This window comes from Epinephelus lanceolatus, chromosome 18 (assembly GCF_041903045.1).
Source record: "Epinephelus lanceolatus isolate andai-2023 chromosome 18, ASM4190304v1, whole genome shotgun sequence".
In the NCBI taxonomy this organism is placed as follows: Eukaryota; Metazoa; Chordata; class Actinopteri; order Perciformes; family Serranidae; genus Epinephelus; species Epinephelus lanceolatus.
In genome coordinates, this window is record NC_135751.1 from 36,213,125 (window position 1) to 36,263,719 (window position 50,595).

General features: G+C 43.9%; 1 protein-coding gene across 7 annotated transcripts; it reads left to right on the plus strand.

Annotated features, from left to right (window-relative positions):
• The first annotated feature begins 1,471 nt into the window (after positions 1–1,471).
• On the plus strand, positions 1,472–49,965 carry ep300b (EP300 lysine acetyltransferase b). 7 transcript variants are annotated; one of them, XM_033645531.2, is made up of 30 exons: positions 1,472–3,441; positions 5,662–6,269; positions 8,415–8,591; positions 12,328–12,631; positions 13,111–13,224; positions 13,446–13,688; positions 15,252–15,357; positions 15,457–15,585; positions 15,719–15,857; positions 15,989–16,172; positions 16,399–16,476; positions 17,256–17,335; positions 18,011–18,163; positions 18,681–19,205; positions 19,991–20,236; positions 20,313–20,508; positions 21,390–21,541; positions 26,080–26,319; positions 28,099–28,187; positions 29,288–29,398; positions 31,702–31,758; positions 32,110–32,187; positions 32,730–32,797; positions 34,748–34,898; positions 38,975–39,235; positions 39,513–39,678; positions 41,967–42,134; positions 42,257–42,418; positions 43,785–44,066; positions 45,395–49,965. In XM_033645531.2, the coding sequence occupies exons 1-30, from the start codon at positions 3,348–3,350 to the stop codon at positions 48,593–48,595; spliced, it is 8,562 nt and encodes a 2,853-aa protein (XP_033501422.2). In that variant the 5' UTR covers positions 1,472–3,347; the 3' UTR covers positions 48,596–49,965. The 7 variants fall into 7 exon arrangements, with proteins under 7 accessions (XP_033501422.2, XP_033501424.2, XP_033501425.2 ...); XM_033645533.2 differs by having other exon boundaries at positions 29,318–29,398; XM_033645534.2 differs by having other exon boundaries at positions 21,390–21,508.
• The last annotated feature ends 630 nt before the right edge of the window (positions 49,966–50,595 follow it).

Genomic DNA, 50,595 nt, shown 5'->3' on the forward strand with positions numbered 1-50,595 from the left:
CATTTTGGGTTTGCTGCACCTTAAATTTCATTCTGCATAACTTAGTCTGCAGCCGATCCCGACAGAGAAGTGGACAAGATACAAAACCTGATCAAATTTTATGGTTGAAACTTTTTCTTTGTGCTTAATAACATCTGTAGTTTAAGATTGCATACAAATTTGCACAATTTGCGCAATAGTAACAAGCTAAGACGCTGTTAATTAAAAATAACTCACACTGGGACTTTATTACTGTTTTATCGCAGCAGATTATATAGGGCAGTAAGGTGTGACAGACTGTTCCTAAAGACAAAAAGGACATTACTAGCTTTGAGTGTGGAGCATTCATTCACACAGAGTTACAAAGTGGACAAATCACAAGACTTTTAGAAATGTTGCATTATTCGCAATTTTGTTTTGTTCATGTTGCCATGTTCAGGCATTGAAATGAACAGTTTCAGATTTGAGCAGTGACTTCTAACCCACAGAGTTACAACATGTTGCACTGTTTTCAGTCGCTCAAAACATTCAAGCATTGAAATAAACTGTTTTATACTTACTTGCACACTTGTGACTATTAAAAAGAAGCCCCTTTTTTTCCCCAAAAAACTTCTTACTGTTCAAAGACAATGATTAGTTGTCTATACTTATCAAGTCCTACTATTCCCAGATAGCTCAGAGGAATTGAAGGCGCATACCAAATAAAAGCTGGGGTTTCAGAAGGACATACACATGCAATAAAAAGAAAATACAAATACAAAATAATAATAGAAATGATTCTTACAGTGTTCTTACATTGTTTTTAACTTTGATACTACACGCCATGTGTATTACATCCAATGTGCAATTATCCTGTACAGCTGTCAATATGTACCCATACATATATTTGTATATGCACATTCTTTTTTACATATGTGCATAAGTGAAAGGCATATCTATTTTCTAATTCTGATATATATCTCTTTGTATTTTATCTTTATTCTATAAGTATTCTATCACCATTCAGCTAGCTTTTTTATATGTACTATTTCAGCTGCTGTAACGTGAATTTCCCCGCTGTGGGATCAATTAAGTTTTATCTTATTAATAATAATAATAATAATAATAATAAAGGTGGAGTAAAAAGTATAATATTTCCCACTAACATGTATTGAAGTAAATTTGTAAAGCAGCATAAAAAGTCAATAAATTAAAATAAAAGTTCGTCAGAAGCAGTACTTCTGTACAGTAGTTGAGGCCACTGATTGCAGCTGTTATCACCGCTGTCTGAGTGATGGAGAGAAACATGGAGCGCCACTGGCCCCTACAGATTGAAATCGGAGACTGCCGACAGAGCACGGAACTGGTTTCCGGACAATCCCGAACACCTACGAAGACAACCTCCCCTCTTCTTCCCTTCCTCCCTCCCTCCTCCCCTTCACGCCTAATGTTGCTGTACCTCCAACCCTCCCCCCGTATCAGAGGAGTAGAAACAACAAGCCGCCATTTTGTTTGTGCGGACAGACCGTCAGAAACAGGAGGAGATAACCGAGAGAAGGAGCGACTCCGGCAACCGACGGCAGCCACTCCGGGAACCACCGGGAGGAAGAAAGAGTGGCGAAATCCTGTCGGTGTTACCGAGAGAGAGAAGCATCTCCGAAAAGATAAGACGTCAGTGGAGGGAAAACCGAGTCGGTGATATATATGTATGCATGAGAAGGAAACACTCCGAAAAATCCAAGGAAGGGGGTGTTTTGCAGAGCGGAGACAGAGAGGAGAGGCGGAAGAGGGCTATATATTATCATAGCGAGGAAAAACCTGCGAAAAGGGGACAAACATCAACATGAAAAATCATTATGTGTCCGCGGCGGAGGAAGGAAAGAGTCCGCATAGACAATTATATAAATAAATTGCTGCCGGGCAGAAGGGAGATGTGGAAAGAAAGACGGGTTTAAAGAGAAGGGGAAAATTGCCAGGATCATCACGAAGGGGGGCATTCTCCATCACAAAGAGTCAATGAGAGGATTTTGTCAGCCCAAAATATTTTAGGGGAGGGGGTGTCAACATTAGTGTGCCGAGCTGAAGCTTTCCGCTTCCGAAATAGCCATAATTTGTGAGCGACCCACCGTCATTTTTTTTTTTATCACATTTCTCGCCTGTCGCCGTAGCTGTGCTCCGGATTTTGTGCTTAACATCTTTTTCCTCTTGGACACTTGGACATGCTGTAAGATTGACAGGTATCATTTCTTGGAATATCTATTATTCTTTTGCATTATCTTGAGATTTCAAGAGCTTGAAAACCTGGAGGAGGAAGCAAGATAAGTAACCCCACACGCTGTCCTCTGCAAAAATCAAACTAATTGGATCAATCTGACTGCCCGCTGATTGGCAATTAGAGCCGTGATTGCCCTCAAGAACTGTACTGTCAAAGAAATTGCACAAGGAGAGGGGATTTCTTTTTGGAGGAGATTTTCTATTTTCAACCCTGATTGCTGTCTGCAATAGGCATAATCGTGCAAAAGGGGGTTGCAACAACCAAATGTGCAATACGACTCTTGCTCCTTTCTGACCCAGTGCCTTGCATGGTCAAACACTAAGTGCACATTTTAGTCAGCATGGACATGCAACAGCAAAGTCATGCATGGATATATACACCCGCAATATATTGTCTTTTGATCTGAGTAGCTGCAAGAGTGCTGACTTTTCTGCAGAACTGCTGTGCTATTTATTCAGTTACGGTTAAAGCCAATGCAAGTTTCTTTTCTTAGTGTTGCACTCCAGAGATCCACACACGCTTTAATTGTTGAGGACTACTGCTGGTGAGGAAACTCTGGCAGCAGTGAGATGCCTGGTCAGGTAAATGCAATCGAGGATCTCATAACTGTTGCATGAGGGAACAGCCTCCAGAAGTTAACACAAGGATACACACATAGCAGTTTTTGGATAGCAGTTTTATTTTGGTGCCCTGACCGAGACTGTCCACTGGAGCGATTCAGACCTGCTACACGGGATTTCTGCGCCGACTATGGCGGACAGGACTGAGTGCAGCACGGAGGACGGATCCCGGGACGATTTTTGTGTCGCATCAGAGGCTACATGAGGTTGTCAGAGGGCCGCACGCTTGCCTTTTCCGCCGACTCCACCTTCCCACCTCCTCCTGTTCAAATCTGCGAAGAAACAAAATCTCCGACAGGGGAGGGGGACTGATATCTGCAGAGAGGGAGAACTGTGAGGGAAAGAGTTCAACATTGCTCTCTTCTCCCCTACCGTCCCCCCGAGCGGTGGGGGAACGATCGCAAGCATTTCTTAAAGGGATAAGGAGACGCAAATAAAGGAAATACGTTTGCCCTCCGTGGATCTACAGCAAAATTGTTTAATTCGTCAAAAATATGGCCGATAATGTCCTGGAGTCCGGCCCGCCTTCAGCCAAGAGGCCCAAGCTGTCCTCTCCAGCTCTCTCGGTGTCTGCCAGTGATGGAAACGGTAAATATATTGCATGCATTACTTCGCCGATAGATAAAACATTAACTAGCTTCGACTGTTGGAGTATTAATCACTGCCCAGTCCTGGGAGTCCCACTGGAGCTGCACAGCAACTTAGTTGAGAGCTGCTCCAAAAGTAACGCTTTTAAACATTAATTTAAGTGTAGCATGATTTAAAAAGTCTACACTAAGAGTTTGTGTAGCTAAAGAGGAAACGTGATGTGGTGCATGAGGCTGGAGCAACTTTCCTGCAGGGATGTTTTGATGTGTTAGCATCAACGTGCTAACTAGCTACTAACTATAAGATCCACCTCCAAACAATGGAAGAGTCGAGTCACCCCAGTTTGCTTCAAGTTGTCTTACTCGTCGAAAAGTTGATCAATTGGAAGCACAAGAGCACAGACACGTTAAACACGAAGCTACAAAAATACTCCGTAAACTTTAAGGCTAATTATTGTTAGCAAAACAGCTTTAGGAGAAAGTAACGGTAACCGAGCGAGCTAGCTAGCTAGCTAGGTAGATAACCCCACCGGACCGGCTCAGCTGAGCTCGGTAGCTGACTAGCAAAGAAAAACAGTGATTGTTAACATGCTAACCTCATTTAGCACCAGACCAACGTTTCCCCGTACTCACTAACCCTTTCTGTAGTTCAGTAAAACTATTTAAGGCCACGTATTTGCTGTGCTTCACGTGTTGTTAGCCGACACTGTTTTTATTGAACTATTGTACACCAGCTAGCCATTGTTCGACACTTCATTAAAGTTGGGCAAACCGTTGTTGCCCAACTGAAGATGTTGCAGTGTGTCAGTTTTGAGTGTGGTATCGTGTTTAAATGAAAGGGCAACCCGTCTCTGAGATGTCCTCTTTCATGTCTTTTGTTTAAAAGGCTTTTTAGTTTCTTAAATCCTTTCTCAATAGCGACGGAGCCCACTGTTGTTCACCCTCCATTGTTTGAGTCTGCACCGTGACACCGCGCAGCACTTTTTGCAGTTTGTTTTTCTAATGATTCAACACTTATCCCAAGCACATCACTTGAATGCCTTTCAGTTTGATTTTGAATTAAACTTAAATTAATTTACACAATTAAGAATGAATGTATAAACCCCTGGCGTCATCTCCTGTAATGAGACATGATGATTTAGGTAATAGTTGGCACTGTTTTCCATTTGGGATTAAACAGCCAACATTTATATCATAAAATAATTTCTAATTTCACAAAAAACTTCATGTAAAGTGTGCAAAGATTGGTGGCCACACTATCAGCTCTCCAGCTGTGTCAGAAAATTAGTTAGTATGAATTTCAGGCGTGATGCATGTGTAATTTCATTCAGTATCTGGGGTCACATTTATAAAACAATGCGTAGGATCCATACTGAAAATGTACATACAGCCAAACGTCAATATTTGACAATATCTACTAGCAGGCTTCCACCTCACCATCTGTGTCGCCAATTTCCCATTTCCAAAATGTCGTAAGCATGGGTCAAACTTTTTCATGGCAAGTGCCGTACACCTCTTTCAGGCCTCGTTTTGTGCGTATGCAGTATTTTTAAATGAGACCCCTGTGTTCATGAGTAGTCTCATGCATGAAGTCAAACACCAGCACAGCATATCTACATAGTAGCATTGATTTTTCAGGAGAATTTTATGCGATGTTGGCGTGCCAGAAGTCATTATATATGCAATAAAACATGCAGGTTATGTTTCTGTGGTGCCATCTGAAGGGACAACTTGGTTTGTCGTGTCAGAGCCTGAGCACTAAAAATTATTTCAATATATTTCACTATACTCTCAAACAGCTTTCCCTTTTCATTTGCCTCCCATTGCAGCGGATATGACTTCTGATACCCTCGCTGTTTAATGCCTGTACACCACATAACTGTAGATCCAATGCACACACCTACCTGGGTACTGTAGTGTTTACCCCTCTGTGGCTTCTCACCCTGACCCTACTGCGTTCACTCTACATGTTTGGCACCCTATCAAACCACAAACTGATGCCCAGGAGAGAAATCCAGGCTGTGAGAAGCAGCTACTGCTCGACTGCCTATATCTCTATGAGCTAATGGTTGATAGTTTTTAAGCTGCCAGAGTTGTACCACACGTATATTAAATTATTGCTAAAAAATGTTGTATGCAGTGCATATCCACAGTTTCCAGAGCTGTGAACCTAATCTGTGATTTTCTAATTGTTAAAAATGTTAATGTCTTTCACTCCTAGATTTCGGTTCACTCTTTGACCTGGAGCACGACCTCCCAGATGAGCTCATTAGTTCCTCGGACCTGGGGCTAACCAACGGAGGGGATGTCAACCAACTCCATACCAGTCTTAGCGGACTCGGAGGAGGGCTCGGTTTGGGAGGCCAGGATGCAGCTGCGAAACACAAACAGCTGTCTGAGCTCCTGCGCGCTGGAGCGCCAGCACAGCAGGGTGGCCCCACTTCCAACAGCACAGCGCCCGGGGCTTCCATGGGGATGATGGGGGGTGTCACTGTCTCCTCTGGTGGACCTCAAGGCATGCCCCCCCAGGGCCAGCAGCAGCAGCCTGGATTAATGCAGCAGGTTGGGATGGTTGGAGGGGTGGCAGCACTCAATCGGGCAGCTGCCATGATGGGTGCCCAGAAGGGCAACGCAGGACAGCAGCAGCAAGGCCTGATTGGGGGGCAGGTGATGAATGGCTCACCAAGAATGGGTTACCCTGGCAGTGCAGGCATGGGTAACAATGGTAATCTGTTAGCGGAAACCCTGCAGCAGCAGCAGGGCGGTCAGCAAATGGGACCCGGGGGTCAGGCAGGGATGAGGCCACAGCAACCCGGAGCACTGAACAAGGTAAGACACTCAACCCAACAGAGCCAGGCATCGCAAATACTCTGGTTGTCAGGCAGAGAGAGAGAGATAGATAGATAGATAGATAGATAGATAGATAGATAGATTTCCCAGTAGCAACTATTTGATAGCAAATTATCAATTGTCTGAAGATGCAAATTTAATTAGGCTAACATTCAAATACTGGTCTAAAAAAAGTTGTTTTGGTGCTCTGCTGAATCCCATGCCTGCATGCAGTTCATCTCAAGTATGAAAATACTTTCAGAATTTTCATATGAAAGATGTTGTGGCATTATATTGTTAAAAGTAAATTCTACTGCGTACTTCAGTGCAATCCATTATATTTAGGACATTAATATATAAATAATATTGGTCAATATGTCATAGCTCTACCATGGCCACATGTGGGAACCTGCATCTAAAATTTTTATTAAAGTTTGTCTTTGACATTGGGTGTCTGCAGGTCCTTAAAAGTCTTAAAATATCTTAAATTTGATTTTTATAAAGGCCCAAAAAGTCATTAAAAACCCTTAAATTAGAATTCATGAGGTCGTCATTGCCATAAACATTTTATCTAATTTTATTTATCTATCTAATATCTTTTTGTCAAAATAAGTCAAGCTCTTGGGCGTGAAAGTCCGCATTTCTCGTGTTCCAAATCTTTAAACCTCCCGCAAAACTTATACAGTCTTTTTACTTTCTACTTGCAACTTAACATGCTGGCAAAATGTAGATTGACCTAACCCACTCTAATAACCATATTCCTTCAAAAAAACCTACCTTTGCACAGTACCACATATATTCTACTTACTTTTATACTCAGCTGCAGTGTTTGAATAATAAAAAAGATTATTTGTCCGGAAACATGTCTTAAATTTGGTTAAAATGATCTTGAAAAGCCCTTAAGAAGCCTTAAATTTAAGAGTCTAATGCCTTTAGACACTTTCACTGCCTCATACATATGTATAAAACATTGAATTTTAAAATTACTGCAAAGACATTGTGGAAATGTGATTGGTCTGGATGGAATTTCTTGAGTCGCTAAAGTAATTCAAAGCGGCAGATTCATAGTAATACCACCCTAAAAGCTTTTAACATTCGAGTTTGTTACAGTTGAAAAGTAGTTTCGGTTCACAGCATGAAACGCAGACTCTAGACTGAACCAGACCTGTAGTTTCTCTTGTCTGACCGCTGAAGATGAGTTCTCCAGAGCAGCTGCAGACATGAGTGTGGTTATGTGTTGGATTCACAGCCGCATCACCGTTCACTCTGTGGTATTGATGGTTAACCTCCTTGCTAGTCAGTACGCCACAGGATAGTTTTGACTGAATGTGTGAAATGAAAGCAGTAATGCAAAGTTTTTTGGCATAACTAGTAGTGTAACTGTGGCGGTGCGTCAGCAAACACAGGATGTTTTTTGGTAATGTCCTCTAGTTACAATATGCATCAGCAAAGTGTGTGCGTTATCCATGTTCAATGCAGAGGAAGTTATACCCAGGTTATTTTCTCAGACGACAGTTTTATTAGACTCTTAATAGTCACATAGCAACGATTAACACATCACTTAAAGTTTTTGCTGTGCTGCTATTAATACAAAGAACAGTTCAGTCTGACTCTGATGTAGCTGAAAATACTGTAGGTGAGGGTTTAAGACCATAGTTGGTGGTGACCTTGTTTCTAGAACCTAAACACTGACGTTGAGACCATGTCTGTGGTATTAATTAATTGTGGAGAATAAAGTAAGGTCAGGATAAAGAGGAACTAATATTGTAACTGAACAGTCACAATGGAAGCTCATTATAAAAGACTAATTGCCAGTAGTAATTGGAAAGTGATACCATGTGGTTTGTCTAGCACCATTTACTCACTGGCACTGTCAGAGTAATTTTATAATAGTCTAATGTAGTTTGATATGTATGTACTTTGTAGTGTCATGTAATTATCATAAGACCTCCCATATATCTTCCTTGAATGTTTAGATTTATGTTCTGGCTGCTTAAATCATGCTCACATGTTCACAGTGATTGATATGATCTCTAAACTATTTATTTCCCCCTCTTCTCTGTTTGTCTCCACATGTCTCCTCTTCCCTGTTGCTCATCTCATCTTTCTCATCGCCTCTTGGCCTCCCCTCACCCTGCTCTTCAGATGAATATGATGGCCAACGCGGGCCCCTATGGCGGTCCGTACGGCCAGTCTGGCCAGGGGCTGCCTGGAGCAGGGCTGGGCCCACAGCTCCAGAATAAGGCGGGCCTGCCCAACAATATGGCCTCCCAGTTTAACATGGACAAGAAGGCACCACCGGGTCAAGGCATGCCTGGGATGGTAAGATTTCTTTGGATAAACTCTGTGACCATCATGCATCTAGAGGCCACTTATATTACTGCAGATTAAAGGTGAAGTCAGCAATTGAAGATTGTTGATACACATAATCAACATGAACTTTTCATGTGCTGATAATGTTTACCATCCTGCCGATTTCACACAGTCATTAGCCATGTGTGTGGAGGTTTAAAAAAAAAAAAAAACTAGGCAGATGAACTTCTCTTAGACTCTTTTCCCCAAGACTTGAGAGGCCTTTGCTCACTGAGTCCATTTTTTTCAAATGCGTTTTTATAATCCGTCATCTGAAAAGAATCATTACGCACAGAAACTTTCCACGCTGAGTCCGATGTGTTTTATTGTTCTACTCATTGTGAAAATTCGCAACACGTGACAAAATGCCTCTCTCCACTGGAGTTACCTATCTGGCTGTCATCACTCCTTCCCTGTCTTTCATTTGGCACCGCAGCTTCATGAAGGGGCGAAGCTCTCAATCTCTCTGTGCGTTCAACATCCTCCTCCTCTTCATCATCATCCACCTGAATATTACTTTCTGACCTGTTGAACGTAGCTACCTGAGTTATGAAATGATTCTCTGCGCCCCATTCATCTGTCTTGTCGCAGCTGTGTCCCACTGCCACATGTTCGTCACTGATTCTTGGTCAAACGTCTCTAAAGGCTCTGACAGATGTGAAAAACGCAGAAAATTGAAACTGTTCCAAAAAAGAAAGTTTCGGACATAGTGAGCAAACATGACTGACACAACGGTAAGTCTTATTTATATTTAGATGTGTGATAATTTTGGACAAAAAAACTGACTGTGTGTGGCGTTTAGCAACAGTTGTAAATACTTTTACCTTCAGATGCAAACTAACTAGATGTCGCACAAACTAGTTTGTTTCCAGCAGAGCCCTGACTCGACAGCCACAGGTCACACAGTGCAGGATTTCTTTTTAAATGATTTTACTGGCATGTGTTGTCACGACACCAGGGCCTTAATGCAAGTCACAGTCCAGGTGAACATCCCCTGTTGCACCTGAGTAATCTTTATATCACTGGCTATATAATATTTTAAAACCCATCACCAAGGCTGTCATGTCTTCTTGACTGACCTCTCGTATTAGTCATCGACCACTCTGTTTGTGCGAAATGTAGTTTGGTATTTAACTGCCTTTCTAATCTTTCCCTCTTTCTTTCTGTTACTGTACGGCTCTGTGATAACAGTGTTTACAAGTGTTGCCTTAATGGCAATGACACTGATAAATTTGTTATTTTGTCATCTACTGAATCCTGACAATTGGACTTGGAGGTTTACAGTACAAAATTCTTCTTTCGTAACATTTTTGTGAATTAAACTCATCCACAAAGTTTTGCACAGTTAAGAAAGTTTGGTGAATCTGACTAGGTCAACCTGCATTTTAGATAATAATTCAGTTGTTTTTTTTTTAATCAATAGTTTGTCGGACGACGGATGCTACAATCATAAACTCTAGTTGTTTGTTTCGTTCAGCAACAGAGTGAGCAGCGCAGACTGAAGAAGTCAGATTTCACTAATCATGCAATGGAAGTAAGAAGAGTTGACTGACAACACAATGGCAGAGAAATTAGTAACTGGTAGCTAAATTACCTGCAAATTACCTCTACAGATGTTTAAGACGAACTCAGTTGTCTCACATGGCAAGCAGTCCTATGGTGAATAGAATAATCATAGACGTGGCTGTCTTGCATGGGATTTTAGTGAAGAAGCTCAAATCCCTATTACAATAATCTCACCTACCTCAGAGAAATTAAACCGTTTGAAGTGAGATTAACCAAACGCCCCAGAACTGTCAGATCGCTATGAGTCACTGAAGGTTATTAACGTCCCTGTTCAAGGCCATAAATTGTATGTAAATGTACAGAGTGGCTCTAAAAATGTTGCCCCGTTTGTTTGCTCACCATTTCAGACTCTGTTATCCATCAGTTTTTGCTTCTTTTGGGCCTCTTGCTCTGTTACATGCTGTATCTCATATGATTCAGATTAGAGCTAGACTGATAAATCAGCCAGGCTTATATTAGCTTGTTACAGATATATTGGTATCGGAGTATATGACTTTGCAGGACATAAATGCTAAACTAGATTTGAGTTAAATTAGAATCAGTGTCGCTGTTACATAGTTTGTCCACCAGAGAGCAAACAGGATAGGATATTCTGAATTAGGCTTTATTTCCGATTTGAGCATTTTCCAGTTAGATGTGGAATATGCTTATATTACTCATGTTATAAGCATAGCATTCTTTGGACATATATACAGCGCATTTGGAGTATGCATCTCGATTAGGGTTTTTACCACAGTTTGTGACACGCGTCCTCTTTTTTTGGGGGGATATGTACAACTATAACAATACCGACCTTTTCTAGGAGGTAGTTGAAGGAAGGAAGAGGGAGGCTGTGTTCGCATGGTCGAAGCCTAAACAGCTCAGTAGGAATATGCTTTCTGGGAATAAGGGCAGAAAGCATATACTCTATACCCATAAACATACTCGCTGTGTCAACTGCACAGTTGTATTACAGGCATGTATTATTTCTTATGCTTATTGCAATTTGGCTGTATTTAAACACAGGCTTTATTTATTTCAACAAAGAACAGTCTCATTCATGCTTTAGGTGGCTTTCCTGTTTTTAATTCCACAATAGCTGGAAGCAAAGTTCTGAAATTGACTTTTTTGCTTCATTATTCACAGAGCATTTTAGAGTGTGTAATCGCTGAATCACTTAACTCTCAAGTATTTTGAGGTATTAGACTGAAGACACCGCCTTTGCTTCATTAACAAAAACTTTTACAAGTTCTTTTGACAGTTAACACCATATCAATAATCCCTTTGACACTGCCTGCTGAAGGCAGAATGTCGCATCATTATCCCACCTCACTGTTCTGTATGAAACAAAGAGTTGCTCAATCGGGGGGGAGCAGAGTTTTCTTGCCTTTAAGCCAGCAGCAGAGGTAGTAACAGTGCCAAATTGATGGGTTGGGACGGGATGGGACTGGTGTGACGTTTTTACAACATGTTATGTGTGCGACCTATCACCAGGAGATTTAAAAAGCAGCTGGAAGCAGTTAGCAGCTAACTCAAGAAGATAAACAGCAGCCAAAAATGTCCTTAGGTTGGGGAGACAATGATGTGAGAGAGCTTCTTTACCTCTGAACAGAGGACGAGATCATCCTCCATATAATATGGACGGTAAATGATTATTACCATGTTGTGCTACTGTGATTGTTTAGAAAGTGCTGCCTGACTTGTATGTCATATTTCACACTAGTGGCTGTCGCTGTTGTTACATATCACGCTCATCGCGCTTCTTTTGCCGACATGCATGCATGCGACAAAATCACACACTGGGGTGGCACTATGTTGGTGTTGTTTTGGCTCTCTATAAAAATAGCAAAGACAGCATAATGAATGATCTTCGTTGCGGACTTATCGCGGGATCCCTGCGTAATAAGGGCTTCTGTCTATGTCTTAATCCTCTTGTGGTCAGACCAGTAATTTCACTTTAAATCAGAGAAAATCTGCTATACTGCACACATAGTTTCTCTCTGATGCTAGACGACACTCACAAGAGAAGATTGATCACTGGATTGATTTGTTAGCCGCCAAGTTGTTACCAATTGGCCATCGGATGTGGTCCTTGAACACCTCCTCATTACAGTCTTGGTTCTCTAACACTCATCTATTCCTCTCTCCTCTCTGTCCCAAGGCCTCTCAGCAGCAGCAGCCCGGAGCAGTTGGTGGCGTATCCGTTAGCGGAGCAGCAGCAGTAGGAGGGGCCCAGGTTGGGCTCAGTGCTGTAGGGGCGGGTCCCGGCGCAGCGCCCCCTACCGCAGACCCCGAGAAACGGAAGCTGATTCAACAGCAGCTGGTCCTCTTGCTCCACGCGCACAAGTGCCAGCGCAGGGAGCAGGCCAACGGGGAGGTGCGGCAGTGCAACCTGCCTCACTGCCGCACCATGAAGAACGTGCTCAACCACATGACTCATTGCCAGGCTGGCAAGTCCTGCCAGGGTGAGTCTGTTGAATTATGCTGATTGCTAGTTTTATGGTGTGTGGTTTATATCATAAACACTAGGCAGTGTTTAAAGTTGTCATGTATCTGCAGTTCATTTTACCTTTTTTTTTGCTTGTTCTTGTATGTTGTTTATATCCCTCTTGGTTTGCCTCCCAGTTTTTTGTTGTATCAGAATGAGTTATTCTCTCTTTAGCTGGCCCTTCTACTGTATGTTTTCCTCTCTTCTCTCATCTGGACGTAGTTTTATTGTACTGAATGACTCATACAATAACTTTCTGAGTCTCTGGCTTCTCTCTCTTCCCCCTGACTTTCCTGGCTTTTTTCCTCTTTCTCTCATCCTTTTCTTGTCTCATTATTCATCTCCCTCCTTCACTCTGTCACAATTTCTCTTTTCACTTGTTCTCCCTCTCAATCCCTCTTCTCTCTTTTTCACGTCTCTTCCCTTTTCTCAAACTTCTCTCTCTTCTCCCCGCAGTGGCACACTGTGCCTCATCCAGACAGATCATCTCTCATTGGAAGAATTGCACACGACATGACTGTCCTGTATGCCTGCCACTGAAAAACGCTGGAGACAAGAGGAATCAACAGTGTGAGTGTTTCTTACTCTGTGTGTGTGTGTCTTTGAGAAGTCTACATGCTCAAGGCTCTTATCATTGACTTATTACACAGTATTATCTACCATGAAATGATTGAGAGTCCTGTTACTTAAAGATAAAGTGAATGACAGTCAGCTTGAAGCCACAGATGCTCATCCTTTGCTACCTCCCGTCTCATCAATCCTCTCCGCCCTCCCTCTTGTTCTCTTGACAGCTCTTGTTAACAGCGCAGGGGTTGGTTTGGTGAACTCCTTAGGTTCAGGGGTGCCTGGTGGACAGTCCAACACTCCAAACCTGAACCCTCCCAACCAGATCGACCCCAGCTCCATAGAGAGGGCTTACGCTGCACTAGGCCTCACTTACCAGGGCAACCAGATGCCACAGCAGCCACCGCAGGCTAACATGCCAAACCAGGGGTTGCCGGGGCAGCCTGGGATGAGGACTCTAAACACCATGGGTTCGTTTACAATGTCATTGTGCACATCATTAATTATACTGCAACCTACTAGCACTTTCACTGAGCATGGGTGTTCATTTTTGAACTTGATGACAAACAATACAGGGCTGTCTTTGGTTTGGTCTCGTTTTCTATCAAATGACGTTAAGGCGAGCGGGGCATCCCAAAAATAAAAAGCATATTAGTGCAAACACACTCCGATGGGGGCCGAATGAAGGTTGACAAAAAATGTTAGGAAACGTTCAGAAAATTCCTGCGCAGCATTATCCAAATGTCTTGTATCCATTTGTGGATTAATGGAAATATAAACACAACTATCTTTCCTAAACTATTGTTTAACAAACCATTTTTTAAAACTATCCAAAAAGGCTTTGGTCATTGTTGGATAGTGTCTGGTGTCAGGTATAAATGGCCTCCTTGGTCTCATCCAGCTGCAAACTGAGTGCTGGTTTAAGACTTCGTCACACAAGTTCAGTTTGTATTTTGCTGGATAGGTTCACTGTTATGTTAAAGTCCTAGTGAAACAGAAGTTGAATCGTCTTGAGTTTCTATACTGTGACGTATTTTCCAGTGAAGCTGAATATTTGAGCGGTGTACAGTTACAGGAGGGATTTCAATCACATACTTTGCATTGCATTGGACCGCTAAAAAGTGGGCGGTCTTAAGAGTTTAGCACAATACAAAGCTACAGCGTAGTCGGCTCCACACACCTTCCTCCTTTTGGGCATGTTCAATCTGAAAACAATGTGCACCGTTTTGCTACCAGTTCTGGGTTGAAAGACATGTTTCCTCTACATTGTATGAAACACTGTCCAAACGGGCTGTGAGGTACGTTTTGTCGTAGGTGGTGGGTGTGTCGGAGGTGTTGCAAATCAGCAGCGATGTGTAAATAAACCCTGTCGCACTAAAGGCAGTGCACTCGCGTAACAAAACAGGTTGTTCAACGCTCCACCACCCGTTTAATTAAACATTTTCCTGCATTTTGTCAGAGCTAAACATGCCCCTGTTGTTAGATCAGGAGACAGACAAGGGAGAGATGAATGAATCAGACATCAGCCTAATTGTTTTGGAAATGAAAACTCTAGTTTTTGCCCTCTGATACCCAAACACACATCTCTTCTTATCTCTCTCCATATTGCTCTGTCAGCTACTACGACCCACAAATGGTAAAGTGTGGTTTTATATGACCGATGTGGGTAGTTGGTCGCCCAGAGTCTCATTTAATTGGATGAACTTTTGTAAACACCCCTGAGTGCAGGGTGAGTCATCAAACATTTGAGATGATTTTACAGGAGGAGAAAGACAGACTCCGATAATGATTTCTTTTCTACATTTTTGTCATAAAACAAGAGATAAATGAGCAATTAACAAAGGGACACAGGATTAAAATTGTGAAATGTATTTTTCATTTTTACTGGATCTTTAAAGAAGAAAATCAATGAATCTCCGTACTTCTTCTCATGAAAATGTTCTGATTGGAAGATGCATCTAATATTGTCAACATTTCCCAATTAAAATAATATCATTCAAACTCTGTAACTCTAACTCTGTCACTGTTTCCAGGTGGAAACTCCATGGGAGTGAATGGTGGTGTGGGGGTACAATCCCCCAACCAGCAGTCCAGCCTACTGCCAAATGCCCTCTTGCACGGCAACATGAATGCACAGAGGTAGGACTGCTGTAATATAACTGACTAAGAAAGTCAAAATTAGCTCTGAATTGGCTGAAGTCTCACTACTTCCTGTCCTCCTTGTCTGTCATTTCTCAGTTTGATGAATGATGGTGTGGGAAACCTGGGCTCCATGCCCACAGCGACTCCTCCTTCTGCCGCAGGCATGAGGAAGTCTTGGCATGAAGACATCACGCAGGACCTCCGCAACCACCTTGTCCATAAGCTGTGAGTCTGCTTTATCTTGCTACCAAGAACTCTCACTATAGCCGGGAGCTAAAAAAAAAAACGATGATATGACATCATTTTCAGCGCTGGGTGTCATTTTGGGCGCCTTAACTGTATCTGTGTGTCCTTCTTGTTTGTGCATGTGTGAGAGCAGCGTGCAGGCAATCTTCCCCACTCCTGATCCAGCGGCCCTGAAGGATCGGCGGATGGAGAATCTGGTGGCTTACGCCCGAAAAGTAGAGGGTGACATGTACGAGTCAGCCAACAGTAGGGTAAGACACCATCACATGCAGACTGTAAGGTATTGTGGTATGACCTTCAGTTTGCAGTCATGAAAGTATTTTATGTGCTGTTGCGATGTGTCCTGTAACATCCTCTCATGCTTGTGTCGCGTCTGTTCTAGGCGGAGTACTACCACCTGCTGGCAGAGAAGATCTACAAGATCCAAAAGGAGCTGGAGGAAAAGAGGCGGACACGGCTCCAGAAGCAGGGCATGATGCCTGGCCAACCTGGCATAGCCTCCCCAGGCCTCCCACAGGTGCCTCCTAGCATGGGACAGCCACCTATGGCTCCTGGGCAACCCCCAAGTAAGTACATATACTCTTTATCTCCCTCACACGCTTCTATGTGTACGTAGACACACACATTTGTTATTTCAAAGCGTGAAAAAGAAGCAAACACACTGGCAAACCACTGGTTTCTCATACCATTTTTCTCACCCTTTAAACATCTTTTACTCATCCGTGGTTTTACTGGTATTCAGTTATCCTACAGACCAGAGCTTTATTCCTGTAACTCTTATCATCCCATCAGATGGTCCTCACGCTGATCCGTCCATGGTTCGACCAGCTGGACCCAATCAGATGGTCAACAGGATGCAGAACCCAGCAGGTACGTCCCTCATTACTGTATATTACATTACTACAAAGGCCAGACTTAACTTGCAGAAATGTATTTAAAATAATAAGGCCAGATCTAAAGTTAATACAAATGAAAAATATGAGTAGAGTGGGTCACATGGCTTATTGGTTGTAGAAGAGTAAACTTAAAAGTGATCTAAGTTGCTGGAGATGTTTGGAGTGGTTACATTAAAGGTTTGGTTCACTCAAATTATGAGACTTCTAATGTTATCAAGCCATACAGATAGTTTTGATTTTTTTCCAAATTAATAGGAGGTCCTCGTTGTTTATTTCCTATTTTATGTGACTACGTGCCAAAATGAGTCTAGCATCAGAGAAGGAAGGACACTGCTTGGCTTCAGTGTGTGAAGGACATTTGTAGGGGCTAGTGACAAGTGTTAGATGAAACTCTGTAAATCTGTTGTCAGCCTGTCTGTGTTTTACTGTTTTGTTTTTTTTTCAGTTCAGTTCAAAAATGTTTCTTTTCAGCAGGCTCGCTAGTTTTCTCTGTTTTGACTCGTAAGTTTACTGATGAAGAAACCAGACATGCGATGGGTCAGACTGACCCACACTGGAGTGCAAAGCACATCCTCTTTTGCTCATGCACTAATTTGTTTTAATTCCAGTAGATCAATACTGATAGAATATTTCATTTTTTTCCATGTTCAAACAGTTGTTGGACTTTCAAATTAAAGTGACATCCCGAATGTGAACACCTTAGGGTCACCTCTCACTTTGACATGCCTCATTTCTGTCCTCCTTCACTTCTAGGGATGAACCAGTTTGGTCAGATGGGGATGCAGCAGATGGGTCAGAGGTCTCCTCTTCCTCTTAATGCTCCAATGAACCAGGTATGCATCACTGTCACCATCTTTGTCACAGATTACTTGAAGATATGTAAATATTATGCTGGAATGTCAAATAAAAATGATTTTACAAAATAGATACAGAAAGGTTTCGACCAGTGACACTCAGTTTATGGCCTGCGGGCCAAATCTGGCCCATGATAGGGTGCTGGGTGGCCCACCGGCCATTTTCTAACTCAAAATAAAAAAAAGAAAAATGTATATAAGGTGCCAGAGTGCGTTTAAAAACATCCAAAAATAGCTTGTGTATCCAAGAGCCAGGGAGGACCCCCAGACCCCCTGACAGAGATCTGTGCTAAGCCCCCTATGTCCTCATATCTCAGAAATGCCCATGCAAACATCTGACTTGTGCAGGGCTTCTGCAACTGGCCCCTGGCTTCCTGTCATTTTGCATAAAGGCCCCCCTGGCAAAGCAAGTTGAGTGTCCCTGGTTTAGACAGTGTTGTTCTCCTAACTTGAACACTGCTGGTAACCTCAGCTGTGATTGTTGTGGAGGAGGGTACACAAAGTCAAAGAAACCAGAAGAACCACTTTTACAGTAATCAAGTTTGCATATGCATAAAAAATAATGCGCATTAAAAAGTAATTTTGACTGTCTCTTTTTTAAAATGTTAATTGACTGTCCAAAACTTCACATACCCTTTGTTGTCTCGTTTCCAGATGGGTATGGGAGCAACAAGGATGGGCCAGCCCAATGCCACACAGTTACAGAACCAGTACCTCCCTCCAGGCCAGTTTCCCGGGTCCAGTCCTGGACTTGGCTCTGGTCCTATTGGCATGAACCAGCCAGGAGCACAGACCGCCGTGCCACCGGTAAGGATTAAGTGACAAAGTGACAGTACCTTGTAACGTGAAGATGTGTTTGATTTCAAGGGAAAACTGTGATATAATGAAATTCAAACATATCTTCAGTGGATGTGCAAATGAGGACAAACATAAGCATCAACTCTTCAAGTAGCTTAGTGGGAACTGATGGATAGTGATAAACACTGTATAATTAACTGAACTGTCTTCAGGATTTTGGCATATAATTCATGACCGCTGTGAGAGATGGATTGCAGTTCTTTATTGGCTCTATCTCAAGGTTTTAAGACTGATTATTTGTGCTTTCTGGCAGTCTTCCCTGTTTAATTAATTCACTTTGTAGGTTTCCAAGAGAGATTGGAAATTAAGTGTTGTGACTCAGAAGTTCCAGAGTTGTGTACCTGGTAAAATCTTGTGCTATATAACAAGTCAGACCCATGTTCTTCATTGTTTCTCCCGTATACTGGAGATCCATCCAAAGTTTCTATGAGAAAGATTTCTAACCTCTGTGTCCTGTCCTCTGTAGCCAAACCAGATGTCAACACCGCCTTCCCTCCCAGCCAGCAGCCCTGCAGCACCGCCTGCCTCTTCAGCTCCAGGCTCCACAGCCCCTGTAGGCTCCATGGGGCCTGGTAGTGCCAGTGCTGCTGGGCCTCTACCCAACCTGCCTCCATCCTCGACGCCCACCCAGCCAAACTCCTACCCTCACTGCCCACCCATCCGAACAAACTCCCCCTCACCTGCACGCAGCTTAACGCCTCAACCGCATCAAACACCCCCAACGTTACCTCGTTCTCAGACCCCACAGCCACAGACTCCCAGCACGCCGCAGCTGCCCCCTCCACAGCACCCGCAGCAGCAACAACAACAAGCTTCACAGCAACAACAGCAGCAGCAGCAGCCATCGGGGCAGGCGGTGAACTCTGAAAAGGCCAATCAGCTTCCACAGCAGACACTTGGGGGTGCGGCTCCCTCAGGCCCCCAAACAGGTCAAGCTTCTTCGGTGCCTACCCAGAATGCTCATGTGCCATTGCAGCGACCACAGACCCCAGTGAGTAGATCACCCTGCTTTCAATACTTTGGCCACTCTTTTCCCAACCCAGCTTGCCATTTTTAAAGTACAGGTAAAGCAAAAATAAATGTGTAATGAGTTTGTCACAACACAAAAAGTAATTTATTAACCACCCAGCCAAATTTAAACGATTAAAAAAATCGGCAAGTATGTAAAATAAGCTTTAAAAATAGCAGAAATGAGCCGGGGGCATGTCCGCTGAAGGAGCTGAAACAAAATCAAGCCGCTAGGAAGCGACGGACTCTTGTTGGCAGCCAACTCCACAATGCAATATTACACAATTTACCGTCTTTTCACATGTTTTCAACAAGTACACGTATAACGTGTTTAGAAAGAAATCACTGATTTTGCTTTATCCGAACTTTAAACCACCTTTAAGCCTCCTTGAGTGATGCTCTTGGCTTCCTGCTCGCTCTGCTTCAGTGAGCCTTTGGTTATGAGTAGCATAGAGTCCTTTATCCCTGTTATACTTCCATGTAAGTCTAATTGTTCTTTAGTTTCCTCTCACTCATAGGGAATAAACATAAGAATGCAGGTTTCATGGAAAAGTCTTGGAAAGCTTGTCAATTTGAAAAAAGACTGTTAACTTCAGGCTTTACACATACATGGATGGCTTCAAATGAGTGTGAATGAGATCAGAAAGTCCTTGAATTTAATTACAAATCAGTGGTGAATGAATTTGTTAACCCAACAAAAAAAACCAAATGTGTCCTTTCATTCATAACTTGCCATTGCTAAACATCACTCCATCTCTTTTGCTGCAGCTGTCTCCGAAGCCTTCTCTGACAGCAGACGGTCAGGTGTCCTCTCCAGGCTCAGTCAGCAGCAGTGCTGACCCCAGTTCCCAGGTCACCCTGGCGGACGGCCCCGCTCCCAGCCAGGAAGATGTCAAAATGGAGGTGAAGAACCAGGAGGAGGAGGAGGATGATGAAGGGGCCGACGACCAAGGAGAGGGCAAGGGGAAGATGGGGAAGGGCCATAATGACGTGAAGACAGAGGAGAAACCAGAGGTAGGACCGTCCATGTCGACTTACTGACCTTCTGATCGAGGAGGTTGTTATACTGACTCTTGAATCTTCCTCTCAGGTAAAGAAAGAGAAGCTGTCAGGAGATGGGTGTAAAGGCGAGCCCATGGATACGTCTTCGTTCTCAATGTCGTCGTCAGCGCCAGCAGGTGAAGACAAGAAGCCGGAGGTGAAGAAGGAACCCAAAGAGGAAGAGGAGGGGTCAGGGTCAACAGCCAACAGCAGCTCTCCAGCCAGCACTCAGAGCAAGAAGAAAAGTAAGTGCAGAGTCTTCACTGTATCACTGACTTAACAGCTACTATTACCTGCACATTAATGAGGGGGTAGAGTTGCCAAAAAGTGTACTCAAGTAAAAGTACTTTTAACAAGAATTCAAGCAGAAGTAAATGTATGTTTTGTGTATAGTCAACTTTTATTAAACCTCTTCTGTCGGAGTTAAAACTGCTTCGCAAAAGAGAATTGTTTTGCAGACAGTTAGGAGACAGGGAAAGTACAAATGTGTCTTTTGAATAAACTGTGTGAACTTATTGTCCAGTTAGCAAACTCTTGATTTTCTCTGTTTAATCACCATTTAGTGAATAAAATGGTGAGCAATTGCAAACACAATGCCAGGGTGAAATAAACAGAGCACCAAAGAAAAAACAGAGGGGCTGGTTATTGAGTTAATTTTTAGCTCACCAACTCGCCTTGTGTGTAATCACTATTAGAAGTCTCTACGGATCCAAAATAATGGACCCGAACCCTAATGGATCTGAGGAATTTATTCTGAGACACAATATGACCCAGTAATTTTAAATAGGTATATATACCCAACCAGTTCATGCCTAAGATATAATGGACCCAACCCGGTGCATGTCCAAGATGAGAGAGGTTCTAATTTGTGGCCTGAAAAATCTGGTATCTCTTTCATATGGACAAGCTACTACTTAATATTTACAGTCTGTGTGCGATGTGTCTGGTGTGTGCTATGGCCATTGTTAACTGGCTATGTGATAAGGTCAGTGGAGTTTCCCTGTTAACAGTCCCTAAATGCTGCAGAGAGGAGAGACTTCCATGCAGTTTGTTTCCATGCCTCTTCTTCCTTAACCTTCCATCCTAAATCTCTTTAATTCCTCATTTCTTTTTCCACCTTTTCCAGTCTTTAAGCCGGAGGAGCTGCGCCAGGCTCTGATGCCCACACTGGAAGCTTTGTACCGGCAGGACCCTGAGTCCCTTCCCTTCCGTCAGCCGGTGGACCCCCAGTTACTGGGAATACCCGTACGTATTCGAACTAGTAACAAAACTAACCTGGTAAGGGACTGCACTGGCTGCCATTTTGCTTCAACTCCTCTGAAAACTTAGCTTTTTGTTTGTTTGTTTGTTTTCCTTTTTCATCTTAAATATCATTTTGTCATAGTTGTAATGTTTTCTGGATTTATTTGATATGTATCTGCTTCTAGTTTCTTTAATCTTTCAGTTACATTTTTCTCCCATTGCATGTCAGAAGTTTAGAAAATGAGATTTGAAAGTGTGCGTGGGTGTGTGTTTACGTGTCTGTCTGTGTGTGTGGTCTCTTTTTTGAAACTTCTTGTCATTTGTAAATCAAAGCAATGACTCTTATGAACATTTGTCTTTACTTTGATGGAAATACGAAGAACAAAAAGTAGATGATACACAAATCAGATTTAATACAACATTTAAAGTTTGACTGGACTGAAATTTAGATTTTTGTGCTGACAGCTGATGTTTAAATCCCCCAAATATGATAACCTTAAAAAAGAGCTTCCATCAGAGTGTTATGCTTAATTAACAAATATCTATTTGCCTTTTATGGCACTCCAAATACGCTGGTTTCACACTGGAAGCAGAAGCGCCGCAAAGCATGCCAAGTGTCAATGATGCCCTGCCTGTTTCCTCTCGGCACCCCTGTTAACTAGTTGGGTTGCTCACACATGACACGCCATGGCCCCAAGCTCCACGGCCAGCTCACGATCTGCAGCAATAGTTCCGCTGTCTGGTCTATTTTTTACGCAAGCCATGGACAAATCTGGCAGTAAAACACACTGACAATCTACTATAAATGCTATATTAGATATGATATCAATGATCTGATTATGATAAATGGTAGAATATGCACCTTGTGCTTCCACATATATGCCAGTTGTGTCTAAACAGAGCAAGAGAGACAAGCAGAAACTCACAGCATTACATGCGATTAGGAAAGAGCAGAGGAACAGGATCACTTGCTGATTGGCATGGAGTAACTGGCTTCTTGTGCCACATTCAACATACAGCTACAGGAGCTTCTGCATCCAGTGTGAGCATGGCGTAAGGAGACAGTAATGGAGACATGTCATCACTGTGTATTTTAATGAACAAAGTCCAAAGGAAGAGCATAATTTGCTTTAAGCTTTAACAAAAGTTCATAAACCACTTGCTTTCATTTATCACTTTAATTTGTTTGCTGTTGACATCTGATTTTAGGTTTTAATTTGAATCATCATTTTTCGTAGTTTCCATCCCAGTATTCCATCGCTAGCTTTCTAGTTCAGTTCCTCACCAGTAGTAGTGTGTTGGTGTTCAGGTGGGCAGTGTGTAGAGGTGGGACAATACCTTTACCCTCATTGCATCCAAATTAAGCGGGGGAAGAGCACTCGATTCAGACGTAAAGACGTAAAAATCATTATCGTATTGCAGACAGAGTGACAGTGTCTGTCCTCCCACTGCCTTGTGCAATATGAAGTTTAATAAATGCCGTTTTTAGAGCAGTGATGAGCGAGCACCAGGCTATTGGCTCACCTCTCTGCAGGGACCTCCACAGTCAAGTGATGCAACTTTCCACTGTTGCATAATTATATAACAGCATTTTCACATTAACATTCAGCCACTTGTGGAAAATGTAAGATGTGGGATTTGTACACTGAATTGTTCTGGTATACATTCGGCTCTGCAGACCGACAGGGTAATATGCATCACTTGTTCGTTCATGTGAGTGGTTCCATTCAGAGACCAGGGTCTGTTTCCTAACTGTTGTTGCCATGGTGACACCGAGATGGACCCTGCTCTTTGAAACTCACACCTCCTCTTAATTTTCTTTTTTTTTTTTTTTTTTTTTTGGTTCAATCTCCAAAAAGGCTTTCTTTTCCTCACCCTCCTCTCCGCTCCTTTCTCAAAATGGTGTTTGAGTTTGAGTTTGAGAAGAAGCGGAGGAGAGATGACGGGAAAAAGAAAAACCACTTGGAGACTCATTCGTTCCCCTTTACATTTGCTTCCCCTCTGCACCGTTGGCTTTAACTCTGCCATCGTATTGCCACTCACGCTGCTGGCGTTGTTAATGCCAACCACTTTGTTGCTAAAGACAGTAAACCTCTGTCTGCTTGTTGCTGTTGCCACTGCTCTGTTCTTCTTGGTTTTGCACCCTGATCACTTTCTGGGCCTGAAAGATTTGTTTGCTTTCAGACTTCAGCAGAGAATCATTCCCCCAGCTGTTGCACAACACTGTGTGACTGAATGAGCTACTTATTAAGACAAATTGATATATAATTTTTTTCACCAGGCTTGGCTTCGGTTGCTGTAGAGTGCTGTAGAGTGCTGCAGGGATGACACTTTTTCGTAGGCCAACCTGAGAGTTAGCATCCAATGGGATTTGTCCACTGGATACTGGAGTACTGCAGAAAATAAGCTCTGTGGCAAACAAAAGTAGATAGTACTTACATATTTTCCTCAGCAAGATAATCTTGACAAATGAGCACTTTCATGCAGGGTTCCCACAGATCCTTAAAAAGTCAAAAACAAGGCTTTAGTCACTGTTGAAATATCTTAAATTAATCTTTTTAAAATGTCTTAAATGCAAAAAAGACATGGGAAGCATGATTTTGAAAATTCTTTTTAACGTTGCATCATAAAATCTCAAAATAATTGGTCACATCTTTTTTTTAAAAAAAATATACATATATATATAATTGACTGAATGACACACGCATTTAGTTATTTTATTTATTTATTTATTTTTTAATAGGGACAATGCAATTTAACATCGTTCCAATACAGAGTATGAGACTGATGTGTTGCATAAAGAATTTATAGCTATTGCTAATTTTCAACTCTTGTCTCTAGCTGGGCTTCAAAATGTAGACCTAAAATGTTTTTAAAAATATACAGTTTAAAACATCATAAAACCACAATACTCTATAAACATGGAAGGCACAATAATGTACATGAAACACAGTCCACACACCACAATACATATACCACAATACATACATTACAACATGTCCCACAATACACCTACTACAATAGACATACCACCATACACCAAAACACTTACGCTAATACCCCTTTAAAAGTTTGAGCACATTTACCAAAGAATGAGTGCAACCCTGGTTTGCTTTTAGCCAGCACTTGACCTTTGTTGTGAAGGATTTTAAATGTGTAATCAGTTTGATTTCAGTTGGTAATGTGTCCCAGAGTTGACAGCCCATTATGGAAAAAGCTGATCGTCCAAATTTAGATTTATGAGATTTGACCAGCAACACTCATGTTGTGTTTCTAGACGGGATGCTTAGAGCAGAGGATCTGCTGTCTGCTAGCTAGTTGTAACTGCACTCTGGACGACATAGGGAAGTGCTAATTTAACACAAATTTGGCTTATTAACCAAGAATTTGTGGCACGGCTGAAAGTAGTACAAGACAGTGCAAACGAAGCTCAGTATATTTCACACAAAAAGTTTTTAGAACTTGGGATGGGAATCAAGGCAGGGAAATCCCACATGCAGAGTGAGAAACACAAAATCACCAAGAAAACCTGCCAACAACACCAGGTGTTTCCCACTTCTGTTCTTCCCCTGTCTCTGCCATGAGACATAAAAGTCATGTCTTATGTTACAATAAACATCTAGGCAAAATTTATCCCCAACCGTAAGTCAGAAAATAATGTCAGTCCTTGTTTTTTCCCCCTTTAATTTTCTGTTATGGTAAAACTGGTGTTAAATTTTGTTCTAAAAAGGCATTAAAAGTTCTTAGTCTTAATCTTCCCATAAGCGTAAATGGAATAACCGGAGTTAAAAAAACTTATGTTAGACTTCAACGATCTACACCACAGTTGCATGACTTCAGCTTCGCCACCACGCCAAGGTTGTAACGCAGCATTTGTCGTGACGACGTCCTGCAGCCTCTTTAGCCACTTGTTAGCAAACAGCTTTTTTAAGACACATTAAACCTTCACAGTTCATGAGCGGGATGTTTAATGGCATCTTTTATGTCTCAGAACAAAGTGTGAAAGTTTCTTAACCTTGTGTTAACCACAGACTTTATTTCAGGCACCAAACCAAAATCTCATTGACAGTAGACAAATGAACCAGAAGTGCAAACATGCTTACTCATTTCCAGTTTTAAGACTCATTCCTGCACCACTCTATAGAACATGTAAAATGCAATCTCATCTCATCTGGAGCCAGTTTTTCCATTTTTGTGCGGCAGAGGACCAGACAGACTTGTGGCAGTCACCTGGTCCCTGTATGCAGCACATAAAGGAACTTGACTTTAAATGTAGGGTGCAAAGCAGAGAGCTGTAGGGCAGAAGTTGTCATGTCTCTCTGTTTGCACGTGAACCTTCTTCTCTGCAGCGCTCAACAACATTGTCCCCCTGCACCCTCTTCTCTCCCTACTCTGGTCCCGCCTGGTCGACTGCGTTCATCACACCTTCATCTGACAACGCTGATGATGATCATCATACTCTTCCTCTCCATCTCTCTCACCTTGGTCCCTCAAATGACCAAACTCTCCGCCGACCCATCTCAACTAAACCTCAACCTGCCACTTGAATCCGGATGGTGCCCGTCCCAAATCAGGACTACTTTGACATCGTGAAGAACCCCATGGATCTGTCGACCATCAAGCGGAAGCTGGACACGGGGCAGTACCAAGAGCCTTGGCAGTACGTCGAGGATATCTGGCTGATGTTCAACAACGCCTGGCTGTACAACCGCAAGACGTCCCGTGTGTACAAGTACTGCTCCAAGCTGGCTGAGGTGTTTGAGGCAGAGATCGATCCTGTCATGCAGGGCCTGGGATACTGTTGTGGGAGGAAGGTAAGGCAGGAGGGTGTGCTTTTGCTTTTGTAAACTCATTTGGTCCCAAATGAGGAATATTTCCTTTAGTGAAGACATTTTGCTTGTCTTTTGTTATTTAGCTAATTTATGATCAGTAATAGGGTATAAAGAAATATCTGTATTTGCTTTCAGGTGGAGAGCTAGAGGAAAATTTGATACCACCCTCATATGTTCAGTAAATGTAAAGCTACAGCCGGTTAGCTTAGCTTAGCATAATGACAGCTACACAGCAAAATCCACTAAGCACTAATTAACATGTTATATCTAGTATGACATATAACATACACGTTGGCAGCACTTGTTAAACAACAACAATGGCATAACACGGCAATAACAATCATTTACCATCCCTGTTATATGATGGCTGAATCCGGAGGGTAAAGAGCTCCCGGACCTCATAATTGTTGTAATTTTTGGACATTTTTGGTTGCTGTTCTTCTTTGAGTTAGCCGCTAACTGCTTTTTAAATCTCCCAATGGTGTGTTGCACACATAACATGTTGTGAAATCATCACACCTGACACATGGTCCTGTCTTGCTGTCTTACACTTTTTACACAGATGATGATTTGGTGCTGGTACTACCTCTGCTGCCAGCTTAAAGGTGAAAAATGTCCCCCATTCCTTGTTTGTACTTTTCATACGAACGGCAAGGAAGAATTCCTCTGACAATAGTAACCTTATAGTCAGACATAATTTACAGAACAGATGAGTCAGCACTATTCATCAACGTACATGACATGAATATGACGGCAACGAGTAAAACGGTCTCCAGGGCTGTCTATCAGCCGCTTGCTGCTGTCGCCTGCTCTCATCCATTTTCCAGGCGAGGTGCAGTTCATCTCGAACGAGCCTACTGATGAGTGTAGATGGCGTGATCCTCGCAGTTAACTTAACACTCACTCCCGGACTTTCCCCCTCTCACACACATTGGCCTACACTGGCAGACCTGTTCCCCTGTTTTACAACATGAAAAAAGAAACGCCTGCATATTTGCGGGTCACACAAGCAAGTAATTGTAAATTATACTCGCGCTGACTCCAAAAATGGTCACGAAATGCCACCATTTGGTTGCAGTCTGGAGCCCTGAATGACACAAACCATCACAGACTGTTGCAGCTAAAGAGCTCAGTGAATAAAGAAAAATAATTTTACCTTATGTAACAAGTTTGTTTTGATCCTACTCTCTCTTGGCTTTAGCTCTTTGTTTACTTTCCTCACTTCAGTTTCTCTTCCCGTACACCGAGCTGAACTCAAATCAGAAAAATTTCATTCACCCACAGGCTCTGCAGTCTTTAACACCGATTCAGTATGCTGAATCGTCTGTAAAAAGGGCCAACAAGGGCTGTTGAAGGCCAACGGTGAAGGACACACCGCAAAGAAGAGGCCACCACATTCTCATTGACGGTCGACTGTGGGCTTTTATTTCAGGGCCAGACTACCTGCTTCTCTTTGTTCGTAGTATTTATGCTAAGCTAAGCGGCGGCCTGTAGTGTTAACAATAATGAGGGTGGTATCGATCTTTATATCTGCACCGTCTCTCCACCAACATATAAGTATTTCCCCAAAGAGGTAAAATTGAGGTATGGTTTAGGCTCAGCGTGACCACATAAATGAGTCAGAAAAGTAATGCAAACATACAGGCGCGTTGTGAGCTATGAGTTATTTTTTGTTGTGGATCCAAGTACGGTGTGTTTGTGTGAAAACTGTTTTCCTCAGATAACCGCAAACACCCTTTTCGTTTTTTCTCTTTGTTGCAGTACGAGTTTTCCCCCCAAACTCTATGCTGCTATGGAAAACAATTATGCACCATCCAACGTGACGCTGCTTATTTTAGCTACCAGAACAGGTAAGGGCTTTCGACACATTGGAGCACAAGCACACACACGTCACAGATAAATAAATACCCTTAAGGACGTCTTATAGACATTTAGACATGTTGCTGTGATCGTGCAGCCAATGAGATCAACTTGTTTTGTGTCTTGTTGTATTTTGCAAATTGATTATATTGCCTACATGCAATCAGTGCAATCACAGATGAGTTTTAATTTGGCTTCAAATGGTTACCCTGGCACCATCCTCCATCTTCACAGTTCACCGTTTTAATTTTCATTATGTTCTCATTCATAAAGTGGGCTCCTGTCTTCTTCTGCAGTTATTCTTTATTTGTTGCACCATTGTTTCCCACTGAGTAAATTTACATGCACAACACATGACGGCTTGCATCTTCTGATATTTACTCGCATAAGTAAATAAATAAAGGGGGAGGGGGTTATCCATTCTCACCACCAGAAGAAAGGGTCCCACTTTATAAATGAACTGAAAGGATGATGGGTCTCTGTTGCTTTATTTTTTCCTCATCCACCCTTTCATGTTGGGAGACGACTCGTATCCTCACCCCCCTCCTCCTCCACAGCTCCTAGTGGTCTCTCATGTTGCTGTAATGTTGTTGTTGTTTACCACTGGATGTCTGACGCTAATCTTTGCTTTGCCTTGGCTCTCTGTCCTCTGTTGGTTGTTGTTCACATCCTGTCCGTCCCTCCCTCCTCCATGTCCCCCCTCTCCCTCTCTGTCCCCTCCATTGTCTCCGTCTGACCTGTAACGATTTATTTCACGCTTTTTTAATATTCATTTTGACCTCCCCATCTCCCTCCCCCCCTCCCTTTCCCTTCTCCCCTTCTCTCCCTCCTTTTTTAACGCTTGTGATGTCTGCATTGGCCTGTTTTGGTGTGACCAATCATCCACTCCAAAAATTTACGCGCAAAATCAAAACACCCGCCCACACAAAAACCCTGCATCACGATTGGCTGCTTCCTCCTGGCGACGACCTACCTTGCCCTCTGCCTCCTCCTGTGTGTCCGCCCCCTGGCCTGTCCTGCCCTGCCCTGATTGGCGGCTGCTTCTTCGTGCCCTCTCTGTGATTGGCTGTGCTGATGACGAACGGTGTAGTTCACCAAAATATGGGCTTCTTGCTGACAGGTACCACTTCTGCGAGAAGTGTTTCAACGAAATCCAGGGCGAGAGCGTTTCCTTGGGGGACGACCCCTCCCAGCCTCAGACGTGAGTACCATCACACTCCCACCTTCCTCTCGCACGCAGCAGAAAACAGCTCTCTCATCAGAAATTTGAGGTTCTCGTGTGATGCTTGCCCAGATGAGCAGTTATGCAATTCTGGTGTTGGAAGCATCAAAGATTGAATGTAACCAGCTGTTATAAACTCATTTTTTGGGATATCTACTCCCAAAAAAGCTGTTTACAAGCATGAATTTAAGGTTAACCCTCTCATTTTAACTCTATGTAGCTTTAAGGTTATAAAAATCATTCCACACGGGGGAGGGGCACGAAATTATCACAGATCGTAGCATTGATAAGCCCCAGATCAAGATTACAGTATTGGCTCTCGGCATTGGAGAAATTAGAGAAACTTAAAAAATAGATTTCCTATTTATTCAGGCTACATAAACATGATCTTGCTCCTGTTATCCCACCAACACACATTCGTCTATGATGCATTTTTGCTATTCCCAAGTGGAGCCTGTTGTATGTGCGAGAAGTTGGGGGGCAGCTCCCCCTGACCACTCTCTCACACATACACACACACACCCACACACACCCTGGTCTAAGTGACAGCGGTGGTGGACAAGAAGTAAACATTCAAAAGTCTGGTTCCACTTCACTAGAGTCGATGCTGACAATGCTCATTTGAACTTTTTTGCAAGTAAGGGTGGAAACATGAGCAACTTTTGAAACACACAGGCAGAGAAATGAAGTTTTTGACCGCCTCGCTCATAGTTCATCTCTTGTTGCTCCATCAGCCTCAGATATGTGATGTATGCTAGCAGCCGAGAGCCCACATGGAGTTAATTAAATTATACAAATGTAGGTTAATGATTAAAGGTAAACATTAGCCAGCTGATTGCTTAGCTATAAATATTAGTGTCTAAGAAAATAACAAAACGAGTCAATAAGAGTCACATTAAAGTACTGTACCACATTACAGTGTCTGATAGAATCACATATCCAGCCTGTATTGGCTTATTCTAGTTGCTCATTGAAGCTGTGTGGTGTTTACACTGAGTGAAATGTTTTACCTCATTCATTGTGTTTTGTGGCTGCACCACTCCATGAAACAGAAATATTAAACAGTGGACACGTTATGCATCATTTTCCCAAAGTTCAGCCTTAGATTTTCAGTGTGTTTGGAAACTTTGGGATCTTTGATCTTCTTATCAGTTACTTGCATTCATTGGCAACTATCTGATATCTGATTCAGCCATCTTTTTAAGTCAGTGCCAAACATTACCTGGTTCCAGCTTCTCCAATGTGAGAAAGATTTGCCGCTTTTTGCCTGTTTGACATCAATGACTATGCTTACATGCCCCAAAATTGTTTTATTTTTACTTAAAAAAAGACAATACCACTACTAAGCTGTTTACATGGCTAATGAAAATGAATATTTCACTAATATTCCCATTTACAAGCAGCTATGCATACTCAGATTAACATGCCCTAATATGTGGTGTCATTATAAGATGTTTTATAAGTTCACCACTGATGGTGGACATGTTAGACCATGCGAACACTGCCTTCCTTTTTAATTCCTTCAACCCCCTTCTTGAAAAGGTCGGCATTGCGATATTTGTCCAAGGACATGTTGATCCAAGTCTTTAATAACGTTTAAAAGTAGGTGTGTTTCTCCGTAAGACCAGAGATATGGGCTTCGCTTTTGGGTGCGCATCTCGACCCCAGCCTTCAAAACAGTTGGTTAGTTGGTATGTGTACGATGCACAAAGCTTATTGTCAAGAAGACAGGAGGCTGTGTGTTACTAACTGCGGTAAAAACCCTAATTGACAACAGAGACAATGGAATATGCTGTTCATGTGACCCATATCCAATTCAGAATACTGTCATATTTGGAATAACAGTAACATTAGTTTGCGTGTAAACATAGTCATTGTAAATTAAATGTCTTTGGGTTGTTGTTTGGACAAAATATGACATTTAATGACATCACCTCATGCTCTGTAACATTATATAAACCCAATTGATAAAGGTTACGATGATATTTAGATATACTATGAAGGAAATTTCAGAGCCTCTTTTCTTATTGGGTTGTTTCATCTTGTCATATGTCATAATTCTGTCAGTAGTTCACATTACAGTCTTACAGTAACCGTGTGATGTGTACAACTCTTACCACTGACAAGAGTTTGTATCTCAGTATGATAGGTAGTGTTGAAATTTGAAGCTAGCGGTCACATTTTGAATTTCTGTACGCCTTTTCTGATTTGAGGATATTTCTGCACACAGCAGGGACTACTGTTTTGTGTCTCAGTGTTTTATTGTCCGGTGTTTTCTGCAGGTCCATCAACAAAGACCAGTTCCAACGAAAGAAGAACGACACACTCGACCCTGAGTTGTATGTCCCCTTCTTTTAACTAATCAACTCTCATTTATAATTATTACACACCTTCTCTGTGATAATGTAAAGCCACTGTTTTTGTGTATTTAGATTAAATTGCATCATGATTATGGATTTTATTTTCAGTTAAGCCACTTGAATTTGGTGCTTATATATACATGTTAAGTGATTATATCTGAATAATAACTTTAGATATCATAACTGTCCTTATTTGCTAAACGTGCTTATTTAGCAGCTCTGCAGCTCCTTCAGAGGAACAAACAAAGTGTCTCTGTAACCCGTGGCACGTTGCCTTACTAACTTTGGATATTGTGTCTGTCTTTTGTCTCCTGTTCTCTCTCTGCTCAGACTTGTGGAATGTATTGACTGCGGTCGTAAAATGCACCAGATCTGCGTCCTGCATAATGATACCATATGGCCGTCGGGGTGAGCCAGCTATCATACGCACACTCTGTACATTCTGCTGCGTGACTGGAAAATTAATTTGGCCTTTTGTGGTCCTTGAAAAGCTTTAGATTCATCTAAAAGTAGCATGAAGACCTAACAAACACATGAATACACATTTTCATCTAGCTGTAGATGTGCTGTTGTAAACAAATTGTCAAAGAATACACAGTTCCAACTTTGAGGTACAAACTGAGAATATGTCGGAGCCTCAGGACAGAAAATGTCTGCCAATGTGGCGGCAGCAGATACTCACACAAACAAAGTCCTGCAGCTCGAGTGCAGAGTGAGAGGCTCTCATTCCTCTGAGTTTGATCTGCCTTCATGTGTGGTCTGTTTGTAATTAAAAGACGTGAGCAACGTCAGAGTCATTAAAGCTGTTTAAAGAAAGGAAGACGGACATGAAAGACCAAGTCATCTCTTGATTAAAGCCACTTAATCACTGTCATCGGTGCTGATTGTGACAGAGCTGGTGGCAAGCTACAAATTTAACCATTTGTTGTTTACTTCCTCCTCAACCACAGCTTTGTGTGTGACAACTGCCTCAAGAAGGCCAACAAGACGCGAAAAGAGAACAAATACGCAGCCAAAAGTAAGTGCCGAGCTACTGGCTCATTTCATGTCTGTGTTTTATGAGCTTGCCTGCTTCCTTTCCTTCATCCAGACTTTGTCATTGTGTTTTCATCCCTTTTTCCTTTTGCCTAAACACCAACATTTCAGAACATGAACTCTGCTGCTATCTAACAGCGGTTTCACTGTATCATTGTACCCCTAATTTGATCGCCTTTGTACTTGGATTTTTTCCAATCATTCCACTTCCTAACACTATAATCCCTTTTTGGGGGACCAAGATCAGGCTACATCCACACTAGCATGTTTTCTTTTTAAAACACATAACTTTTGCTACATTTATGCCTAGCGTCCACACAACTCCCGACTTTTGAAAATGCTGCTGACCCTGTTTTAGTTTGAAAACAGTGATGTTCAGTGATGTCAAGCCAAAACATTATAGCTGGGTCTACATAGCCCTAGTGCTTTAAACCTTCTGGTGTAGGTAACATTAGTCCTTTCCCATTGCCATGGCGTCCTCTGGTGATGGATAACGCTCCCGGTTCAGCTATAATTTGTACACATACATATTTACTTTGCAACAACTCCCAATCTGAGTTTTCCACCGTCGTGACCACCTTACTCACGTGTGAAGGCCCAGACACACCAAACTGACATCTAAGAACTAGTGGCAACAAAGGCCATCTGTTGCATCACCTCACATCATTTGTGTCTCTGCCACAAAGTTGCGCTTGAACACACCGCAAAGACTTTAGCCACGGCCAGCTACCACATACGTTCTGCACCTGTGTGAGAGGATATAACTCTCCATACCAGCAGGTGGCGGTCGGCTGAATTTGTCATTCGAAAAGGGAAACCAGAGGGCTGTCAGAACAGATTTAAGATGCTAATTAGCCAGTTTGCACTTGAATAACATAACCTGATGCTGAAAGAACAGAGTATATCTACTGTGCACAAGCCCATGCCTGTTTCTGTCAAAGAGCTCCGTGGCTAAAAAGTATTTTTACCTCAAAAAAACAAGTGTGTTTTGATCTCACACGAAACTACCAATCGGATCTCATTCACCGATGGGCTTTGCTGTCTCAGATGCTGATTTCAACATGCTGAATAAGCCAAAAAAAAAAAAAGCCAACAAGGGCTGACCAGTGCCAGTGGTGTGGGACACGCTGCAAAAACTAGGGCGACAGACGCTCATCAAAGGCCGACTATCAGCTCTGTGTGTCAGGGCTCCTTCTAACAGTAACCGTTCCACCTCGTCAATGGCCCAAACAAAGAAATCTCTGGTCTTACTTTTTCATTATTGTCGTTCTTCCTCTGTATTTTTTTTAAGTAGCTAAGCAGCCAACCACAGAGTCAACAGTCTAGTTCCTGTTAACTCCAGTGCACACATGTCCAGTGTACAGGAATGGTCATTTGATGTGTTTGAGGTATGTTAGTATGGATGGAGATTATTTCTGAAACAGTGCTAAAACACTGTTTTAAAATGAAAACATATTTGTGTGGATGAAGCCTCAGTCAGTGTACTTTCGACTGAAGCAGATGTATACTACCACCACTCTTGTGTCTGTGCAACAATATTTACTTATATTAAATAAGTCTTGTTGTCAGCGTGAGTTTGCCAGACAACCAGCAGAGACTCCATAAGGTCACTGGGCCTGGCAGCACGTAACCCCTGTGAAACCACAACATTTTGTTTTAACACTTTTGCACTTTTACAAATTAAACCAAGCAGATGCAACCTGTTAATTGAGGAAAATCTTTTCATGTATTCTATGTAGTTAGACACAGATTTTGTCCCTCAGCTGTTGAAAACCCTCTGTCTGAAAAATTCAGGAATAAGTTCAGGCTGGTAAATTGGCTATAGCTACAAGTGAAGCGAGCTTGGACACATACAGTTCCTATCTCTCGGTCTGTTCCCACCCCTCTCTGTATTCCACCTCTCATTCTTCATCCTCTGTTTTGTCTTCTACAGGACTTCCTCAGACCAAGTTGGGGAGCTATTTGGAGACGCGAGTCAATGACTTCATCAAGCGGCAGAACCTCCCTGATTCTGGTGATGTCACCATCCGTGTGGTCCACGTGTCAGACAAGGTGGTCGAGGTCAAGCCGGGCATGAAGTCCAGGTAGGAGGTCATATTTCACCGCTGCGAAAGATGGCTTGTTGATTAACTTTGATATTTGTACATATCGCTCATCAGTGCAGCAAAACACTGAACGTGATGGCAAACAAAATGGACAATTGGCAAAGTTATCCTATCGTCATTTTATTTTAGAAAATAAACCAGAAGAGACACAGGGTTTTCCACAGTGTTGTAGTGGAGATTGACAAACACGTGTATGAACAAGCATTCAAATCACTGCAGTATTTAAAACAGAATCCTGTCTGTGGTTGTTTTATTACAGATACAAAATTAGACAAACATATTGCAAATATGGGCTTTATCATTCACCACAGCGTGTTGTATCATGAAAAAAAAACACACAAGCTGAACACTGATACACTGAGCAGGTGTGTGAAGTGAAATAATCACGACGATCACAGTCATCAAAAATAAAAACGCTGGCAACAGAGTAAAAGAATCTACAGCGACAGAGGAAACTCTTTGTACAGCTTCTTCAATACTGCACTTCTCTACAGTACCCTCACTTATCATTTCTTAGTTTGTACATCCTCGACTCCTTTCCTCGCGTCTGAGTCCCTCCCACCTGAGATGCAAGCAGAGGAAGCAAGGAAGAGACATGAGGAGAGGAGTCAAGGCAACAGCCGTCATTTGAAAGCGCTGTCAGTTACATATGACGTGCAGCACAGCTGCGTTATCTGTCCATTGTTTTGTTATAGCATACCACTGTATTTTATGATCTCTGTCAGATGAGTGTAACAGTGTTCATCGCACATTTGAAAAGTTTAAACAACTAATACAACCAAAGATTATAAAAGGAACAACTGACATTTCTAGAGTCATGGTTTGTATGTTCCAGCTGCGTGTCACGCCTCCTTAATACGTCACAGGTGCCGCAGAGGATACACCTGAGCACCCGTAACTCCTCCAGCCAGCCTCTTCTCTCCTTGAGATACCTTTTCATAATTGAGACATCTTGCAAGACCCTGCACGGCTATTGATTTTCAGTCACAGGCAGGTGATGAAGAGGCACAAAAAAGAGAAAGGAGAAGAGGCCTATGTGTCCCTGAAAGTTTATAACTGAGGAGAACAGGATTTCCCTTCATGTTTTACAGTGGAGGGGCTGAGTATCGCCTGAAATAAGGGGCACCTTCGCTTACAGAAGAGAGTATTATGTTTTTGTTAAATATAATAATATGCTTAATGAGCTTTAGGATAAACAAGCGGTGCATCACCTAACATTATTAAAACCACTGTCTAGTAACCACACTGATAACGAGATCAGATTACGTTGCAGTAATTAATTAGAGCTGTGCATAGCAGTGATGAAGAGTCAGTCACCATCAGGTGCGGATCAGACATCAGGCTGAATTTGGTTTGATAATGATGATGATGATAATAAAGGACTCAGGTTACACCCACAAGAGGCTGCATCGAGCTGCAGTTAGTTCACAGTTTGCACTAACCATCGATGGCTGTGATCAGACGAGGGCGAGGAGCAGCGCGAGGGGCATCGCTTCTCCAAGACCAGTTTCCAAACGGCAGTTCCTCCACAGCTATGCAAAAACAAAATGTGCAATGTGTTGTTGCTAGGCAACAGCTGGTTGGCCACGGTGCACAGTAGAGCATGTAACAGGCAAGTCTGTAACAAGTAACTGAATTTAGAGTTTGTTTACTAAAGTGTGGGAAATATTGTGAACACTGGTGGAGCATAAATGCACAGTGGGAAACGTTTTTATCTCGGAGGCAACAAACGGATTTTAGTACGACAGCCTGCTGATGAATGTTAGACCACCCACTGCTACAGCAGCACAGTAAAGTTTGTGTGTTGTCTAGTTAATATAGTATTAATGCCACTTCATAATCCGTTTGGGAAATCTCACCAGCTGGCGTTTTCCACAAAATGCCAACAGTTAAAGCACATCCCACACTAAATTTGCTAAGTCCATTCTGTGCTGTGGTTTTGTCCTGAGTCCTGGCTGATACTCAGTTAACCCATTTGTGCCTGCAACAGAAATTTTTAATTTCCTTTTGGAAGTGTTGTCTTGGCTCGCCTAAAGCCAAATCTGGAGAAATTATCAGAAGTGGTCAAACAGTTGCTGAGATACAGCAAATGTTCAGACTTTGGGCACCTGGGACTGCTGTTCTTCCATATCTTTCTATAGCTCATATTTCTATAGTGGTCCTGTGTGCCCAAAGACTAAATATAGTAGGATAAGAAAATGTCTGTATCTTAGAAACTGCAAGGAGCACATTCAAGTGTTTGACATCCATGATCTCATAATAACTTCAATATCACAGGTACGCACACACATGCAGAGTGAAAAATATTTAATGTAGAAAATGTTTAATAAACACAATGCAGCAGTTTCCTCATTTCTCAAAAATCCTGATAACTATAGATAAAAGTGTGATTTTTCATGTGATCAAAAAGTTTCATAGTTGCCCCAAAGACGTCCGCGCCAGATTTCAAGACCAGTCAAAACAAATGTTGCAGCATTTTTACTTATTATAGTTGATGTAGTTTTGTGGCACAGACATGTTTAAAGACTGTAATGTGTTAATTTAAACATTCCAGTCACTGGTTACACGCTTGCATCTCTCCCACCAATCTGTATGGATCACTAGAGCTGATCAGATGACACAAAACACACAAGAATTTTTTTTTACATGCTGCTAAAATGGCTTCACTGGTCTGATGGTTCTGAAAACTGTAGCTCACGCTTAACATTTATTGTTTCATGCGGGGGTTTACTGCTAACCTGACGTCCAGCATCTGCTTGTCCCAAGTGCAGACACTAGCCCCTTTTACACTGCCAGATTTTCAGCGAATGTTGGGCTACTTTGCCGTCAAGCTGCGAGCATTTAGACACACAGAGCCGGATGGCGAGTTGATCCGAGGTGCCCAATTTTCCGCCTCGTAGGGTAGTCATATTGGCGGAACGTTTTTGGTTTAAAAAGAACGAGGCGCCCTTCTGCAAAAGGAGGGGCTGTTGATGACTTGTGGGAGGAGCTGTTGATGACGCCACACATGCGAGCCACTGGCGGTGGATAAACAGGAAACAGCTGATAGCAGGAATGAGCAGCTAGTAGCAAGAGGGAAACACAAACCTGACAGACACTGTAAAGATGAGCAACTGGGGAGACATGGAATTGCACGCCCTCCTTGTCCTCGCAAACGAAGAGGCCATTAACCGTCAGATGACGGGGACGGTGAAGGACAGGCCGACTTATGAGAGAATCACCGAAGGACTGACCAGCCGTGGCTTCCCTCCCACGTCACTGTTTACGTCACACGCTGAGCTACCAATTTTTGTTACTTGCTCACACCCCCCATTGCCCCGAAAAAGGCGCATTCTGTATAAACAAAAGTAGGCAGGCGGCATTTTGCTGCACTCCCTGATTTTGTTTTTATACTGCCAATGCTGAAAAAAGACTGATTGGGCTTTCCTGCAAATTTGCACAATTCCTAATTAAAAAGGGCTACTGTCACACCACCACACATAAACGCTAAATCCTTCTATAGAGGTTGCAATACACTGTTCTGTTTTCTGATAGTGGTTTATTTAGCTTTGCTTTGTCCTGTATCGTGCCCACACAGCCAACATGGCATCTTTATGTATACCAGCTCTTTTCATCTCTGCTACTGGAAACGCAGGGTTTATTAAGTGAGACCAGAGGCAATTGTAACAACTTTAGGTTTTGATGTCATAACTCAAACACCTCTTAACCGTTGGGATATAGTTTTTATGTAGGTAACTGTGGTATCTGTGTTCTACTTGTTGAAAGTCATCAGTTGTTTTCACAAGTAATGAACAAGTCTTGATATTGATCCAAACACTAAATGTCAAATGTTAATCCGTCCCCAGGTGCAGGAGTGTTTGTAACAGCATATGGGAAGCATTTTATTACATGTAAAGTAATGACAGTGGTGCAAAATTAAACTCACAATTTAGCACCACTGCTAGAAAATATCCCAGGGGAAACACTGGAAACATTATGGTTAAGACACAGAAGTAAAGAGCTGATGATGATGATGAGGCTGTTTTCCTCACCCTAGCCTTCTTTTTCCCCTCCAGGTTCGTTGACAATGGAGAGATGTCTGAGTCCTTCCCGTACAGGATGAAAGCCTTGTTTGCATTTGAGGACATCGATGGAGCAGATGTGTGTTTTTTCGGCATGCACGTTCAAGAGTACGGCTCGGACTGCCCGCCTCCCAACCAGAGACGGGTGTACATCTCTTACCTGGACAGCGTGCACTTCTTCCAACCTCGAATCCTCAGAACTGCCGTCTACCACGAGATCCTGATTGGCTACCTGGAGTACGTCAGGAGGCAGGGGTAAGAGAAGAGTTTCGACTGTCTTGTAAAATAATACCTGCAGCAGACCCTAACTGAGCAGCTGAAATCAGTTATGTGATTTTTTTAAATGAAAACTTGAGCATTACAGCCACACAGGCGTTAAAATATGAGCTTATTATGCAGTTAGAAGTGTGTCATTAGGCTTTGTGTTCCAGGCACTGCTGCAGACCGCTTTCAGTGCATGAAAATGAGCAGGCAGATGGAATAAAAGGAAATCAATTTACTTCTCTGCTAATGAATACACCGTCTGTGTTAGGTATACAACGGGTCATATCTGGGCCTGTCCACCCAGTGAAGGGGATGATTACATCTTCCATTGTCACCCAGCGGACCAGAAGATCCCCAAGCCAAAACGGCTGCAGGAGTGGTACAAAAAGATGCTGGACAAGGCTGTTGCCGAGCGCATCGTCCATGATTACAAGGTGAGACATGTTTTCTGATTAGTCTTTGTGCCAACAGCGTGAGGTAATGCATTCATCACTGCATAAAACAGGCAGGCCCAGAGACACTGACTCATCCATAGACCCAAACGTCAGGCTTTCTTTCTTGATTCACTCTCAGGTTTGCCTTAAAACAGATGATCCCATTCTGCTAATACTGTATTCTTTGAGAAAACTCTCTCACCACAATAAATAAACTGTTCTGGAGCTTCTGATTATGCTGCATGTAGATGTTAAATGTCTTTTTATGAAAGCTGTGGTGTGGGACTTTAGTGCCTCCCTCTTGCAGTGAGCGTAATTACACAAACACTGTTGAGGCGTGTTTATAATGTCTGCCTGTAGGTGAGCTGCCTGCAGTTGATCACTTTATTTTGTAGACCTTTCGGGCACGGCCACCCATCACATGAGCGAAATTAACATTGCATAACAATTCCTTTACCTTCCATTCATTGCAAACAAGGAGCAAATAAAACGTTTGCTTCAGCTGGCAAAGCAAATTTACGTCTTTGCATCGCGTGGAGTTCAACTTTGGTGAACTCTTTAGCCAGCCGAAAAATACAAAGTGCCCCACAGAAGAGATGACACCTAGCTGGCAGCAGGGCCCTGATCGATCAAAAAAATCAGGCCTGACCTTGAAACTGTGCAAGCCAGACCCATGGCAGCAGCTTTGAGCCTGAGCCTGGTAATGAACCTGAGTTTTATTTTATTTTATTATGTATTTATTTATTTAATTTTAATATTTTTTATTTATTATTATAAACATTTTTTCGGGCCTTTTACGGGCTAATGGCTGATATGTTTTTTCATGCCACTTCTCTTTTTCTTCTTTATTTTGATAGTCTGTCATCTCATGCTGAACAGGTTCGGCAGAGTGGGCTGTGCCCCTCGGTGCATCTAGTCTGCACGACAGTCCTCAGCGATGCAGTGCACTGATGATGATCACTGCTCTTTGCTGCATGTTAAGCACATCTATGGCGGCGGAGGCAAACACTGTCTTTCCCCCTCTTTCCCTCTTGATTCAGTCCATTAAAACTCCTGCCAATTATGCATGAGAACTAATAATTTCATTCAAAAATTTAAACCCACTGATAAACTGGCAAAAACCCGACCAGATTCAAGCCCAGGGGGGGATTATGAGAAATTACAGCCCCACACAGCCCAATCCAGGCAGGTCATGCCAGGTCCAATCGGGCTCTGTCAGAGAATCAGAGCTCTAGCCGGCAGTGAATCAGGCGGACTCACTTTCTTACCCTAACCTTCCCGTGTAATCAGTCTACCATTTATTTATTTTAGTTATTTGACAGTAATTAGTGTGTAGTTGCTAAAACGTTGAGGCAGAGGGTACTGTCTGTAGCTCTGGTTGAGGGTGAGAGGCTGTCAGCAGATAAACAGATCTGTGTGGGTACATGAGACCCTAAAAAAGAGGCTGGATCATGGGGAGTACCACCAGTTGGTCCAGGAGCTTCTCCTCCATGATGGACGTTTCCAGGCATATTTTAGGATGACTCAGGGGCAGTTTGACAACCTGCTGTCCGTCGTCGGGCCGTATAGCTCTGGGTATCCAGCAACTGCTACCACCAGTTTCTCCACCAATTGTAATCTTGTTGGCGTGACTACCACAGAAGGCCCACCTCTCAAATTATCTGATTGGACAATGGGAAAAGAGATGGTGCCAGGTGCCCAAAGCGCAGAAACGCAAGGCGTGTCGCAACACCGCAAGAAAAAAAGCTTCATTCTCATTAAAAACAATAACACAAAGCTGCGTCCAGTGATCAGGGACGAAGACACTTATTAGGATTTTCCACCATAGCCTTTGTCATACTCCCAGCTGCTGCTCTGTTGCTATGGTTTCACCCCCCTTCCTGCCCACATTAGCTCTGGCTGACGTAAAACACACTACTCCTGGTGCACCAGCTCAGGAAAGTCACAACAGACACCAAACAACACAATGCTGGTATCCTGCGAAACACAGAGAGCTTCCCCTGGCAGCGTGGGGCTTAATCAGCATTTTGTGAATTTGTTCGGCAAAGGCTTGAATATAACAGACATTCATTCATATGTAAAAGTCCCACACTCCAGAAAAATTTAAATTTGATATCTAAAATTCCGTGACAACTGAGAAAACTCCATCTGCTGATAAAGATCATGTGATATGAAATGTGGTGAGGTGTTCTCAACTGCTGTTTTCCACGGTTGAGAGGTGTTGAAAAAGCAAATAAGGACATTAAAGGCATTACAAGCACTTGAACACTTATCCCTTTATCCCTCAGGACATCTTCAAGCAGGCAACAGAGGACCGGCTGACCAGTGCCAAGGAGCTGCCGTACTTTGAGGGCGACTTCTGGCCCAACGTGCTGGAGGAGAGTATCAAGGAGCTGGAGCAGGAGGAGGAGGAGAGGAAGAGGGAGGAGAACAGCACCTCCAATGAGAGCACAGATGTGAGTAGACTAAGGGTCCACATGTAGTCCTCACTCTCAGGCTCATTCCTGTCACAAAATGTTTTTGTTTGTCACAGCAGTGCCATGCAGATACAGTGAAACTCACATTAAAACATTTACAGGTCACAAAAGGAGACAGCAAGAACGCCAAAAAGAAGAACAATAAAAAGACAAGCAAGAACAAGAGCAGCATGAGCCGAGCCAATAAGAAGAAACCAGGGATGCCCAACGTTTCCAACGACCTTTCCCAGAAACTCTACGCCACCATGGAGAAACACAAGGAGGTATGCAAGTCGAATTTGATTAGCTGCTTACTCTTTTATTGGATTACTTGGCATAATTACAAGAACATTACGCTGACTTGTCTTCAGAGTTGTCATGCTAACTCACTCTGTGGATGCAGATCATTAAAATTTTAGCATCCGTCACTGCTGCTGTTTTAAAATGTTGTAGAGTAGGTACATCTTATACTTAGGCAACAACTGAGCTTAGTAAAAACAATGTCCTTCACCCCACCGTACTGGCAGCAGACAAATACTGAATTAAGTGGCTGTAATCTATAGTTTTATCTTAAAAATGGATCACATGATGACTTGTATGTAACCCACAGAGAATTACCACCATCTCTGCAGTTCCCCTCAGCTCTACAAAGGGCTTTGTCATCTTTCAAGTCATTGTTTTGGTTTCATCGCCCATTATTTCAGCATTTTGACTCATTTCCACAGCTGTTATCAACGTCAGCAGGCAGCTGTTTCCAGCAGCAGCACAATACACATCCCTGCCACCAGTATCACACCATTCCACTGATGATAAACCCCCTCCATAGATCATATCACTCCTGTTCTCCAGCATCTTCACTGGTTTCCTGTTGAATATCACATCGATTTCAAGATTCTGCTCTTCACCTTTATGGCTCCCCATAATCAAGCCCCTTGATAGCTGTCTGACCTTAGATACTCTTCTGCAGTCTAGCTCACATCACCATCTCCCTGCTTGATTACCATGGGTTCTAGAGCCTTCAGCCATTATTAATATTATTTTAATAGATTTAGAGCAACTGATGCTGATGCCTACCGTACTCTTTAAGACGTTGAAAAGACTTAAGTGTAAAGACAATGTGAGTTTTTAGGCGCACACAATAAGATTTTGCAAAGACTGGGGATCTTGCAGGGTCACTATTTGTACTCTTCTCCAACATTGGGTTTACTTCCTGGATTTTTCCCACATGGACATTCTGACCAATCAAGAGCAGCTTTCTCACACAAGGCATTTGATCTGGTCCGCTTGTAAATGCTGCCGTGAGAACACGAGCCAGCTCTAGGCAATTAAACAACTTTGGAACTACATGAGTCCCTGATTCAGACCAAAGCAAGACGACTCTAGGTCTGAAAGCACCCTAAGAAAGACTCAACTACAATGAAAGAAAACACAATGGTATATTCATACACGGGAAAGTGAGAATTAAGGAATCTTACTGTAGCACCTCTTGAGAGTAGATCAAGCTGTTGCACTGGAGAGTTAAGGTTGTAATTTTATGTCTATTCTTGAATGTCTGTATTGATCTAATATCAAATTTCATGACAGCCTGTGTGTACGATCAGGTCCTGAATCACACCTCTTACAGCTGATCCTCTCCCCTTTTAATTCCAGGTCTTCTTCGTCATCCGCCTTATTGCTGGTCCCACTGCCAACTCGTTGCCCCCCATCACTGACCCTGACCCCCTCATGGCCTGTGACCTGATGGATGGCCGCGACGCCTTCCTGACTCTGGCCCGGGACAAGCACCTGGAGTTCAGCTCGCTCAGGAGGTCCAAGTGGAGCTCCATGTGTATGTTGGTGGAGCTGCACAACCAGAGCCAGGACCGCTTCGTCTACACCTGCAATGAGTGTAAACACCACGTGGAGACACGGTTCCACTGCACTGTCTGCGAGGTGAGGATCGAGACCCAAATCTTGCTTTTTTCGATCAACCTCGCCCTATGGATTTAAAGTTTTAGTGGTGACAAGAAAAAATGTTTTCCTTTTTGAGATTGGACAATTTAAAAGGCTGTACAGCCATGATCACACCGTGCTGCATGTACGGTTATCGGACAAATCTGTGGCTGTTTAACAGTGCCACGGTGTGGACATGGCCCCAAAGTGGCACTGGGACACTTGCTGTTCCGTTGACCTGCACAATTTTTTTCTCCCATCTATTTTCTTTGTTTCCAGCAGAGTTACAAGCTAATTCAGATTACAGATTCTCTGTTTTTTTTGCCTCTGGTGAAGTGTCTGCTGAATAAATAAGGTCGGAGGTTTTAACTGAAAGGAGACAACAGAAGTCTGGTGGTTTAACAGATGTGTTTTTACCCTCCAATCCAATTTGAAACAGCTTATTCCATTGTACTGCTGTCATTGTCGCTGCCAGCTCCTCTGTGACCTTTGAGTCGGGGACAGCATAGAAAACCTTGTGCAACCTTCGGTACATATGGAGTTAGTAGCTGCCCTGGGCTCACCCCAGAGTCTTGACTTGAGACACAACTCCTCACTGTCTTCCAACTAGCTGTGTGACACCTGCTAGCCCAAACAATAACTCTTTTGATTGGAATGTTTATCCTTGGCATTACCAGATACAATTTTGGAAAATCAAGGCAAGATCATGGTTATGAAGACTCATTCCTATTGGTCTGACAATGGTTAGCTTTTGGGGGCAGCCAATATTTTGGGGTTATGGTGTAGCTAGAGGAAATTTGGTTAACAAATATTCAGGCCAAGACTTCCTCTTCCGTGCACCGGTCATTGTTAACAGTCCGATCAGCAACTTGAGACACAAGAATGGAGTTGAGAGATGAAACAGATATCTGTCAAATTATCAGCAAATAGCAGATGATTGCGAGATTGCATTTTGGCCAGTTTGTTCTGCCTCTTTTGCTTCAGCCCTCTCAAATGTGATTGGTCGTTACCACTCAGACTAGAAACAGAAACCAGAGCGCCTCTGATACCAAAATGTTGTCATGTTGCCTACAGACTCTGCATTCATGTGCAGACATCTGTTTTTTATACAACACCAAAATATTGCAAAAAGGCTGAGTTGGTGTGGGTGCTGGTAAGATGATGAAGGATAAAGCCGTTTTGAAGGACTGTGCAAAATGTAGTGAATGTACAATGTGCAGAACACTGAAGGTAGTTAGTTTCACTGTAAAGTATAAACGTGTATTAATCAATCCAGTACTTCGCTCATATTGATCTTCCCATCTCTCTTTTTCCCCTTCCTTCTCCAGGACTATGACTTGTGCATCACCTGCTACAACACTAAAGGTCATGAGCACAAGATGGATAAGCTGGGGCTTGGACTGGACGACGACAGCAACAACCAGGCGGCAGCAGCTACCCAGAGCCCTGGAGATTCTCGCCGCCTCAGCATCCAGCGCTGCATCCAATCGCTGGTCCACGCATGCCAGTGCCGCAACGCCAACTGCTCCCTGCCGTCCTGCCAGAAGATGAAGCGCGTTGTTCAGCACACAAAAGGCTGCAAGCGCAAAACAAACGGCGGCTGTCCGATCTGCAAGCAGCTCATTGCTCTGTGCTGTTACCATGCCAAACACTGTCAGGAGAACAAATGTCCCGTCCCGTTCTGTCTGAACATCAAGCAAAAGCTCCGGCAGCAGCAGCTGCAGCACAGGCTCCAGCAGGCGCAGATGTTGAGGAGGAGGATGGCCAGCATGCAGAGGGTGGGGCAGGCAGCCGGAGGGCCACCAGGAGGACCTGTCGTAGGACTTCCGTCACCAGGGAACAATGGTACAACAGCACCCAGCACCCCAACTTCTGGTGGAACCCAGCCTCCAACGCCCCAGACACCGACTCAGACAATGCCTCCGGTCACGCAGCAGGGAATGGGCCCTGGACCTGGAGTACAGCAGCAACAGCCACCAGGTGGGATGCCCCCACAAAGTGGCATGCCTCCTCAACATCCGCTACACCATCAGTTCCAGCAGATGCCAGGTGGAGGAGGCGGGACTGGGGGGATAATGAGCTCTCCCCAGCATCAGCAGCAGATGCTTCCTCAGGTCCAGCAGCAGCAGCAGAGTGGAGCAGGGACCAACCCTCAACAGCTCCAGCAGCATCCCAACAATTTGCCTCCATATGCCAGCAGACCCCCGGGCTCCTCCCCACTTCATCAGTCCCAGGGCAAACCTGTCCTTGGCTCTGCAACACCTCCCCAGCAGCAGCAGCAGCAGCAGCCTGGTGGCGCTGTCATGCCTGGAAATGTTGGGGGCCAACAACCACCCAGCCAACCCCAGGGCCAGCCTTCCCTTCAACAGCAGCAACAGCAGCCTCCGTCTGGCCCTCCACCGGCAGCAGTAGAAATTGCCATGAAGATCCAACAGGTAGCCGACGCTCAGAGGAAGTTGGCTCTGAGACAAGCAGCCCAGGCAGCTGCGGGCTTGATGCCTCCTCACCCTCACCATCAGCAGGGTCAAGGTCAGCAGATGAGCATGGGGCACCCAGGGGGAGTAGGGATGGTTGGCACCCAGGGTATGCCACCACAGACCCAAGCAGCAGTGGCAGCTGCTCGGGCACACATGGATCAACAACAAGGTGCTCCGCCAGGGATGATGGTTGGTGCTGGTGGGCCCATGCAGCAATCCCCTCAGCAGGGTAACCTGCCGCAGGGCCAGCTGCCCCCTCAGGTACAGCTTCAGCAGCAGAGGATGGGTGCTCCACTTCAAAACCCTCAACAGCAGCAACAGCAGTGGGCGGGCCAGGGGATGCCGCCTCAGCAGAGACAAGCTATGATGAACCAATTGGGCCATCCAGCCATGATGGCAGCTCAACAGCAGCAGCAGCAGCACCAACAAGCTCAGGGCCATGCTGCCTTGATGAATATGGCACAGCAGCAGCAGCAAGGTGCTGGTGGAGGCATCCCAGGGGGAGCTGTCCCTGGAGCTGCTGGTATCCCAGGAGCTGGTATTGCTGGTGGGAACATCCCCCAGGCAGCCCTTCAGGAGCTGTTACGGACTCTCCGCTCGCCGAGCTCACCACTCCAGCAACAGCAGGTCCTCAACATCTTGCGGTCAAACCCACAGCTCATGGCTGCTTTTATCAAGCAGAGGGCCTCAAAATACAAGGGGGGTCAGGGGGGCCCGGGGGGACCAGGTGGTGTCCCTGGAGGTCCTGGTCCCACAGGGGGTCCTGTTGGGAATGTCATGGCAGGAGGGGTCCCACAGGTGAACATGAATGCTGCAGGCGGCGGCCAGCCGGGGATGCACATGGGGGGTCAGGGAGGGACAAATGTCAACATGGCCACCATGGCCCAACTACAGCAAGTACAGCAGCAACAACAGCTGCAGCAGCAACAGTTACAGCAGCAGCCGAGGCCGATGCTCAGCAGTTTACAGCAACAGCAAGTGGCAGCTCTCCAGCAGCAGCAACAACAGCAGCAGCAAGGGGGAGGCAGAGGTATGCAGGGCCAGGGGCCCCAGATGGGGAATCTCAACAGTCCCCAGTTCAGAGAGCTGCTCATGAGACGACATCTCCAGCAGCAGCAGCAGCAGCAGCAGCAGCAACAACAACAGCAGCAACAGCAGATGGGGGTGAATCATGGTCAGTTCCAGCAGCCACAGCCTCCACAGGGGCAGGGCTACATGGGACAGCCTGGGATGCAGCCTCCTACAGTGGGACAGGGACCACCTGGAGGTCCGCCTCTTGGCCCTCAGCAGCCTGGTGGTCCCCCAGGCCAGCAAGGGCAGGGTTACCCGGGGTCAGTGGCCCAGCAACAGGCCACAGCTGCACTCCAGCAGAGGCTCCAGCACCAGCACCACCTCCAGATGCAGCAGCAGAATGCCATGGCTGGCCTGCCAGGGGGCGACACAGGGCCAGGTGGAGGAGGTCCTCAGCAGCCACCTCAGGGCCCTCAGCCCAATCAAAGTGGCCCCCCACCTTCATCATCTCAGGCTCTGCTCCAACAGGCCATCCATCAGAGGATGCTCCAGCAGCAGCAGCAACATCTGGGCCCCGGAGGGTCACCGGCCCAACACAGCAATCCCATGAGCCCTCAGCAGCCGCAGCAGATGGCCCAGTCCCCCCATCCCCACCAACACCTGCAGGGCCAGGCGCTGTCCACATCGCTAGCCAACCAGGTGCGATCCCCACAGCCTTCACCCAGACCTCAGTCCCAGCCGCCACACTCCAGCCCATCACCGCGCATGCAGCCTCAGCCCTCCCCACATCACATCTCCCCCCAGATGCAGACAGGTTCGCCGCACCCAGGCCACCTGAACCAGCACCACCCGGGCATGGTGGTCCCTCAACAACAGCCAACAGCCCAGCAGCAGCAACAGAACTCTATGGAGCAGTTTGGGTCGGACCAGAGCGCCATGCTCTCACAGCTGAGCGGCATGGCTGGTCTACACGGGCCGGGGGGCAACAGTCAGGACCCGCTGGGTCAGAACATGAATCACAACCCTTTAGACATCATGTAGGAATTCTACTAAACGTGTCAAGCTGAGCTGAGACGCTCTGTGATTCTTCGCACAAACTGCACTCACCCAGGACAGTGTTATTGTTATTACTTAGCCTTTCTTTTTTATACTATTATTAAATGTTATTTAAAATGTTTTCAATAAAGATGCATTGAACTGAACTTCCTATGGGAGATGAACAATAAATCAAGCAGTCATTAAATAAATTAGAATAAATGAATTGTAAGTTATTGCTGTTAATATATTTTTTTGCCAATTGTGGACAAAGGGGGGGGGGGGTTTCTCTCGCGCCGCCCCCCTCACCTCCACCTCTTGCTGAATACAAGAAAGGTGATATTTTCGGGGTTTTGGGGGGGGTATATAGGAGTACTTGCCTTTTTTAAGAAATGTTTTTAAGATTTTAAAAGTGGTCAAGAATTAAAGAGGAAATGATTTAATGCAAAGAACTTTTTTATCATTTTCCCCATCATTCAGTCTGTTTCTGTTCTGCAGAGTGATGTGGATTATTATTAATGTAAATCCAAACATGATGCATATCTTCTTTTTTTTTTTAAATGTTTGGGTTTGCTTTATTTATTGTTTTCTTTTCAGGGGGGCCGGGGTGGGGGTGTTATGTACCCTGAGACTGCTACAATTCGTATAGAAATATATTTTTGTTATTGACTGTTATGACGGGGGGTTAGTGGAAATTTCATTTCACTTTCTTTAGTTGGGTCTGTCCAGGTGGGAATAATTACATGTCAGTGTTTTATTGCAGTGGTTGAGGGTCTGCTGTGAGTTTGACATGTTGAACGGACATATTGTGACGTCCCGGCCAGCTTCTGTATTGGACATCGGTCATGCTGGAAGGGACTCTTCCCTCGCAAACATGCAAGCCCTCTCCCTCGAATGTGTGTGCACTCCTTCCTTTAAAGACACTTAATACGCAGCAGTGGAGGCTTGGGGAGGGGGGGTGCATACCTGTGTGCCTGAAACATTTTGAGTACATGGGCTGGGATGTGAAAAACAAATGGGTGGGGTGGGCTCCTTTTAGTGTTTTTAGGATTCCGCTGTTTGGAGTTAAACAGAGGATTTTGATCCAAATGAACTGTGTTGCACAGAAATGAGGTGAAAGGAGGAGATAGGAGCAGTCGCTCTCCGTCTCTTTTGCCTCGTCCCCTTTGCTGCTCCCCTTGGACTTTAAATTCCCTCCCCCTCCTCCTCTTCCCCTTCCTCAGGGGGAAGTCGCTCCCCCTCCCCTCAAACTCCATCCTCTTTATCTTTCTGCTAAGAACTTTGGGAGTTTAATTTAATATTTTTTACTGTACAAAGGAAACACAAACTGTGGACTCAAATACTGTTTTTTATAATAAAATGAAAATTACCAACTGTGATGTGTCCTGCATGTGGCTGTTTGTCGGAAGTAGAGATTTGGTGAACACGAGGCGCACGACGAATCACAACAGGGCTCACATACAATTGAGGTGAATCACCATGGTAACCTGTTCTGGATAAGATAAAACCCTGCCAACAGCCCGGCCACTGACCAATCAGATCACTGCACAAACTGAGTCATCATTCCTACAGGGACATGAGCACTGACTTATTAGTGACAGGTAATAAAGGCTGATCCAGTTCTCTTATGTGACCATGCTGGGTTTAAAGGGACAGTTCACCCCAAAAATCAAAAATGCATATTTTTCCTCTTACCTGTAGTGCTGTTTATCAGCCTAGATTTTTTTTAGGTGTGAGTTGCTGAGTGTTGAAGAAATCAGCTGTAGAGATGTCTGCCGTCTCTCCAATATAATGGAACTAGATGCCACTCGGCTTATATTTAAAAAAACTCAGCAGCAATGTCCATCCATCAATCCGCCTATCTGAAGCATGGTCATGGGGGCAGCAGGCCAAGCAAAGCGCCCCAGACGTCCCTCTCCCCAGCAACACTTTCCATCTCCTCCTAGAGGACCCCGAGGCGTTCCCAGGCCAGATGAGATATGTAATCCCTCCAGCATGTCCTAGGT

What these genes read in the sequence shown, in the direction of transcription:
- ep300b (XM_033645531.2), top strand. Translation starts at nt 3,348, where the DNA reads ATGGCCGATAATGTCCTGGAGTCCGGCCCGCCTTCAGCCAAGAGGCCC. An exon ending in AGACAGAGGAGAAACCAGAG is followed by an intron (nt 20,237 to 20,312) that starts GTAGGACCGTCC and finishes TCTTCCTCTCAG; the next exon opens with GTAAAGAAAGAGAAGCTGTC. An exon ending in CTAGTAACAAAACTAACCTG is followed by an intron (nt 21,542 to 26,079) that starts GTAAGGGACTGC and finishes GTCCCAAATCAG; the next exon opens with GACTACTTTGACATCGTGAA.